Source organism: Strongylocentrotus purpuratus, unplaced genomic scaffold (genome assembly GCF_000002235.5).
Source record: "Strongylocentrotus purpuratus isolate Spur 01 unplaced genomic scaffold, Spur_5.0 spur5_scaffold_14, whole genome shotgun sequence".
Classification (NCBI taxonomy): domain Eukaryota; kingdom Metazoa; phylum Echinodermata; class Echinoidea; order Camarodonta; family Strongylocentrotidae; genus Strongylocentrotus; species Strongylocentrotus purpuratus.
Genome location: NW_022145599.1, coordinates 32,908,244 through 32,967,612, shown reverse-complemented (window position 1 = coordinate 32,967,612; position 59,369 = coordinate 32,908,244). Strand labels below are relative to the sequence as shown.

At 36.0% G+C, this 59,369-nt stretch overlaps 1 protein-coding gene across 1 annotated transcript; it reads left to right on the top strand.

The window, feature by feature from the left end:
- The first annotated feature begins 8,332 nt into the window (after positions 1-8,332).
- On the top strand, positions 8,333-38,059 carry LOC115923851 (fibropellin-1-like). The gene is made up of 17 exons (XM_030985233.1): positions 8,333-8,467; positions 9,297-9,668; positions 12,412-12,525; positions 20,700-20,816; positions 22,838-22,951; positions 24,018-24,131; positions 24,686-24,805; positions 26,334-26,451; positions 26,786-26,955; positions 30,073-30,192; positions 32,211-32,324; positions 33,276-33,389; positions 33,845-33,958; positions 34,843-34,956; positions 36,106-36,219; positions 36,680-36,793; positions 37,708-38,059. The coding sequence occupies exons 2-17, from the start codon at positions 9,314-9,316 to the stop codon at positions 37,830-37,832; spliced, it is 2,151 nt and encodes a 716-aa protein (XP_030841093.1). The 5' UTR covers positions 8,333-8,467; positions 9,297-9,313; the 3' UTR covers positions 37,833-38,059.
- Positions 38,060-59,369: the final 21,310 nt, after the last annotated feature.

Here is a 59,369-nt window from a genome sequence, read left to right as displayed (position 1 = left end):
GATGTGTCAGTCACTAGTGTAGCCAAGGGGGCCTTGGACAATGGGACATTATGAAAATATGAAGGTTCACTCAAAAGAAGATGGTGACCTCCTAGTGCCCCCTTGATAAAATCATGGCTACGCCACTGGTGTAGGACCCAATGTGAGACACCCATTGCCACACCACTACGTTTGTTGAGGTTCTGGGTGTGTCGACAGGGGGTAGAGGCGTGGACCAGCTCCGCCCTTCGCCCTTCTCTTGATAACCCATCATCAATCTTATTGTTAAAAGCGGTCATGAGCAGTCTTTAATCATGACATTAAGGCCCTCCCCCTTCCCCCATAATGGAATCGTTAGAATAGGGATATTTAAAGTGAGGACACCATAGCTTAAAGATTCATCGGCAAACATGTCGATTAGAAGTTCAGGGGAACCAACCCCTGCCCGATTCGTGTGTCTAGGCATTTTACCTACAGCAGCTACTCTGAACCCAGGTGTAGAATGGCCACCATGCAGTGTTCCTTCCTCTGATAGTGTTCCACACATACTTTGGAAACGCGAAGAGAAATTCGAATCCCGACACGGCAAGATATTAACCTACACTTGCTACTCTCCACCCAGGTGTTAAAATGGGTACCCGGTAGGATGCGACCTTCATTGTTGGTCAAACAGTTTTTGAGCGTCAAGTCACGACCTGGCTGGAATGCTCCTCATGGAGTGGAGATTGTGCACACAGTGTGTGCGCGCACGCACTAAATCCAATGACCGGAGTAATAGAATATCTGTAAAGCGCTTAGAGACATCCGAGATGTAGTAAGCGCTATATAAAAGCCGACTATTATTATCATGATCATGCTTTAAGCGCTGAACACTAACGAACTTTCACCGTTATTTGCTAATTTATTTTCAATGTTTGAATTATGCGTGGTGCATGCTTTTGTCAACGGGGTCTATAGGCTCGATTAGCGAAAATGCTTTCGTAAACATAACAACTCTGAAAGCCTCTGAAAACATAATAATGACAATGATAAATCAACACAGATATGTTACCGTCTGGTGGAAAAGGCTTCAGGCTATACGGCACCTTGTTCGAAAAGGGGTAAGGGAGAAAAATAGAATAGAAAATTGTGAAAGAGAATTTTGAAAGGGGCTTTGTGTACCGTACATCCTCAGGAGAAGGCAATAACCTGCCTGCCTGTAAATGGAAAGATAAATGAGGCTTGATACATTGTCATTTTCACAACAATTCTATGCACCTCTTTGATAGAAATCTCTTTCAAATCCATCATGTAAGGAAGCGCTCAATGTTGACATTGCAAACGTATTTGTCAAAGTTTGACCCCATGGCAATGCATTCATTCCCCCCTTTTCACCCCCCCCCCCTTTTTTTTTTCCTTCTCTATCTCTGTATATGTCTCTTTTTCTTCCCCTGTCTCTCCTTGTCTCTCTATCTCTCTTCCATTTTCTCTTCTTCTTTCTCTTCCTTTTTCTCTCTGCCCCTCCCCCAATTTTTCTCCTTCGCATTCAGTCGTTCGCCATGAAAGTAAAGATCTCTACTTTCCCATTTTTCCCTCTTTAAGAATGCTTTTTATCTATCTAACAATAATTGTCTTAATTTTTTCATATTTACTCATTTTTTCTCATCCTCTGTTGCTTTCAAAACATTGATTGCTCTCCTTTTCATCCTTCCAGACTAATATATATATATATATATATATATATATATATATATATATAGATATATATATATATTTATATACATGTATATTTCTCTCCTCATATATACCCCTCCCCCTAAACTATCTCCATTTTCATACCCTTTTTCATCCTTTCTTGCATCACCATTTCTCAGGTGATGACATCAGGGCGTATTCTCTATTTAGTCGCCATCAAAACGATTCACCTGTCATCCCTTTTAGTGCATACCGCATGAGATAATTATTTATTAGAAGCCAATAATAGCTGTATTTATTTTTAAAGTCAGATGTTGGTTACAAGATGTAACAGGTACTACATTTTGTGTCAATAGAAGTTCCGCATATCGATCACGACAAACATGAACCATATTTTCGTTACTCGGTAGAATATAGATACCGCAATAGAGGAAGCATATCGAGAAAAAAAATCAAATATGAATTTCGATGATACAAAAATTTTGCAGTGCCACTGATTGTCACAATTGTAATTCACGGGGGTCTTGTTTAAGTTGAATAGGTGCAAATATGCCCCTTTTGTGTTTCTGTTTAGCGTTGGAGGTAATATCGTGTCTTCATGCGTGATTGGAAATAGTGAATTAATAGCCAGCCACACTCGCTAAACAATACGCGTTGCTCATATGCTTAGTTTATTTTTGCCATTAATCATTGATTCAATATACATAGATCATTTTGAATAAAAACAGAATTGTCAAGCAAGTCAGATTAGCTGGGGGAGGGATACTCTCAGCCTCCCTTAAAGAATGTTGAGAGATTTTCTCGGTGCATAGTATGGACTAAAGTTAGGGCCACGTAATTCCAGATACATTTAGAGTAAAATGTATTTCCTCTCCTGCCTCTTTTCAAATATGGTATCCTTAAACAAATATTTACCCACTGTAGTCGCAAAAAATGTAAGCTCTGTTGATTTGTCAGATTAGATATGAATTAATATCTCACATTCACCCAGTGTAATCCCAAAGAATGTAAGCTCTGTTGATTTGTCAGATTAGATATGAATTAATATCTAACATTCACCCAATGTAATCCCATAGAATGTAAGCTCTGTTGATTTGTCAGATTAGATATGAATTAATATCTCACATTCACCCAATGTAATCCCAAAGAATGTAAGCTCTGTTGATCTGTCAGATTAGATATGAATTAATATCTCACATTCACCCAATGTAATCCCAAAGAATGTAAGCTCTGTTGATTTGTCAGATTAGATATGAATTAATATCTCACATTCACCCAATGTAATCCCAAAGAATGTAAGCTCTGTTGATTTGTCAGATTAGATATGAATTAATATCTCACATTCACCCAGTATAATCCCAAAGAATGTAAGCTCTGTTGATCTGTCAGATTAGATATGAATTAATATCTCACATTCACCCGGTGTAATCCCATAGAATGTAAGCTCTGTTGATTTGTCAGATTAGATATGTATTAATATCTCACATTCACCCAATGTAATCCCAAAGAATGTAAGCTCTGTTGATTTGTCAGATTAGATATGAATTAATATCTCACATTCACCCAATGTAATCCCAAAGAATGTAAGCTCTGTTGATTTGTCAGATTAGATATGAATTAATATCTCACATTCACCCAGTATAATCCCAAAGAATGTAAGCTCTGTTGATCTGTCAGATTAGATATGAATTAATATCTCACATTCACCCGGTGTAATCCCATAGAATGTAAGCTCTGTTGATTTGTCAGATTAGATATGTATTAATATCTCACATTCACCCAGTATAATCCCAAAGAATGTAAGCTCTGTTGATCTGTCAGATTAGATATGAATTAATATCTCACATTCACCCGGTGTAATCCCATAGAATGTAAGCTCTGTTGATTTGTCAGATTAGATATGAATTAATATCTCACATTCACCCAGTATAATCCCAAAGAATGTAAGCTCTGTTGATCTGTCAGATTAGATATGAATTAATATCTCACATTCACCCGGTGTAATCCCAAAGAATGTAAGCTCTGTTGATCTGTCAGATTAGATATGAATTAATATCTCACATTCACCCAATGTAATCCCAAAGAATGTAAGCTCTGTTGATTTGTCAGATTAGATATGAATTAATATCTCACATTCACCCAATGTAATCCCAAAGAATGTAAGCTCTGTTGATTTGTCAGATTAGATATGAATTAATATCTCACATTCACCCAGTATAATCCCAAAGAATGTAAGCTCTGTTGATCTGTCAGATTAGATATGAATTAATATCTCACATTCACCCGGTGTAATCCCATAGAATGTAAGCTCTGTTGATTTGTCAGATTAGATATGTATTAATATCTCACATTCACCCAGTATAATCCCAAAGAATGTAAGCTCTGTTGATCTGTCAGATTAGATATGAATTAATATCTCACATTCACCCGGTGTAATCCCATAGAATGTAAGCTCTGTTGATTTGTCAGATTAGATATGAATTAATATCTCACATTCACCCAGTATAATCCCAAAGAATGTAAGCTCTGTTGATCTGTCAGATTAGATATGAATTAATATCTCACATTCACCCGGTGTAATCCCAAAGAATGTAAGCTCTGTTGATCTGTCAGATTAGATATGAATTAATATCTCACATTCACCCGGTGTAATCCCAAAGAATGTAAGCTCTGTTGATTTGTCAGATTAGATATGAATTAATATCTCACATTCACCCAGTATAATCCCATAGAATGTAAGCTCTGTTGATTTGTCAGATTAGATATGAATTAATATCTCACATTCACCCAGTGTAATCCCATAGAATGTAAGCTCTGTTGATTTGTCAGATTAGATATGAATTAATATCTCACATTCACCCAGTATAATCCCATAGAATGTAAGCTCTGTTGATTTGTCAGATTAGATATGAATTAATATCTCACATTCACCCGGTGTAATCCCAAAGAATGTAAGCTCTGTTGATTTGTCAGATTAGATATGAATTAATATCTCACATTCACCCAGTATAATCCCATAGAATGTAAGCTCTGTTGATTTGTCAGATTAGATATGAATTAATATCTCACATTCACCCGGTATAATCCCAAAGAATGTAAGCCCTGTTGATTTATCAGATTAGATATGAATTAATATCTCACATTCACTCAGTGTAATCCCAAAGAATGTAAGCCCTGTTGATTTGTCAGATTAGATATGAATTAATATCTCACATTCACTCAGTGTAATCCCAAAGAATGTAAGCTCTGTTGATTTGTCAGATTAGATATGAATTAATATCTCACATTCACTCAGTGTAATCCCAAAGAATGTAAGCTCTGTTGATTTATCAGATTAGATATGAATTAATATCTCACATTCATTAAGTGTAATCCTAAAGAATGTAAGCCCTGTTGATTTGTCAGATTAGATATGAATTAATATCTCACATTCACTCAGTGTAATCCCAAAGAATGTAAGCTCTGTTGATTTGTCAGATTAAATATGAATTAATATCTCATATTCACCCGGTGTAATCCCAAAGAATGTAAGCCCTGTTGATTTGTTTTCACAAGCATTTCCTCCTACAGTGAAAAGGGAACTTATCTAATATGAAGTAAAACTTTGAAAGGCTAGGGGGTATATCCCAAAGAGTTATTTCTAAAAATCTTATTCACTACTTCTTTTGACAACGTAACAAACTAAATAAAAACAAATCAAAATAAGATTCTTTATTAGCTCACAGTTTAATTTGAGTCCTGAATTATTTCCAACAATAACGAGTTGATTCGATTCGATTTGTTCTAATAAATCTATGAATTACTAATAAATATACCATCAAATCTATTTACTAATAGGTCCCAGTAATTCCCAGCAAGGGTAGTTTTTACGATATGCTGCATTTCACCACGGCCTATAGTAAATACAGTCGAATACAATACTCATGTATTGGCAAAGCACAAATTCAGATTACAAGCTGATCAGTATCCATCTTGTCACGACTATATTGAGCTTTTTTTTTTCATTCTGGAATTTCAACAAAAAAGGAGTAATTGTAACTGAAAATCGCATAGTGATAACCCACTTACCATGAACATTGGTGTACAAAGGTAAACGAAATCAGGACATGCGCCCACGAGTCAGAGTATTTCGGGGCGACACCCCTCGATGTTTCGGGTCCATTGACTCCAAACTTGAAAAGTGGGTCTAAGCTGGGCGGATTCACACCATTCCCACGTTGGGCTGCCGAGCAAAGAGGAAGGCGTTACCGTATTCTCTTTTAGTACCGGAGAAGACTCGTTCTACAGATATATTTAGTCTTGTTTTGAAGAACCTGAAGAAAGTGACGTGTCTCTTTTCTCAGACGAAATTTGATCAAGAACACCTTTCATGATGATGTCGTCCTGGAAAATTGTCGTCATGCTCTTGGCGACAATTGCATCATCTGGCTTTTGTGAAGGCAAGTATTACCACACTGCTTCCTGTAATTTGAAAATCTAGAAGTAAAACCGTAATAGTTTCACACACAATTCGATGTTGTCCTCTATGGTTGACGTAATGATGAATGTGATGCTGGTGATGGTGGGGTAGTGGTGAAGGGGGTGGTGCTGATGGTAGGTGATGAAAGAGAGGAGGAAAAGAAGACTCATGTGGGGAAGAAAAAGGATGAGGAGAAAAAGAAGAAGAAGAAGCAGAAGAAGAAGAAGGAGAAGAAGAAGAAGAAAAATAAGAAATTAAAGAGAAGAAGAAGGAAAAAGTGATGGTAACGATGGTGATATGGGGAAGGGGGCAGGGGTAAGCATTTGTATGGAATTGCGGTTCTGGTGACACTTTATTACACCAAACATCCCGCCTCTAGAAAATTGTAAGAAAATACAGAACGGCTACTGACTACAGGTCTATTGAGAAACAGAATTCTGAGAAACGAGTAATCTTGACTCGAGTATAAGTAATACTAATAATAATAGGTTTATTATTTATATAACGCAGCTTCTAAATAAATACACTCTACTGCGCTTATTACAAATTATCATATTATTACTCAGACTGCAGCTGAGCTACCATAATAAGGCGCTAAAGAATTCAATGAATATATCTCGGAAGTCGTTAGTATTTAGAATTGTATTAGAGATCCACTCTGGACTAAGATTTTGTTTTCTCTCACCTGGGTGGAGAGTGGAAAATGTCGATTTATGTCTTGCAGAAGTACATTAGAGTCGCGGCGGGACTTGAACTGCGAACCCACAGTCCAGTGACGTATCCACTAGACCTTGATACCATGTATTCCAAAGCAGAAGGGCACATTGTATCAGAAAGGAAACACTTATATCATCCATTAAAGAGCATCGAATCTAAGTGGATCTCTAATACATGTCTAAGTACTTACAAATTATGAGACATATCTTTTTAGTATTTCTGAAATTATCCAGTTTGGTCAACCTCCAAATCATCTACCAGAATTAGTCAAGAAACCTTTCGAAGGTAAAACAAAACATTCAGTTTTGGTCACTATAGGCACATACGGCCCAGAATGATATGATATCTTGTCCGGTGCGGCCAAGAGCACAAACGCACCATATACAGTTATTTGTTTTTAGTGTTTGCGATATCCAGTCTTTTGTTTGCATAATTAAAATTATATTTTCCATCGTTGATCAGGGGTTTTCTTTAATTTGGGCTGGTCTCTTTTTTGCATTCTACTAAGTATTTCACACCGCATGTCTACTCCTGTTTGCATCATGCATAGTTTACAATGAGACAAACAATGAATTATGAGTTATTCAAACTTGGACCACGTTTCAACTTCGAACTCTATGCACAGTTTCAAATGGTTGGTAGAGGATGACAGTTGTCACACCCGTAGGCCCGAATTCACAAAGGAGGTTTGTCGACAAACCTTGGTTTTCGTACTTCATATGACGCGTTTTACGCGTTTTTTACAAACCTGGTTTGTAAAGAACAAAAGGAGGTTTGGCGAAACAAAAGGAGGTTTGAGCTCAAACCTTGCTTTGTGAATTCGGGCCGTAAAGTTTCAAACATAACATTACATTCTTACACCTAATCATATTTCCTTTCTTATTTCTTTACTATTGATTAACAGTTGCACCTATTTATTAAGGCGGATGTATGATTGTAGTCATTTTACAGAGAACCTGCTTTTATCAATTACTAAGTGCAGTGCGCCTAGCCCCCGAACATTCTGTAGTTTAAAGTTTAAAGTTGACTTCTGATCATGCGATTGCATTGTGAAAAAAACGTTGTGGAATCGATCAGAAAAGGTTGATCTTCTAACATATAAGTATTAGTGTGTACTGCAAGGTTCTGGAATCATCAAAACGATAAGAAATTTGACCCAGTCTTGACCGGTCGATTTGTTCGTGATGGTGTCGTCTGGGGTCCGTTGAGTTTTATTCCCACTATTTCCCACCAATGTTAGTTTCGGACCTGTTTAATAGTTGCCTATTCATATTCGTAGTTTATTTATTTCGTACTTTCTGTCACTTGATTGTTTTCATGATAACAGTTGTATTTTGGTTCATAAGCATTCGTCAATTCCATGTTATGACTGTAATTTAATTGATCCAATTAAACATTGATATTTTTTTTTAAAGATTTTAAATATACATGTATATATATATATATATATATATATATATATATAATATTTAATGACCTTTTACTTTGCATTCACAGACTGTTCCTTGGATCCTTGTCTAGAGAATGCTCCTTGTGTCAATGCTACTTTGGGATACTACTGTCAATGTCCAGTTGTTCCTGTTTCAACATCAGCTGAAACTGTTTACTCTGGACAGAACTGTGATGAATCATATATTGGTAAGAAAATACTCAGAAATACCTAGTAAGGGTCAGTAGTTTTCTTGCGATATCTGTAGCCTTAAACCTAAGAGTAGTAACTTTTTGCTAAATATCGATTTAATTATTTGAAACAGGGTGGCCTACTTGAAGATTGTCATCTCCCACCCCGAGCATGACAGGATTGCACACAATCTCCACAAGTAGAAGTGCGGAGAGAAAGGTTCTTGAATTAACTTAACGACCATATCCGAATTGAACTATGAAATGGATGAATTATGTATCAACGGAAAGCATATAAGCCATTGATGAAAATACTATCAATTATATGCCATGTTAGAGGAGTATGTAAAATGTCCCAGCTTTCTGAAAAATCTAAATCTAAATATTTGAAAGACCTAAAATCCTGCTGTCGATTTGATGACATCATCTTAATGTGGAGCATATTCACAATGACTTTGCATTAATTAAGCACGGCTCGTCGCCTCAGCTTTATATATAAGGTGAACCGATCGAGTCCACATGTTATGTCGTCTCTGTAACTTCGGCAAATTGACCCCTGTTGATCCGTTATTGGGAAGGAGTGCAAAAATGAGGTTTTTAATTTGCTTGTGTGCATTAATGAAAGGGATAATACTTTGTATTCCTTTATACATGTATTTGTATTCTACATTCATTCAGTTGTTCATTTAAATTAAGTTGTATTTTTATCGGATAGGGTCTTTAAGAACTTTCTGAAAAAGTCTGATGAGGACGAAAGCTTGACACAGAGATAGCGTACGTCATCAGTTGCCAGTTGCCTGTATATATTATATCCCTTTTTTTAATATTTCGTTTAAATTCTTCGCAGGGAGCGCTGGATGCAATATGAATTATTACGACAGTGAAGGGAATATCACGAGTCCCGGTTACCCAAATGTTTACCAAGTTCGTCAAGATTGCTACTCTCATCTGAAAATCGCAGATGCAACACAAATCACGCTCATCCTAGAGGAATTCGATTTAGAACCACCGCTCATGGATTCCCTCCTTTTTGGAAAAGGTCCCAAAATCTATGAAATAGATCCCAATCAACCGGACATTTATGAACTTGGTGGAAACCGCACAAGCTTACCTCTGAGCGAAAGGACATATGTATTCAACGACACAAACCAAATCTTCTTCTTCTTCTACTCGGACAAAAACGTAGCCCATCCGGGTTATCGCATTTCTTATACGGCTGGTAAGAAAACTTCTCGATAATTTTTTTTTCCGCATAAATTTTTGTAAACGATTAGTTTCTATAGTTTTTATCCTTATTGGTGAAATGAGGATGGTTCTTTGATCCATGCAGGGCCCGTGAATGTATTCCCAATATTAATATTAATAATGTAAATTTATTTTGATAATTTCACGTTATGTTAAACGATACGAATTCCTTCGTCTTTTAAAAAATCTTTAATGTACATTTATTAATTTTTTTATTTATTTATTTACTTCGTTTTATTTCAACAGGGTAGCACAATCAGTAGTTACAAATATGTTATTCTTGGGGGCCCTGCACAACATAAAATCCATATATAGACATACATATACATGAAAACATCATCACATGGTGAGTAGTAAACATACCAGAAAGAATTACAGATTAAATCTCAAATGTAAATTTAAACTAAGCAAGTAAAAAAAAAAAAAAAAAAAAAATCCACAACAAAAATCAAGTAAAAAAAAAATCAAATCATCAAGCAAATCATACATAAACAAATTTTGAAGAAGAAAAAAATATTATAATTATTTGTAATTTGTGGGATATTTATGAAAAATGCAGTGACCTGTAATTGGTAATTTACTAAATATTGCAGTTTGTGATAGAGGCTACTTATTTGCGAGTACTTGGGTTATATTTACATTTTTCTAAAATAACTGGTGCAAAATGACTTCTTAGTTTGTGCATTTCGTACCTCACTAGGAAGGTTGTTCCATGTCATTGCACCCTCAAAGGAAAAGGCCCTTCTACCATTTCCAGTTTTAACTTTGGGGATGACTAATCCACGAGTATCAGCGATTCTAGTGCTATAGCGATGTGTTGCTGCAGACTGAGTAAACATATCTTGAAGATATGAGGGGGAAATAACGTTTACAATATCGAACATAAGTTTACATTTCTTGAATTGCCAACGTTTTTCCATGTTCATCCACTTGAGTTTTGAGAACATTTCTGAACTTGGTGTAAGTACATTCATTTGGAGAACAATCCTAGCCATCTGTTTATGCAATTTAATCAGTGTATCCCGAAGACCTTGATTACAATTTGACCATGAGGTGCAGCAATAATCAAAATATGGTAATACCAGTGCATTTGCTTATAACTTGGCACTGTCTATCGTCAGATATTTTCTGACACGTCTCAACAATGCCAACCTTGAAGCAACTTTGATGGAAGTATGCTTCATGTGTTCATTCCAGTTAAGGTGCTGGTCCAACCACACCCCAAGATTTTTCACATTTTCTACCTGTCTAATTTGCAGACCATCTATCTTTATGTCGATTGGTGCCTCGATATGTCGTACTTTTTGGGGTGTCCCTACAAGTAAGAAGTTGGTCTTGTCCGTATTAAGGGATAGTTTATTATGGTAAATAGCCATGATTTAAACCTGTCTAGATCACTATTCAATGTACTCTCTATGTCCTTTGGGTTTAAGGCACTGAACATAATCGCTGTATCATCGGCATACAATATCACCTTACTATGTTCAACGCTGTTGGGCAGGTCATTCATAAAGATTTTTTTTTTCCACATGAATGCGTTCTGGGCCTTATGACATTTCTGGTTTATACGCGTTCTTGCTGAAGTATATGGTGATCTTTGACAAGTTTTATGGTGTTTTTTGTTGTTGTTGAAAAAATAACAAAATGCGAACTTTTCCGTATTAAACTCCACTCTGATGGTTTGCCCACTTGGGTACAGTAAAGGGAAATCCAATCGTGATAACAAGTTGCTCTGAAGAAATGCTGAAAACCCGTGAACCGTTCTTGTGAAATATTGAACGGAACCCTACATACAACGAGAGCCTGGACGTAGTAACAACGAACGATTAAACTAGTATATACTTTATTTATTTGTATGGTGATTTAAAGGGTTCCGGTAAATTTGTCTTAGATCCTTTAAAGGATGCTGCAATGATAATTATAAACCTTTAGGTTAGTCAGTAACCCCATGACTTTAACAAGCCGATCGCCCGTCTAATTATCAAGATATTTATGATTGAAAATCGAAATCAAATTTTGCATTTGCCAAACGGTTTTCATAACACTACATTCTATTTGGGAAAACGAGTATGGTAGAACCAGTCACTCAAAGGTTTTTACTTTTTTAAGGCACTTCTTGATCATTTTGAAGCGCTTTTTTTTTATTTTTAAGGATTTTAATATAACACCATATCACCGACACTAATAACATGAGGGGGCCGTGCATCTCAGATTTAACATTGTTAAACGATCCCTTAAAGCATCATTCATCCAATCGGATACCTGAAAAATAGGTATAGTTGTAGTTGGGACACACAAGTCCATTTCATGCAACATAAAATCAGGCCAATCTTGCCTCAACTGAAACATTATTAGATGCACAGTTTGTTTATAATTATGTTTCTTAGTTTTGTTTGTTGGCTAGAATATGTTCATGTTAGACATCAACGATTGTGCGACCGCCCCTTCTCAAATAAACATATTGATAGATAGGTACAAAAAAAATGCTACAACAACAAATAAACAAAACAAAAAAATGCAAAATTCTCGTTTTCCCGGAGTGAAGAATATTGTGCATATTCTTGTCAAAAGTGATCATTAGTTTGACACATATTATACAATTGTGTATATTCAAGAATAACCAATTAGATACCAACCCTCAAGCTGGAAAACGTTTAGGGTGAAATGTTCAGCATTACTGATTTTTACATTTTGTTTCACTTCTTTTCACTATCCAGATATTAACGAGTGTCTTTCCAACCCTTGTAAGAACGGAGGTACATGTACAGATGAAACTAACATGTACACATGTACATGTGAAGCAGGATACACGGGCGACGAATGTCAAACAAGTAAGTGTTTCCTCCTTTGATATTTGAGGATTTACTCCGACTTTCAGTTCAAATAAATAGTTGAGTTCAGGGAAAAGTGAAAAGTAATTTATGTTTTTTTTTTCATTCTTTTTCTGATAGTATGGGAAGATGTCATATAGCAAATTTCCTCTGACTGACAAGGGTGACTCTTCAAATGCTCATATATTCATATTCGAAAAGTGTTAGCTTTTGAGTATCTTCATGAAACTATGAAAACTGTATGTTTTTGCTCTTACATTCTTAATTCATCCTTTTTTTACAACGTACATAGGAATAAATTGTGGTCTGATATAACGAAATTCTCAAAAAGTCAGAAGAAAGTATTTATTACCATCTTTCGGAAATTCACAGTGAGAAGAAAAGATATTCGTGCAGTATTTAGAATTTTAAAGTCTTTTGCAGAATAAAGTTTTAAAAAATATTACCAATATAGCCGGATCTGCATAGATTTCTAAGAAGAAAAGAAGTTGTGTGAATGTGCAAGGCTTTCGAATGGAAAGAAGCATATTCTGCATATCCTATCATGACCCTTTTTTTATTTAACCAAGTGACCGATTTTATGTCCTTCTTCTCTTGATCTGTTCCAGACATCAATGAGTGTATGAGTACACCGTGTCAAAATGGTGGTCTTTGCGCGGATGGGGTCAACATATACGCGTGTTTCTGCACAGGCACCGGTTTCGACGGACCTGAATGCCAAAACATTACGAAACTTTGTTTTTCTTTAAAAACCAAATCAATAAAAGGATCGTGGTTGAGTGTATATGTCAGCGGACTGTGGATCACAAGTTCCGCGGTTCAAGTCCCACCGCGGCACTAATGTCCTTTGGCAAGACATTGATCTACATTTGCCACTCTCCAACCGGGTGTTAAATGGGTACCCGGTAGGATGCGAAAGCTAATGTGGTTTGATTAGCAATGGCGCTTTTACAATGGCGACTGGCTGGAATGCTCCCCAGGGAGTGGAGAATGTGCATACCTTGTGTCGGGTGAGCATTAATCCATATGACCGGGGTAATAATATATATCTGCAAAGCGCATTGAGAGTGCCTGCGGTCCTGAAATGCGCTAAATAAGGACGAACTATTATTATTTATTATTTTTTAATGAAATCAAAAAAACTTTTTCCTAGGGAAAGTGATAAATATTATACATTTACTATTATATTCATCAGCTATCTTTTGTCTATCTCAAATCATTAGGAATTTAATTGGCATCCTTTTCATAATGCTTTATGTATTACCATGACTATGAAATGCTTCAAAAGCTGAACTATAAAGAAAGAAATAACTTTTAAGTTACATCACCAAACAGATGAACCTCTTCAGCGATTGAATGAGAAATATATTATCATATCCGATTGATACACGTCTGTATACAAAAATCACTAAAATACGGTGGTGTAGAAAAGGGCTATATCTGAACGGACATCTGCTTTTCAGTTTGCATTCTCCCTTTTACATTTCGCTCGGGGTTTTATTTTTCGTTATCGCGAATAGATTTGAAGAGACAAAATCACATAGATATCAGTGTAAATTTACGTTTTACATGTACTACTCCCCCCCCCCCCCACTTCGGGAACGGAGGGACCGCATTCATGTTCCCAAAATCGCCGGCTCGTAACAAAGAAAAATATCTGCCCGTATTGACTTTACAAACCGGACTTATGCTGAAAGGGGGGGGGTATGCTAAAAAGGCTCGTTACAAAGAAAAAGATCTACCCGTACACTCTAAGAAAGAACGGTGCAAATAAAAATGAACCCTATTGAAGGAAAAGGGGTTCAAAAAAGGGTGCAATATAAGATTGTGCACCCTTCCCACAAAAATGAACCCTATCGATCAAAAAAGAGTACAAAATAAAAGTTTGCATATTGCATGCATATTACTTTACACGTGTTCACATAAAACTACATAAATCATGATTTGTTAAGCAAATTATTACAATGCACATCAATTTGTGATTTGCATTTTCCTTCGGCAATCATTAACCAATAGATTCTTTTGTCTGATCATGTTACAATTACATTCACGTTTTAGCAATATATATATTGATTATAATAACCAAGAAACAACATGCGTGTTTAATATGTATTTGTGTACGAGCAGATTCCAAGAGTATTCCTCGAGTATGGGTGCAGGATTGCACCTTTTAAATGGTGCAAATTGAACCCCTAAAGGTGCTGCTATTGCCTCTGTTTGCATCCCAAATCGAGCAGGATTGAAACATTAAGGGTACTAACATGTCTCCTAAAAGGGTGCAGGAAATAACCCCTAAAGGTGCTGCCAGTGTTGCATCGGTTTGCACCCCTAAAGGTGCATACTTGCACCATTTTTTCTTAGTGTGTATTGACTTTACACACCGGACTTATGCTGAAAGGGGGGGGGGGTGTCCTGAAAAGGCTCGTAACAAAGAAAAAGATCTACCCGTCTTGACTTTACACACCGGACTTATGCTGAAAGGAGGGGGTGGGTACTACTTGACATGGTAGCAACCAAAAGTTTCGTGAACCATACCATGATCTGGAGATGTATGAGTCGTGTTCAAGACTTAAGGAAAGGTGCGAATACATCACTTGTTTTGCACTCGCGGACCTACAATTCCTATCCAACTTTCCTGAACGAATGTCCTTCTTGGTTATGGCTATCACTGGGATGCCCCGATTGTATTTCCTACCTTCTTTGTTTTTCTCTCTCTTTGCCATGAAATTAAATGGTTGAATAAATAAATCTACATTTGGCTTTCTCTACAGATATTGACGGATGTGCTAGTGATCATTGTTTTAATGGTGGAACGTGTACTGACAGAATCAACGAATACAGTTGCCTGTGTGCTCCTGGATGGACTGACCTTATGTGTCTAATTAGTAGGTCAATTTAATTCTTACAAGAAGCAACAGGGAACAGTCAAGCTAGACTTGGGGTCACTGTATTTATTAATGCAGTTCTCTATTTATTTATTTTTTTATTTTTATTTTTTTATTGGGGATGCTTGTTTGTCATGAAATTTTGCAGACATGCCCAGCGACCCAAAACACGACTACTAGGGGACGAGTTTTCAGCCACTTATTTCCACCACTGCATGTCATTATCTCGCTATCCAACATTAAGCCGCCTTTCCGAACAGTAATACAATTATCTAAGAGCAGTCTCTCAAATGTAAAATGTTCCTTCTTCGTCGCAATGAAGAAAGCTATCAATGTAATCATGTAAATGACACCTTTGCTGCTTTAAGTCTGCTTTCCAAGGATTTCTGTCATGTCCAGCTCTCGCAACCGTACATACATAGCACTTCAGTATCCGGATTTTAGTGGTCACTTTTATATTTCGATTCCTTATCACATTTTCCATTTTGTTGCAAATGACACCTTTGCAAGTGCGATTCATTTCATTACTTCTGCATCACTCCTACCATCTGAGGTTATCAAAATTATAAGGTGGGATTTTTTTAAATACTTGTTTTACCTCTTTTCCACGCGAGTGAAAATTACAACTGGTCTCATCTTTCTTCTTGGAAACTACCAAACATTCTATCCTTTTCAGGATGAATGACAGCTAGCCCAGGATTTCACTTTCGATGGCTACCTTATTCAGTAGTGCGTGCAACTTATACCTGCTTCCTCTAGCTAGGACGGCATCATTGGCATAGCAGGTTGTTTACGTTCTGGCCGTCAACTATAATACCCTTCATGTCAGATATATCACGCATTGTCACCTCACTATACAGCGAAATGAAAATGCGTGAAATATCTTACATGAAATTGAATAACTGGGCCTAGCTGTCATTTAACCTGAGGAAGACAGTGAGTGAGCACATTTTTTTTTTTTTTGATCCTCAAATTTTTTTCAATTTGCACCCCCCAAAAAAGGTAAAAATCACGTGATTTTACATGATTTTTTTTCTCAAGGGGGGGGGGGGGGCCAGTCCCCCGGGCCCCCCCCCCCCCCCACCCTGGATCCGCCACTGATCATACTGCACTTCTGATATCTCTTGTCGAATCTTTGATCTTAGCAGGGCTCCCACTTAGCCGAGTTGTATTAGCGAGTTATGGCGAGTTGTGGTGAGTTGCCTCAAAGAGGCACTCGCAATAACTCGCGAACAATTCGGTATGGCTTAGCGTAACTCTTTACAACATTCTAAGACTCTCCTCGAAGCCACGAGCAGTTCCAAAATTTTGAACATGTTCACAAAATTTCCCCGATTCGTTGTAATTCGAGGTGAACTCGCCTACACTCGTAATATACACGCATTACTTGTAACAAGCTCGCGCTGCACTCTTCATAAGGTGGCTAGTTGCTACGAGTATATTACACTCGTAATATTCTCGCATTACTCGTAACTAGCTCGCGCTGCACTATTCATAACTCGATCGTAGCAACTAGCCACCTTATGAAGAGTGCAGCGCGAGCTTGTTACGAGTAATGCGAGTATATTACGAGTGTACGCGAGTTCAACTCGAGTAACAACGAATTCACCTAGAGTAACAACGAATCAGTGAAAATGTTGAACGTGTTCAAAATTTTCGCTGATTCGTTGTAGCTCGAGGTGAACTTGCTTAACACTCGTAATATACTCGTAGCAACTAGCCACCTTATGAAGAGTGCAGCGCGAGCTTGTTACAAGTAATGCGTGTATATTACGAGTGTAGGCGAGTTCACCTCGAATTACAACGAATCGGGGAATTTTTTTGAACATGTTCACAATTTTGGAACTGCTCACGACTTCGAGGAGAGTCGTGGAATGGTTGTAAAGAGTTACGCTAAGCCATACCGAATTGTTCGCAAGTTATTGTGAGTGCCTCTTTGAGGCAATTCACCACAACTCGCCATAACTCGCTAATACAACTCGGCTAAGTGGGAGCCCTGCTTACTCTCATTAGGAGAACTCTCAGTATGAGCTTTGTGGCATGGCTCATCAAAAAGATTGTCCTGCATGTGTAGCTTAAAAAGCTACCTTGGAGACAACGTCAGAAAACCTTGGCCATTGCATTTCCTCCCTCCACCTGTAACATGCTAAACCTTTTTTTTTTTAAACTTTTTTACTTATTTTACTTTTTAACATTTTCGGAGAACTAAATTCAAACAAGGATTAAGAGTCTACAACAGTACGACGAATCGTTTTCCTTTCTCTATATTTTGATGAAACGCTAAAAATTCGCTTGCTCACTACCGCCCCTCCATAAAATGATGCTGACCAAGTTGATTAAATCATTCGTATATTTATGTCGTCGAGGAAAATGACCATTTGCACATACGCAAGTATTATAGATAGTCCATAGGAAACACAATTTAGACTTCGGCCCCGGGTTAATAGGGTTGAATTTGCAGATATTTGGACATTTAATTTTGTCGGTAATTGGTGGCTAGTTTTGTCGGTAACCGTTAGCCTCTACACCCCCCCCCCCCCCACCCCCAACTAAAAAAGGTCTAGCGACGCCCCTGAGCGCCGTTTTAGCATGACTTTCTTTTTAACTCTCACTTTCACCTATCCCAGATAACCCTAAGGTTGTTGTTGCTGCTTTATATGTAGTTGATAATGCATGATTAAAATAAATAGAGAGAGAGAGAGAGAGAGAGAGAGAGAACCACCATCATTATGCAATGGTTCAGGGTTTGTGTAATGTACATTTGAAACCATTTCTTTACGTGTCTCCCAAATAAATAGCGAAACTATTTTTGAGGAAAAGCATTATACTAACCTGAATAAAGAATAATAACTTTATATTGGCTCATACTAATACTGATACGGGCTAAAGACAATGTGGTATCGGCACAGTAAGATCGGGTATTTGTATAGAGGTATTCCCAAATGACATTCTGATAATCAACATTTTGTTCTGCCATCATAGGTATATACCCCTTTGAAAATCAACTTAAGTTGAAAGGGCAATCCACCCCACATGTGGAAATAAATAAATAAATTTAAAAAAGAATAAATACAACTGATCTTTATGATTTCTTAACGTGACATAGCTTCTTCTCCCCCTGCAAATAAAAAAGAAAACAAGGTTATTTAATAAAAGGATCATGCGACAAAATGATCATTGTGATTCAAATTGATGCAAGAATTTTTTTGAATAAGCAATGCTTTTCACCAGAATCTTCTTTGTAAAAAGACTTTTACAAATCTCAGCCATGCAAATCTGCCACTGTGTTGTAAGATCACTTTCAGATTAGGAGAAGTGTATTCTTTGATGAGTATTTTAAATTGAATGGAACGTCTCAACTCAGTAAGCATGGCTGAGATTTGTAAAAGTTGTTTTTACAAAGAAGATTCTGTAGGATAGCAGTGCTTATTCAAACAACACAATCTCTATTTGTCGCTTAATCCCTTTAATGACCTTGTTTTCTTTCTCGTTTGCAAGGGGAGAAGAAGATATGTCACGTTAAAGACATCATAAAGACCAGTGTTGTATGCGTATATATATACACAGGCCCCGCGGAACGTTTATCAAAGTGGGGGGGGGGGCTAAAGTATTTACGATCAGGTAGAGCGAAGCGAGCGTAAATTGGTGTGGGGGTTCAGGGGGCGGAGCCCCAGGAAGCTCAGGGGTTTTAGGCATTTAATTACGGTCAGAGAAGAACAAATATTTTAATGCCGCATTTGTGTCACTGGCAGGTCAGGGGGGGGGCGTTTTTTGTTTTTTGTTTTTTAAGGTAGAATTTACGTTACTATCCTTTTTTTTTTTACCGGTTTCGGAGGCTAGGGGGGGGGCCGGCCGTTAGAATCGGCCCATGGATCCGCGCCTGGAAGTGACAGTGTAATAAACACTTTACTGTACTAGTTCAAAATTCATATTTAGGCGCCATCCCAATCATATTTTGGACAGTTTGATTTAACTTTAAACAATATTGGCCTACATTAGTTATTTCATATTCATGTTTTTTTTAGAAAGGAAATTTAAAAAAGACATGATTTTTGTTCAAGAGAATATATAATAACATTTTCAGGCCTTCACAGATTTCATTTACGATAAAGCCGTTTGTTTATAATTATGTTTCTCAGTTTTGTTTGTTAGCTAGGATATTGTCGGGTTAGATATCGACGATTGTGCGACCGCCCCTTCCCAAATATACATATTGATAGAAATAAATAAATGCTACAACAAGAAATAAACAAAACAAAAAACTATGAAAACTGTATTTTTTGCTCTTATATTCCTAATTCATCCTTTTTCATTTTGGTCGATATAACGGAATCCTCAAAGTCAGAACAAAGTATCTAGTACAATCTTCCTGAAAATCACAGTAAAAAGGAAAGATATTTGTGCAGTATTTACTTTTTTTGCAGAATAAAGTAAATATATCACCAATATATAGCCAGATCTAGCCGGAGTAGAGAAGTTGTGTATACGTGCAAGGCTTTCGAATGACAAAGAAGAAACATATTCTGCATATATCTTATCATGAACCAAGAGACCGATTTCATGTCCTTCTTCTCTTGATCTGTTCCAGACATCAACGAGTGTATGAGTGCACCGTGTCAATATGGTAATTGCGTGGATGGGATCAACGAATACACTTGTGTCTGTACAAACACCGGGTTCGACGGAACCCACTGCGACAACAGTATGTAACAAATTTGTTTTACTTAACAACCATATCAATAAAAGGATTGATTATAGCAACAATAATGAAATCAGAAATCCTTTTTTTTTTTCTAGGGAAAGAGATAAATGTAATGCATTTACATCAATCAGACGAAAAAAGAGGTCCTACTAGAACAATCAAACAAACAAACAAAAAGAAAACCCAAATAATTAAACAAAAACGAAACGACATGTAATTTTCAGACGGTTTTCTAAAACGAACACTTTACACAAGTCTATTTGCTCCTCTGTGATCAAAAATATTTATTATTTATATTTATCCATTCTTGTAAACTTTTTTTTGTGAAGGGGTTTTTATTCTTTCTTTAAGTCTAAGGCATTCATTAAAAATGAATATCATATCCTGTGTCCAATTATGATGCATTGTACGTATCTATTTGTAAACATGCATTTTATTTATAACCGATATAGCCGGATCTAGCCGGATTAGAGAATTTGTGTATACGTGCAAGGCTTTCGAATGACAAAGAAGAAGCATATTCTGCATATATCTTATCATGAACCAAGAGACCGATTTCATGCCCTTCTTCTCTTGATCTGTTCCAGACATCAACGAGTGTATGAGTACACCGTGTCAAAATGGTGGTAATTGCGTGGACGGGATCAACGAATACTTCTGTGTCTGCTATAACACCGGGTTCGACGGAACCCAATGCCAAAACAGTATGTAACAAATTTGTTTTACTTAACAACCATATCAATAAAAGGATTGATTATAGCAACAATAATGAAATCAGAAATCCTTTTTTTTTTCTAGGGAAAGAGATAAATGTAATGCATTTACATCAATCAGAGGAAAAAAAGAGGTCCTGCTAGAACAATCAAACAAACAAACAAAAAGAAAACCCAAATAATTAAATAAAAACAAAACAACATGTAATTTTCTGACGAATTTCTGGAAGAAACACTTTACACAGGTTTATTGTGATCAAAGATATTTTGCCAATAAAGTTAGAGGAAAAAGAAAAATCTCAATAGACCTTCTTGAAACAAACTTGGTTTGCTCTTGGTTTGATGATTCCGATATGTATAATTATTTTGATCTCATTTGCCTGAATATTTATCCATTCTTGTAAACTTATTTTTGTGAAGGAGATTTTATTCTTTCTTTAAGTCTATATGTATATCATATCCTGTGTTAAATGATTATGCATGCTCAGTGTGGGGAAACTGTTCACTTAAATACCGTGATTATATTCGTCGCATACAGAAAAGAGCTTCCCGTATAGTGTCGAAACATTATGGTTCACGCGATATCAGCGTCTCTAAACTATTTAAAGATTTGAAATGGCAAACTTTTGAAACTAGGAGAGATTATTTTATTAATATGCTTATGTTCCGATGTATACATGGTAATGCTCCAGTAAGACTATGTAATGATATTGAAATGTTCTGTGATAGACATGGTTTCAACACTCGAAATTCTGACTCACTCAATGTGGTCTTACCAAAACCAAATACGGAATTATTCAAGCAATCGTTTAGATATTCAGGCCCGAAAACATGGAATTCTCTCTCAAATGAAATGCAAAATCATCATACTCTTTCCTCTTTCAAAAATAATTATAAACGCACATTTTTCTGAAATAAAAAATTAAGTTTTACATGTTCTGGCCCGCCGTACTCTATTATCATGATAATAGTTGATCACAGTTTGTTTCGATTTCATTTTATGTAATATATTTATATTTATGTATTTATTATATATTGTATATTAGATGCTTTCTCATGTATAATATTTATATGGATTATTGTATTCGTATTTGAACTTGTTATCTAATTCTAACCATGGGGATTCATAAACGTCTTTATTGTTGCTATTTTATTTTTTCACTCAACAAATAAGATTGGTCATTCATTAACTTCTTTCAAACGAATTTCTAATATTGTGTTTTTCTTGCATTTTAAAACATTTTGTGTATTTTGTGACTGATGTAATGAAAAGAATCCCATTGGTTAGAAGCGGAAATGTTTAATCATGTTAACAGGACATCGATGAAAAACAGCTTTGCTGACTCGATTGTTTCTTTTTTATCCTGTATAAATATGTCAAATAAATAAATAAATAAATAAACCAAAAGATGGATTCGTGAACCATACCATGATCTGGAGATGTATGAGTCGATGTACGAATACATCACTGGTTTTGCACTCCTATCTAACCTTCCTGAACGAATTTCCTTCTTGGTTATGGCTCACTGGGATGCCCCGATCGTATAACCTACCTTCTTTGAATTTTGTTCTCTTTCTCTCTTTGCCATGAAATTAAATGGTTGAACCGTTCTCGTGAAATATTGAACGAAACCTTACAAAAACGATAACCTGGGCGTAGTAACAACGAACGATTGAATAAGTACATACTTTGTTTATTTGCATGCTGATTAAGCATCATTCATCCACACGGATACTTGAACAAATTACAATTAGGTATAGTTGGGTCACACAAGTCCCTTAGATTCAAAATGAAATCAGCCAATCTTGCCTCAACTGAAACATTATTCGATGCACAACAAAAGATTATCATAATCGTATTTCATACTGCTCTGTGGTGCATATACTTATCAAAGAAAACATAACTTCTCGTGTCATGCACGTAGCCGACATTCTATCTCTTACTTCTAAAACTGCATGATATACGGAATATCACTTTGTATTATTACTATTTTTTTTTATTTACTATCAAGATATTGACGAATGTGGTTCTCAGCCCTGCCAGAACGACGGAACGTGTTTAGATGAAACTAACATGTACACATGTATCTGTGCAGCAGGATACACGGGCGATCACTGTGAAAGAGGTGAGAGCTGAATACAACAATATGTCGTACATATCGTTTTTAAAGATTTGTTTGAATATGATAAGACTACATGCTACTAGAGAATTCAAAGAATCAAGAGGCAGATAACTGATAAGATTAACCAGGTCAAATAACAACAACAAAATTTGGATTATGTGGTAAGGTAGAAAGATATTCATCAAATCTTAAACTTTAAGTTATGAATATTTTGGAAAGCGTCTGCATATTTCTTGTATAAATAAAGCCTCTCTTGTGTCATATTTTTTTAATTTAAGTTCATACTGTATTAGAACAGAACTAAGTAGAAGTGAGGTGAAAAGTAATTCTTTCTTTTTTCTCCCCCGTGATTTCATTTACTTGCCCCATGCCAACTTATTTTTTAAACCGTTTTTTTTTTTGTTCTTTAAGTATTTAAAATTGAAGTAATGAATCCTCATAGAAGCAACTTTCTGGCTTTTGCCGAAGGACAAAACTCTTGGATCATAAGGGTAGAAGTGACAGCGTAACAAACACTTGACTGTATTAGTTCAAAATTCATATTTAGGCGTCATTCGAATCATATTTTGGATATTTTAATTTACTGTTGAACAATATTGGCCTAAATTAGGTTTTTAATATTCAGGTCTTTTTGGAAAGGAAATTTTAAAAAGACATAGACATGAATTTTGTTCAAGAGAATATATAATAACATTTTCAGGCCTTCACAGATTTCATTTACGACACACCAGTTTGTTTCTTGGCTAGGATATTGTCATGTTAGACATTGACGATTGTGCGACCGCCCCTTCTCAAATAATCATATTAATAGATATGTACATAAAAAATTAAAAAATGCTACAACAACAAATAAACAATACAAAAAACTTGCGAAATTCTCGTTTCCCCCGTGTGAGGAATATTGTGCATATTCTTGTCAAAAGTGATCATTAGTTTGACACATATTATACCATTGTGTATCTTCAAGAATAACCAATTAGATACCAACCCTCAAGCTGGAAAACGTTTAGGGTGAAATGTTCAGCATTACTAATGTTTACATTTTGTTTCACTTCTTTTCACTATCCAGATATTAACGAGTGTCTTTCCAACCCTTGTGAGAACGAAGGTACGTGTACCGATCAGAGTGCAATGTACACATGTACCTGTGCAGCAGGATATGAGGGCGACAATTGTGAAACGAGTGAGTGTTTCCTCCTTTGATATTTGAAAATTTACTACGACTTTCACTTCAAATAGATAGTTAAGTTCAGGGAAATGTGAAGATTAATTTGTGAGTTTATTTCTTCATTCTTTTTATGTTAGTATGGAAAGATGACATAGAGCAAATGTCCTCTGACTGACAAGGGTGACTCTTCAAATGCCCATATATTCAAAATATGAAAAGGGATAGCTTTGAGTATCTTAATGAAACTATGAAAACTGTGTTTTTTTTGTTCTTACATTCTTAATTCACACTTTTTCATTGAGGTCTAATATAACGGAATCCTCAAAGTCAGAATAAAGTATTTAGTACCATCTTCCTGAAAATCACAGTGAAAATGAGAAATATTTGTGCAGTATTTACTTTTTTGCAGAATAAAGTAAATATGTACCAATATAGCCGGATCTGCATAGATTTCCGAGTTGTGTGTATGTGCAAGGCTTTCGAATGACAAAGAAGAAGCAAATTCTGCATATATCTAATCATGAACCAAGAGACCGATTTCATGTCCTTCTTCTCTTGATCTGTTCCAGACATCAACGAGTGTATGAGTGCACCGTGTCAAAATGGTGGTGTTTGCGTGGACGGGGTCAACAATTATTATTTCTGCTTATGCACAGGCACCGGTTTCGACGGAACCCACTGCGAAAACAGTATGTACCAATTTTGTTTTACTTAAAAACCATATTAATACAAAGATTGCTTAAAGTAATATTAATAATGATATTGATAACAATATTAATGATGATCATCATAATATGATAATAATAAAAATGATAACAATAATAATAATACTTATAATAAAATAATAATATTAATAGCAATAATAATAATACTTATAATAATAATAGCAATAATAATAATAATGATCACAATATTAATCATAACAACAATAATAATGATAAAATTATCAAAATTTGTTTGTCCATGGCAGCCTTATCAGCATAAAAGCTGTTCTAGCTGGGGCCGTACAAGACTATTATTACCATCAATTGTCAGGTACCCACTTACACCTGAGTGGAGAGTGGCGAATGTGAATTAATGCCTCGCCGAACGATGTTAGTATCGGGCTTGGATTCGAACCCTCAACCCTTAGATTGAGATTCAAGTGAATGAACCAATATACTTAGACTTCTGCAGAATATTTCTTTTAATCCTGTGGTGTACGTCAACATCACTCCATCCAAACCCTTTTAATAGATCATTATGGGATTCAGCGTAAGATTATTGCGCAAAAATATCAGTATAGGGGACAGCTGGTTATACCAGCATTCCTTGTATTAGATGACCTGTATTGGCTCGCTACTGTTCATATAACATTTGATCTGATTTGATGTTTATTATACATCAACATATTAACAATGTTATACATTTAGACGTATGAAATCACATGGTGTATACAGAAATAAGTCGTCTTAAGAATAAGCTAAATTTTCTACTTATCTATTGTAAGTTATTGAAAACAAATAGCCTCCAACAAAGCTTTGAGTAATATGAAACCAAAAATACATTTTCCTAGGTAAGTGATGAATATAATACATTCACATCAATTACAGAAAAAATAGATCCTACCAAAACAAACAAACAAAGAAAACGAACAAACCCAAAGAATTAAGCAAAAAACAAAGCAACATGTAATTTTCTGACGGTTTTCTGGAACGAACACTTTACACGCCGCGTAAATTTGTTATTTTGTTATTTTGCCAACATAGTTTGAGGAAAGATCACGATAAACCTTCTTTTTAAAAATTGGTTTGCTGTACGAATGATTGTTCTGATATTTTTAATTTATTTGATCTCATTTGCCTTAATATTTATCCATTCTTGTGAAAAATTATATTTGTGGAGGAGTTTTTGTTCTTTTTAAGTCTAAGGCATTTATTTAAAAATGTATATCATATCGAATGTTAAATTATGATGTATTGTATACGTATCTATTTGTAAAAATGCATATTATTTCAACTTGAAATGAATAAAATACTTGAATTTAAATGATTCATGGACAATACAGGTTCCGATATTATATGTAGTGCTTAATTTATATGGATTTAAACAAAAATTGTGGAATAGTGAAGATTTATAATGTGTTTTCAGTCATTTGGGATGGATTTATGGAAGACCGTATCCGACCAAAAAATAAGTTACCTTACCTAATGTGACTTTCCTGCTCTCTTCGCCTAGATATTGATGACTGTGTTAATGGCCCGTGTTTGAATGGCGGAGCATGTATGGATGGGATCAATGATTACAGTTGTACTTGCGAGCCTGGATTCGTCGGAGAAAACTGTCAAATAAGTAAGTATGTTTGGTGTATGCATGTGTGTTTTCTTTGATATACTGCATGTAAAGATACTAGGAATATGATAATTTCTAGTTACTTACTGCTAGACAATATATATGTATATATATATATATATATGTGTGTTATATGTGTGCGTGTGTGTGTGTGTGTGTGTGGGTCTGTCAACATTCAGTTTAATCTATGGGGATCAGTCGAATGACTCACAGGATTGTCGAACATTTGAGCTGTTACATTATGTAATTGGCTAAATAGCTTTACATATAATACCTGAATCTTGGCTTATAGTTTTTGTCTCTCAAGCCAATAGGTGAACTCTGATGTAAATAATAAGCGCGTGCTTGTCTTGTAACAACCCCACTCTTCTCTTATATTTTCACTATCAAATAGACTTCAACGAGTGTGGAAGCTTACCGTGTCTTAACGGCGCAACATGCATGGATGGAATCAACAGCTACACGTGTGACTGTATGGATGGATGGACCGGTCCTTTATGTGAATACAGTGAGTATACCAAAACTCTAGGAATCATCTCACCGATATGTTCTTGTGATATGAAGCTCTCATATGAAGTTTAAATATAAAGCTGAGTACTGGCCATGTAATCACATTTTTAAAGAAACTGTTCTGGAAGCTATGGGAAATGTTGCTTATGTAGTACATAAAAATTGGTATGTAATGTGGAGTTTCGAAATGATAAAAAGGATAAGAAACTGACTCCGTCTTATTGTTGATGGCATGCACCGCACGAACAAAAAAGATATATGGGACTACGCACAGGTGTTTAGACCAACATTTTCAGCTATCTTTTGTCTATCTCGATTCATAAGGAATTTAATTGGCATCCTTTTCATAATGCTTTATGTATTACCATGACTATGAAATGCTTCAAAAGCTGAACTATAAAGGAAGAAATAACTTTTAAGTTACATCACCAAACAGATGAACCTCTTCAGCGATTGAATGAGAAATATATTATCATATCCGATTGATACACGTCTGTATAAAACATCACTCAAATACGGTGGTGTAGAAAAGGGCTATATCTGAACGGACATCTGCTTTTCAGTTTGCATTCCCCCTTTTCCATTTCGCTCGGGGTTTTATTTTTCGTTATCGCGAATAGATTTGAAGAGACAAAAGCACATAGATATTAGTGTAAATTTACGTTTTACATGTACTACTCCCCCCCCCCCCCCCCCCGCTTCTGGAACGGAGGGACCGCATTCATGTTCCCAAAATCTCCGGCTCGTAACAAAGAAAAAGATCTGCCCGTATTGACTTTACACACCGGACTTATGCTGAAAGGGGGGGGGGGTATGCTTAAAAGGCTCGTTACAAAGAAAAAGATCTACCCGTACACTCTAAGAAAGAACGGTGCAAACAAAAATGAACCCTATTGAAGGAAAAGGGGTTCAAAAAAAGGGTGCAATATAAGATTGTGCACCCTTCCCACAAAAATGAACCCTATCGATCAAAAAAGGGTACAAAATAAAAGTTTGCATATTGCATGCATATTACTTTACACTTGTTCACATAAAAATACATGTATCATGATTTGTTAAGCAAATTATTACAATGCACATCAATTCGTCCCTATTTTCACGAAGTGACGGTAGTGAGGAAAATCGTCACGCAAAGTGAATGCAATTTTTTTTCACTACCGTCACTTCGTGAAAACAGCGACGAATTTGTGATTTGCATTTTTCTTCGGCAATCATTAACCAATAGATTCTTTTGTCTGATTATGTTACAATTACATTCACGTTTTAGCAATAGATATATTGGATATAATGACTACTAACCAAGAAACAACATGCGTGTTTAATATGTATTTGTGTACGAGCAAATTCCAAGAGTATTCCTCGAGTATGGGTGCAGGATTGCACCTTTTAAATGGTGCAAATTGAACCCCTAAAGGTGCTGCTATTGCCTCTGTTTGCATCCCAAATGGAGCAGGATTGAAACATTAAGGGTACTATAACATGTCTCCTAAAAGGTGCAATCCGGCACCCTTTTAAAACTTCTTTTAGATTATGTGGTAAGGTAGAAAGATATTCATCAAATCTTAAACTTTAAGTTATGGATATTTCAGAAAGCGTCCCATATTTTCTGTAATAAAGCCAAAGTCAATTTTGCGTCATATTTATTTGATGTAAGTTGATACTGTATGAGTAAAAAAAATCGAAGGAGTGAGGTGAAACGTAATTCAGATCTTTATCCTTGATTTCAGTTACTTGCCCCATGCAAGTTTTTTTTTAAAGTAAATTTAAGTAATGAATGCTGATAGAAGAAACTTTCTGGCTTTTGCCAAAGGACAAAACTCTTAGACCATGTGTGTAGAAGTGTGGCGTAACAAACACTTTACTGTATTAGTTCGAAATTCATATTTAGGCGCCATCCCAATCATATTTTGGATATTTTGATTTACTGTTGAACAATATTGGCCTAAATTAGTTACTTAATATTCAGGTTGTTTTAGAAAGGAAATCTAAAAAAGACAAGGACATGATTTTTGTTCATTATCTAACAACATTTTCAGGCCTTTACAGATTTCATTTACGATAAAGCCGTTTGTTTATAATTATGTTTCTCAGTTTTGTTTGTTAGCTAGGATATTGTCGGGTTAGATATCGACGATTGTGTGACCGCCCCTTCACAAATAAACATATTGATAGATACATACATAAATGAATAAATAAATGCTACAACAACAAATAAACAAAACAAGCAACTTGCAATACCCTCGTTTTCCCCGTGTGAGGAATATTGTGCCAAATACTTGCCAAAAGTGATCATTAGTTTAATAAATATTATACAATTGTGCATATTCAAGCATAACCAATTAGATACCAATCCTCATGCTGGAAAACGTTTAGGGTGGAATGTTCAGCATTACTGATTTTTACATTTTGTTTAACCACTGCTTTTCACTATCCAGATATTAACGAGTGTCTTTCCAACCCTTGTGAGAACGGAGGTACATGTACAGATGAAACTAACATGTACACATGTACATGTGAAGCAGGATACACGGGCGACGAATGTCAAACAAGTAAGTGTTTCCTCCTTTGATATTTGAGGATTTACTCCGAATTTCAGTTCAAATAGATAGTTGAGTTCAGTGAAAAGTGAAAAGTGATTTGTGATTTTTGTTTTCATTCTTTGTATGTTAGTATGGAAAGATGTCATAGAGCAAATGTCCTCTGACTGACAAGGGTGGCTCTTCAAATGCCCATATATTCAAAATATGAAAAGGGATAGCTTTGAGTATCTTCATGAAACTATGAAAACTGTGTTTTTTTTTTGTTCTTACATTCTTAATTCACACTTTTTCATTGAGGTCTGATATAACGGAATCCTCAAAGTCAGAATAAAGTATTTAGTACCATCTTCCTGAAAATCACAGAGGAAATGAGAAATATTTGTGCAGTATTTACTTTTTTGCAGAATAAAGTAAATATGTACCAATATAGCCGGATCTGCATAGATTTCAAAGGAGAAAAGGAGTTGTGTGTATGTGCAAGGCTTTCGAATGACAAAGAAGAAGCAAATTCTGCATATATCTAATCATGAACCAAGAGACCGATTTCATGTCCTTCTTCTCTTGATCTGTTCCAGACATCAACGAGTGTATGAGTGCACCGTGTCAAAATGGTGGTGTTTGCGTGGACGGGGTCAACAGTAATTATTTCTGCTTATGCACAGGCACCGGTTTCGACGGAACCCACTGCGAAAACAGTATGTACCAATTTTGTTTTACTTAAAAACCATATTAATACAAAGATTGCTTAAAGTAATATTAATAATGATATTGATAATAATATTAATGATGATCATCATAATATGATAATAATAAAAATGATAACAATAATAATAATACTTATAATAAAATAATAATATTAATAGCAATAATAATAATACTTATAATAATAATAGCAATAATAATAATAATGATCACAATATTAATCATAACAACAATAATAATGATAAAATTATCAAAATTTGTTTGTCCATGGCAGCCTTATCAGCATAAAAGCTGTTCTAGCTGGGGCCGTACAAGACTATTATTACCATCATTTGTCAGGTACCCACTTACACCTGAGTGGAGAGTGGCGAATGTGAATTAATGCCTCGCCGAACGATGTTAGTATCGGGCTTGGATTCGAACCCTCAACCCTTAGATTGAGATTCAAGTGAATGAACCAATATACTTAGACTTCTGCAGAATATTTCTTTTAATCCTGTGGTGTACGTCAACATCACTCCATCCAAACCCTTTTAATAGATCATTATGGGATTCAGCGTAAGATTATTGCGCAAAAATATCAGTATAGGGGACAGCTGGTTATACCAGCATTCCTTGTATTAGATGACCTGTATTGGCTCGCTACTGTTCATATAACATTTAATCTGATTTGATGTTTATTATACATCAACATATTAACAATGTTATACATTTAGACGTATGAAATCACATGGTGTATACAGAAATAAGTCGTCTTAAGAATAAGCTAAATTTTCTACTTATCTATTGTAAGTTATTGAAAACAAATAGCCTCCAACAAAGCTTTGAGTAATATGAAACCAAAAAATACATTTTCCTAGGTAAGTGATGAATATAATACATTCACATCAATTACAGAAAAAATAGATCCTACCAAAACAAACAAACAAAGAAAACGAACAAACCCAAAGAATTAAGCAAAAAACAAAGCAACATGTAATTTTCTGACGGTTTTCTGGAACGAACACTTTACACGCCGCGTAAATTTGTTATTTTGTTATTTTGCCAACATAGTTTGAGGAAAGATCACGATAAACCTTCTTTTTAAAAATTGGTTTGCTGTACGAATGATTGTTCTGATATTTTTAATTTATTTGATCTCATTTGCCTTAATATTTATCCATTCTTGTGAAAAATTATATTTGTGGAGGAGGTTTGGTTCTTTTTAAGTCTAAGACATTTATTTAAAAATGTATATCATATCGAATGTTAAATTATGATGTATTGTATACGTATCTATTTGTAAAAATGCATATTATTTCAACTTGAAATGAATAAAATACTTGAATTTAAATGATTCATGGACAATACAGGTTCCGATATTATATGTAGAGCTTAATTTATATGGATTTAAACAAAAATTGTGGAATAGTGAAGATTTATAATGTGTTTTCAGTCATTTGGGAGGGATTTATGGAAGACCGTATCCGACCAAAAAATAAGTTACCTTACCTAATGTGACTTTCCTACTCTCTTCACCTAGATATTGATGACTGTGCTAATGGCCCGTGTTTGAATGGCGGATCATGTATGGATGGGATCAATGATTACAGTTGTACTTGCGAGCCTGGATTCATCGGAAAAAACTGTCAAATAAGTAAGTATGTTTGGTGTATGCATGTGTGTTTTCTTTGATATACTGCGTGTAAAGATACTAGGAATATGATAATTTCTAGTTACTTACTGCTGGACAATATATATGTATATATCTATGTGTTATATATGTGTGTGTGTGTGTGTGTGTGGGTCTGTCAACATTCAGTTTAATCTATGGGGATCAGTCGAATGACTCACAGGATTGTCGAAAGTTTAAGCTGTGACATTATATAATTGTCTAAATGGCTTTACATACCTGGATCTTGGCTTGTCGTTTCTGTCTCTCAAGCCCATAAGTGAACTCTGATGTAAATAATAAGCGCGTGCTTGTCTTATAACAACCCCACTCTCCTCTTATATTTTCACTATCAAATAGACTTCAACGAGTGTGGAAGCACACCCTGTCAGAACAACGGAATATGCATGGATGGAATCAACAGCTACAGGTGTGACTGTATGGATGGATGGACCGGTCCTTTATGTGAATACAGTGAGTATACCAAAACTCTAGGAATCATCTCACCGATATGTTCTTGTGATATGAAGCTCTCATATGAAGTTTAAATATAAAGCTGAGTACTGGCCATGTAATCACATTTTGATAGAAACTGTTCTGGAAGCTATGGGAAATGTTGCTTATGTAGTACATAAAAATTGGTATGTAATGTGGAGTTTCGAAATGATAAAAAGGATAAGAAACTGACTCCGTCTTATTGTTGATGGCATGCACCGCACGAACAAAAAAGATATATGGGACTACGCACAGGTGTTTAGACCAACATTTTCAGCTATCTTTTGTCTATCTCGATTCATAAGGAATTTAATTGGCATCCTTTTCATAATGCTTTTTTTATTACCATGACTATGAAATGCTTCAAAAGCTGAACTATAAAGGAAGAAATAACTTTTAAGTTACATCACCAAACAGATGAACCTCTTCAACGATTGAATGAGAAATATATTATCATATCCGATTGATACACGTCTGTATACAAAAATCACTCAAATACGGTGGTGTAGAAAAGGGCTATATCTGAACGGACATCTGCTTTTCAGTTTGCATTCCCCCTCTTCCATTACTCTCGGGTTTTATTTTTCGTTATCGCGAATAGATTTGAAGAGACAAAAGCATATAGATAATAATGAAAATGTACGTTTTATATGTCTACTATACTTGACATGTAAGCAACCAAAAGATGGATTCGTGAACCATACCATGATCAGGAGATGTATGAGTCGTGTTCACGACTTAAGGGAAGGTACGATTACATCACTGGTTTTGCACTCCTATCCAACCTTCCTGAACAAATGTCCTTCTTGGTTATGGCTATCACTGGGATGCCCCGATTGTATTTCTACCTTCTTTTGATTTTGTTCTCTCTCTCTTTGCCACGAAATTAAATGGTTGGATAAATAAATCTACATTTCGCTTTCTCTACAGACATTGACGAATGTGCTAGTACTCCTTGTTCTAATGGTGGAACGTGTTTTGACGGAATTAACGAATTCAGCTGCCAGTGTGCTCCTGGGTGGACCAATCTTACGTGTGAAACTAGTAGGTCATTTTATAGTTACAAGAAGCACCAGGGAACAGTCAAGCTAGACAGGGCGTAAAAACTAACTTGGGATCACTATATTTATTTATTTAGTTCTCTATTTATTATTCATTCATTTATTCATCTTTTTATTGGGGTTGTTTTCTTGTCATGGAACTTTGCAGACATGCCCAGCGACCCAAAACACGACTACTAGGGAACGAGTTTTCAGCAACTTATTTCCACCACTGCATATTATTCTGTCGCTCTCCAACATTAAGCCGCCTTTCCGAACAGTAATACAATTATCTAAGAGCAGTCTCTCAAATGTAAATCTTCCATCTTCATCGCAATGAAGAAAGATATAAGTGTAATCATTTGCGCAAACTGTCGTCTTTAGAAGAATTAAATCTTGGTTTTGGAAAGATGAAACAATTTACATTTAACAATTACATAATAATATTTGTCTTTTCAGATATCGATGAGTGCGCGAGTGGCCCATGTCAAAATGGCGGTACGTGCGACGATGAGGTAAACGGCTACACATGCATGTGTCCCGTAGGTACAAATGGTACAAACTGCGAGGCACGTAAGTACAATATTCCTCTGTGTTCAACAATACATGGTATCCACAGCAAGTGACATTTATGCAAACATTTAGATAATTGTGTCTTAGCATTCCACAATCCTTACAGCAAGCCACTACCCCAGTCTTTCCCAGGTGAATCACGAACGGCATATTCAAAAGTATTTTTTTCAGTCTCATCTGCGTTTTGGTATTAGGTAACTGTATACCTCTGATCTGCAAATCCCCAGATTGGATTGGATGTTTATCTTTTTGATTTTACAATGAACTGCGATCATTGGGTAATAAGCATAAAGGTATAAGCAACTAATTGTTTCTGTACATTGGTAATTAGTTCTTCGTCAGTTTATAATACAATTCGTTTGTAAGTATGATTACAAGTTTTATTCTTCCTTGTGAAGTTACATCCGCTTCAATAACTTATAATTATTAGGTACTTCAACAACATTTGAGCTTCCTATCAACCATTTATCAACTTGATAAAATATCGAACTTTACGGAATGAAATAAAAGGTATTGGGGGGGGGGGTCGGTTATTTTAATGTCCATATTTTATGATTTTGATGAATGGTTGATCGGAAAATCAAATGTTGTGAAAGTACCTTATTCAAGTTTAGACACCATATGATTTAATTTGTAAATTTCTTATTAAATTGTAAACAATATTATTATTTAACCAAAATAACATTTCTCAGATAACGTTTGGAACGGACAGCCTGTCGAGGTACAACGAGATGACAGTTTATGACCGTTTGTACATGCGTCAACACCACTGTCTGTGGCAACAATGGACTAGGGGTTATTCCTTGGTTCTTTGTTGTGATAATCAAAACAAAATATGTATATTATATTGATATTATTATTATTAAAATCAAATCCCATTTTAGTTGGGGACGCCTGTATGAGTGACCCTTGCGAAAACGGATCTACCTGCGTCAATTTCGGAGCTGACTTCATCTGTCTATGCGCACCGGGCTTTGAAGGGGATCTTTGTGACTTGGGTAAGATATAAAACAAGTTAAATAGGTAGAATCAGGGTGTCACCGAAGGGGGGGGTGGGGCTAGGGATGAGACGCAAGTCTCTGTAAAACATTGTCGGAAGTTGTAGCTTTGAAAAGTATAAAAAATATGTTCATATGACCGTACTAATCAGATGCCTAAACCCCTGAGCTTCCGGGGCTCTGCCCCCTGGACCCCACTGGATGCTAATCTGACGATGATGTTGCCTAAAACCCCTGAGCTTCTGGGGGCTCCGCCCGCTGGACCTCACGCCAATCAGTGTCCTGCCAGTGTCACAAATAAGGTATAAAAATATGTTCATCTGACCGTAATCAAATGCCTGAAACCCCTGAGATTCAGGGGTTTCCGCACCTTCGACCCCACCAGGGGCCCCGAGACGCTAAAGCATTCAATGAATGTATGTCTTGGAATTTATTAGTATTTAGACTTGTATTAGAGATCAACTCTGGACTAAGATTGGGTTTTTCTCTCACCTGGGTGGAGAGTGGAAATGTCGATTTATGTCTTGTAGAAGGACATTAGAGTCGCGGCGGGACTTGAACTGCGAACCATGTGTGCCAAAGTCCAGTGACGTATCCGCCAGACCTCGACACCATGTATTCAGAAGCAGAAGGGCACTTTGTATAAAAAAAGGAAACACTCGTATCCAGGCGCGGATCCAAGATTTCTTAGGGGGGGGCCAAATTTGAAATTATGCGAGCAAAATATGTGTTTGTTTGTTGTTGTTGTCACCCCATCACCCCATTCTAACATGCAGGCCTCGCTGAACGATTCTCTAATTAGTTGGGCGTGGGGTGAGGGTGGAGGTGGTATTTACGATCAGGTAGAGCGTAGCGTAAATTGGCGTGGGGTCTAGGGGATCAAGGGGTGGAGCCCCCAGAAGTTCAGGGGGTATAGGCATTTACTAAGGGTCAGGTGAGCATAATGTTGATACCTTATTTGTGACACTCGCAGACCTTCAATTCATATCTAACCCTCCTGAACAAATGTCCTTCTTGGTTATGGCTATCACTAGGATTCAACGATAGTATATTCTACCTTCTTTGTCTCTATACTTTGTTTTCCTCTCTTTGCCATGAAATTAAATTAAATGGTTGGATAAATAAATCTACATTTTGCTTTCTCTACAGATATTGACGAATGTGCTAGTGACCCTTGTTCTAATGGTGGGACGTGTACTCATGGATTCAACGAATTCAGCTGCCAGTGTGCTCCTGGATGGACTGACATTATGTGTCTATCTAGTAGGTCATATCAATTGTTACAAGAAGAAACAGGGAACAGTCAAGCTACACAGGGCTTATAGACCAACTTGGGATAACTATATTTATTTATTTATTTCTCTATTTATTTATTCATTCATTTATTTATCTGTTTATAGGGGTTGCTTGCTTGTCATGGAACTTTGCAGACATGCCCAGCGCCCTCGAAACACGATTACTAGGAAACGAGTTTTCAGCAACTTATTTCCACCACTGCATATTATGCTGTCGCTTTCCAACATTAAGCCGCCTTTCCTAACAGTAATACAATTATCTAAGAGCAGTCTCTCAAACATAAATCTTTCAGATTCATCGGAATGAAGAAAGCTATAAGTGTAATCATTTGCGCATACTGCCGTCTTTAGAAGAATTAAATCTTATTTTTTTGTAAAGATGAAACCTTTTTCATTTAATAATTACATAATAATATTTGTCTTTTCAGATATCGATGAGTGCGCGAGTGGCCCATGCCAAAATGGCGGTACGTGCGACGATGAGGTAAATGGCTACACATGCATGTGTTCCGTAGGTGCAAAGGGTACAAACTGCGAGACACGTAAGTACAATATTCATCTGTGTTCAACAATGCATGGTTTCCACAGCAAGTGACATTTATGCAAACATTTACATAATTGTGTCTTAGCATTCCACAATCCTTACAACAAGCCACTATTCCAGTCTTTCCCAGGTGAATTACGAACGGCATATTCAAAAGTATTTTTGTCAGTCTCATCTGCGTTTTGATATTAGGTAACTGTATACTACTGATCTGCTAATCCCCACATTGGATTGGATGTTTATCTTTTTAATTTTACAATGAACTGCGATCATTGGGTAATAAGCATAGAGGTATAAGCAACCAATTGTTTCTGTACATTGATAATAAGTTCTTCGTCAGCTTATAATACGATTCGTTTGTAAGTATGATTACAAGTGTTATTCTTACTTCTGAAGTTATACCGCTTCAATAATCATATAATATATTATAACTTATAATTATTAGGTACTTCAACAACATTTGAGCTTCCTATCAACCATTTATCAACTTGATAAAATATCGAACTTTACGGAATGTCATAAAAGGTTTTTTTTTTTTTTTTTTTTTTGGGGGGGAGGTTATTTTAATGTCCATATTTTATGATTTTGATGAATGGTTGATCGGAAAATCAACTGTTGTGATAGTACCTCATTTAAGTCTATACACCATATGATTTAATTTGTAAATTTCTTATTAAATTATAAACAATATTATTATTTAACCAAAATAAAATTTCTCAGATAACGTTTGGAACGGACAGCCTGTCGAGGTGCAACGAGATGACAGTTTATGACCGTTTGTATATGCGTCAACACCACTGTCTGTGGCAACAATGGACTAGGGGTTATTCCTTGGTTCTTTGTTGTGATAATCAAAACAAAATATGTATATTATTTTGATTTTAATATTATTAAAATCCAATCCCATTTTAGTTGTGGACGCCTGTATGAGTGACCCTTGCGCAAACGGATCTACCTGCGTCAATTCCAGAGCTGACTACATCTGTGAATGCGCACCGGGCTTTGAAGGGGATCTTTGTGACTTGGGTAAGATATAAAACATGTTAAATAGGTAAAATCAGGGTGTCACCGAAGGGGGGCGGGGGTAGGGATGAGACGCAAGTCTCTGCAAAACATTGTCGGAAGTTGTAGCTTTGAAATTTTGTTTCTGCTTTTGAATTTGGAGTTTGGAGTATTCTTCTTCTTCCTCATTTTCCTCCATATCTTCCTGCTCCGCCACCCCTTCCTCTTCTTCTGTTGCACCATTTTCTCCTCCTTCTTCTTATTTCCCTTCTTTCTCTGTCTATCTGTCTGTCTCTTCCTTCTCTATCTTCCCCTCTTTCTCTCTCTCTCTCTCTCTCTCTCTCTCTCACAGTGTCGATTGTTTGGATGAAGTAGGGCAAGCTTCCTCCCGTTCAGATGCATGTGGAAATTACAACAACTGGTTTCATCTTTCTTCTTGGAAACTACCAAACATTCTGTCCTCTTCAGGTTGAATGACAGCTAGCCCAGGTTTTCACTTTCGATGGCTACTTTATTCAGTAGTGCGTGCAACTTATACCTGCTGCCTGCAGCTAGGGCAGTATCATTGACATGATAATCTTAGGTTGGTTACGTTCTGGCCGTCAACTATAATACCCTTCATGTCAGATATTTAACGCATTGTCACCTCGCTATACAGCAAAATGAAAATGCGTGAAATATCTTACATAAAATTGAATAACTGGGTCTAACTGTCATTCAACCTGAAAAAGACAGTTACCATTACGCAGCCTTGCCGAACTCCTCTCTTGATCTCTGTACATTCGCTGGTCACCCCTGGTCACCCCTGATTGCAGCTTTCTGATCCCAGAACATGTTCCTTATCAGCCGCAGATCCTCCCACTCAATGTCTGACCTACAGAAAATAGCCATTAGGTCTTCATGTCTTACTCTATCAAAGGCCTTGGTCTATTCTATTTAAGCACTAATATACACCTTTCCGCACCTCCATAGCTCTTTCAATTAACACATGCAGGGCAGACATAGCATTCCTAGTTCCCATACTGTCTATAAATTCATACTGCACTTCTGATATCTCTTGTCGAATCTTTGATCTTACTTTCATTAGGAGAACTCTCAGAATGAGCTTAGTGGCATGGCTCATCAAACAGATTATACCTTGGAGACAGCTTCAGAAAACCTTGGTCATGGAGACTCATTTCATCCCTCCACCTGTAACATGCTGAACCTATATTGTACTGCCACTGTGTAATTTTCCTTCTGTTATTTGTCCTCTCTAACAAGGTTCAGTTCCAATCTCTGGCTTGCCTCCATCTTCTTCAACGTTCTAAGCCTGACCCACATGTGACATATGATGAGCACATAGTCGCTGTAGCAGTCAGCTCCTGGAAACCAATTAGCTCGATGTATAGAGTTCTGACATTACCTGTTCATGGTGATATAGTCACTCCGGTTGCTGGACCTGTCGCCTAGACTTTTCCAAGTCCACAGTCGTCTCGGATGGTGGAAAAAATGTATTTGTAATAACTTGATGTTGACTTGTACACCACTCTATCCATCTCTCTCCTCTTTCATTTCTAGTTCCAGGTCCATACTATGCCGTCAGCTCTACCGTGATCAACTTAAGCATGAACATCAACCATGAGGATAGTTTGCATTAGACTACTGTTGCGTACAGTGGCTGGATGACGGTCTGGTGTCACCTGTCCCACATGACAGTCACTATCGAGCACAGAATAATCCTTCTGATGAGAAGAACAATTCTTTTCCCATTATGTTTACTTTTTAGATGTCTAGCCATTGTTATTCTTTGGAAAGATACTGCAGTGATTTGACATTGCCTTCTACAGGTTCCCCTTATTTAGGTGATATACTGCGGACCAATAAGCCATCACGGATCAGCAAAGATCCCCTCTTACTATACCGCGCTTCAGCAATTTAAGGAGGTCGCAATCCGGCTGAATCATTATTCACAAGCACTCAAGCACATGTAAGTATGACATGCCTATGAGTTAGGTACAGGTAAGGCGCTGAATGTCATCCCAGTATTCAAAAACAAGTTTCGCCAATCCCCCCCCCCCCCCCCCCATACAAAGGCAGATCCAGGGGGCCGAAAACGCCCCTATTGAGAATAAATGACATTCTTTGTATCTTTTTCTCCTCCCCACTGAGAGAGCTAAGAGATGGGTAGCAGTATTCAAGATTTGAATGTGACCCCTCCTCGCTTCTCTGATAATCCTGAATCTCTCTGGTTATAAATGACCGCCGCACACTTTAGAGTTTCTGGCTCATCACAAACTATAAAGTATTTTGGTATTATTATTATTATTATTATTATTATTATTATTATTATTATTATTATTATCAAGCGTTCGTGAAGCTACAAAGATGTACCTGTCACAAGGCGTATATCTAGCACTAGCGTATTGAAGAAGGGCAAGGGGGTGGGAGAGATTTCCCCTCTTACAAATATTCCCGACCAAGAAAGAGAAACGCAGTTTTACTGGTTTTAAGCAGGTTATCTCACTGAGCGGCGAATGCCGCGTTGCGAACGTTGCGAATTTAGATTCGCCAACTTTTCTCACGAATGTTGGCGAATAGAGAAAGAGAAAGAGAGAGAGAGAGAGATAGAGAGAGAGAGCTGTTGGTGGTGTTGTGCCTGCTTCTTTAAATGCATGATCTAATGCTTTAACATATTTCTTTCTTTTTCAAGTCATTGTTGTGATTTACAGGGAGACTGGTACAATGAATTCAACGATAAATTGACCATCGTGCAGACATCTACTGGTATGCTTTTGGGAAACTACATAATGGATGTCGAGTTGTTTACTAGCATGGCAGGTTAGTTTAAATGTTACAAATCTTTATCTCAAGTCAAGGTATTCTTAGCACTGGGTTTGAGTTTATTTCCAAATTTCCATTGTAAAGCGTCTACAAGGAGATGATTAAAAAGGTTATTATGGAGTTAACTAAGACCAGGGTTCTGTCAAATTAACAGTTGCAATTAATCGTAATTTTTTTTTCTCGATTGATATCAATCACAACTCATAATACGACAGGGCCCAGAGATAGTTTGAAATCAAAAGTCACCCTCGGATACAGGCCGGTGTGAACACATATTATATCCTGGGTACACGTTTGTCTGACCATAGACCTACCTGGTGGTAGGTCTATGGTCTGACGGACCAAGTATGCGGGTTTTCAGCTCGCACATTTCGTCCGTGACTCCCACGTTCTGTCTAAGGGACGAAACGTGCGGTTTGCTATCCCCACGGTCCCAATACCAGACTCTTGTTGTCCACTTACATTCTACTTTACATATCCATAGAGTATTTATCTGTAATTTATTTTCTTACGGAAAATGTAGTTTTCACTAAATGTGCTTACAGCCCACACATTACCGCTCTATGAGAGGAATGTACAACAATGAAGCAAATGGTGCACACAGGTTGATACTAGTACTATACACCTACTATAGGATACCGTATGTATGTCAACCAAGTTCCATCTTGATTGCTTAAAAACGGTGAAGCAGTTTGACCCACAAGTGCATGCTAAATTGTCCTACACACAAAAAAAACATGTCTATAACATCTGAACGTAAATGTTATCATGTCTGTTATCCATTGTAACAATTGCTATATGGCCGCTATTTTGTTTAATGCCTGTTGACAACTTGGCTAATATATCGTCACACTTCGGTACTCTATACAGGTTATATTGGCATCATGGCATGACTATTCACCGACGTTAGTTCTTAAACCTGAAGATTATTTATGATTTTCGTTTTGTATGCCTCTCATATGTTTTAGAAGTCGAGCAAAGGGGCACTTAGAGTGAAAGAACCTTTAAAAAAAATCATCATGATTATTACAAATCAGTGTTTTGTGTGGAACTATTATTGTGATGGTCATATTACAAAGTGCTAGGTTGGATTAATTAATCATTTCGCTTGTACTCGTTGATTTTGGTTCGTTATAGGATTTTACGGAAAGCTCTAAAGATAGGTGTATAAATACAATCTTGTACACGGTATTGGATATTCATTAGTGTCGTGTTGTATATTCCTCGTAGATGACTGCATCCTGGAATGTTTCGTATAGCACCGAGCAACAAGGAGTTTTCAGTGTAACTGCTGTTAGAGTTTGGTTGGGTGAGTCAGGGTAGCCGAATATACATGTGAACCAGTATACATTTTGTGTTATTCTTGAAATAATTCATTATTTTGTTTCGTATATGCACTTCAAAGCACTTATTATTACTTTATTAAGGTTGCTTAAATCAGGATGCACATGTTAGAGGAAAACATCGATTACAATGTGTCTCTTGTCAAGAGTTAAGAGTTGTCTATGTTAGTTGATGTAACATCTATATTTTGTCTTAGTTATTTGGATTCTAAATGAGATTAGTGGAGTAACATATGAAATGGCATATTAAAGATAAGAGTTGATGATGGGGAAACATTTTTTTGATTGATATTTGTTGAGATTGATTAGTCTTGGACACACAGTTTATGATAATCATAAAAGTTTGACATTCTTCATTATTAGACGAATTGGATGATGGTAACGTTGAATTTATTCTATTGGTATTTAAAACCTGACACGTGTTAGATTATGCCTTCTTTATCATTGATGTGAACAAATTGAATGTGAACATGTAATTATGATTGTTCTTTCTTTTCTTTTTTTTCTAGATCTGCACTTGTAGAGGTTCTATTTTGTTTGTATATATCTACAGCCAATAAAAACTTCTCAGCTCTACATCTTGAGTCATCGTGTTTTTGTGGAAGTGCCTGTCCTGACACCTCCCCCCCCCCCCTTTTCAATATATTTTTTTAACCATACTACGACATATCCTCATGTGAAAATGATGTTCAATATTTAGTTATGGAGCTTCAGTTGTGTCGCAGAGATGAATTTTGTCAAAGATATATTAACACTTCAGAAAGCAATGTCTAAAAAATTGTCTAAAAACACCAAATTTGTATAATGTCGTTTATAATGTGCATTTCTTGTTTATTAGCCAGACTATGGGTCGCGGACATGCGCGTTGGTCACTAAGTTTATAATCACGGAGTCTTCGAATCGGTTTCCCGCCAATATGGTGTCTCACTTGTCGTCTGCACTGTGCAGCAACTTAAGTTTTGCGACTCTTCCGCTGATTCCTCAAATAAATAAACTCAAACGTTTCAAAGTATTACATGCCAAGGTATAAGATTGATGGCGTGTAAAATAGAGGTATCATTTTTTATGTCTGGCAGCACTGCGATTAGGAAGATAATACCTTCAGACGAGACAATGTTTACATGCAGAGTCGGAATTTAGAGTCCCGCTGGAAGAAAACAGGTAGCTGGCCGGAATGCCATTGTGCCTTAAATCTCGAACAATTCGCCAATTTTCAATCGTGCTCAGTTGGGAATCGTACTGAAAACGAGAATGAAAAAAGGAAGAGATTTAGGTACTTATGGTCTGAACAGGCGAGACAGTCAAGCTTATAGTGTAACATTGGAAATTGAATTCTCGCTCATTTGTCAATGATTGAGACAACTGAATTTGAAGGATGTTTGCACAGCCCTTTCCAGTGCACTAAATGTCATTTTAAAAAATCCCATTTCTCTTATTTAGTTAAATCTTTACGCTCAAAACTTTTTGATTAGCTCCGCATTCATACACATTTCCATGAATACGAGGAACGTTGTATCATAATGTTTTTTTAGTCAACAAATCCCAACAGCGTATTGGTGTCTAAGTACATTTTGAATTTCGGAAGACATACACACTGAATGTTGATAAATTACATAAATCGTTCATGCTAAGCTCAACCGTGGGTGAGAGAGAAAGAGAAAAGAGAGAGAGGGGGAGCGAGAGAGAAAGAGACTGGGAGATAGGGAGAGAGAGACAGATAGAGGGGGAGAGAGAGAGAAAAAGAGAGGAGAGGGAGAGAGACACACACACGCATACACACACACACACACACACACACACACACACACACGAGAGAAAGAGAGAGAACTGTCCTTTGGCAATACATTTTAATCTACATTTGACCGAGGTGATGTAAATGGGTACCTGGCAAGAATTAAATTCTTGAAGAGCTAGAGCTATGGCAGCCATGCTAAAGCAAAAGTTATAATTGTGGAGCGCCAGGAGTGTCAAGTCTGACAGACATGAGCGCTATAACCCCCCCCCACACACACACACACACACACACACACCTAATCATATAGGTTTAAAGTCAACATATGGGTTAGGTTTAAAAATTCATTGTCCAGTAAAAGTAAGGTGAGACATTAAATATATGAATAATTGAAGGTTAAACTAATGAAGAATATGATTAAAATCATATTCATATATAGAATATTTCATTACAATAACCAAAAATATTCGAAAATAAATGTATAGTATAATATTGGCAAGAAAATCATCAATTATATCAATAAAAAATTAAAAACGTAATTCAGCCAGCAAAATACCCTCCCACTACCCTGTTACTCGCTTGTAGACAAATCAAGTAATGAAACAGCGCCCTCGTTAGGTGAATGGTTCCTCCTGTTTCCCCAATGTGACTGGATTTTAACAAGCGAGTATCCCTACTCGTTTGATCATGTCGCAGTGTTTGAACATCGAAATAAGAACAGTTCGTAGAATGAAACAATTTGGTTAATTATTTTATAACTGACAATAATTGTCCGTCAAATTATCCTAATACTAACAGTGAACTATACAAATCGATGCCTAGCATTGTGTTTTATTTGCATATACAACTAAATTCTGACCTGACAGTTTATCAATGTATGGGCTTAAATGTGTTTGCCCTAAAATTACTCTTATCGGATAAGTGTATGAATTTAATTTTATTAACTACCCGTGTATGACTAGGATTTGTGTAGTACTTCCATTTCAATTGCCAGATGAAACCCGAAACAATAATGTCTTGCTAAATGAGATTATCCATGCCGAAGAGGGCGTCTTCACACTTTACCAGAAAGAGCGTTCAGACACTCGTCTTTGACAATGCAAGCCCCTGGCCAGAACTCATATCTAATCTCTAGTATAATCCTTTTATATTGAAATGTATGAGCATAAAGTACATTCCATTCTAGAGTCTCTGGTAAACACTCATAACTCTCATAATATTTATATTCTACGAACGCGAACGGTTCTACTGCAATCAATAGTATTGATATACCCCTACCCCTACATTGTGATTACATTATCAGGGATGATTTCAATAATCATTGTTTTCTCTTTACATCGTCCAAGCTACTGCTTAAAGGCACACACTATGACGAATATGGGGGGGGTACCGCAAGCTACGTTAAGCTGCGAATTGCAATATTGAATTTTCCGCCAATCATCGTGTATTGCCTTCAATTGTCGCTGACGAATCCGCTAGCGACCGCAGACGGCCGAAATTATCAGTTGAAAAAAGCACTTATAAAGGAAAAGTGGCGTTAGTTGAATGAAAAAGGGGCACCTAGTAAATGTTAATAGGGATCTGTATCAGGGACATGTTTCAAAATAAAAGGGCCATTTGTCAGAGGTGAAAAGGGGCACTTGTTAGAAGGGAATTTCTTACTATATATGGTAAAAGGGGCACCTCTAAGATTTTAATAGGAACAACTGTCATATCAGGTAAAGGGGACACTTATAAGAATGTGGAACGGGTACCTATTTGAAAGAAAAAGGGGCACTCACCTGAAATAAAAAGGGGCACTTTCCCAAGCGCCGCCTCTGCTAACCATGTCCGGAATTTAAAACAGTTTATTTTATTTCACAATCGCGATCCCTCTCTTTTATTGAATTGAATAGGAAGTAAGTCCCTTCATTTATTGACCATTTAAAACAACAAAATATACAAAACATCAATACAATAGAAGAATGATATCAAATAACAACAACGTACAAAAGTAATAATGGTCAGGGTCCCTGAGAAGCAAGACTGCTTGTAGTCGGGACCCTATATACAAGTACATTATAATATAAATATGAATTTAAATGCACACGCACGCATAACAAGCACACACACACACACACACACACAACAGAATGGAGCAAAGATATAAGAGGAAGGACAAAAACAAGATAAAGAGCTACGAAGAGAGATCGAGATTTTTCAAAGAACTGAATAAACGTAACTTGCACAATACTTTAAATCTAGATAGTGTTGTGCTATTTGTAATGTTACTACTTAACAAATTCCATTCATGCACCCCTGTGAACCTAATTGAATTGCGAACATAATTGAATCTAGAGAAGGGTTTATGTAAATCTTGATGTTGTCTAGTTAAATGAGTGTGGAATTTTGAGTTTGTTTGAAACATGTTAGACAAAAATTCTGGAAGGGCACCTTTATTATCTTTATACATGAAAAATCCAGGTATTCAATCTTATCAGTTCAAAAAGAGGCATAATTTTATATTTAATAAAAAGTGGCGCGCTTGGAGTCATATAATGAGAGTTAGTCAACAGACGAACTGCTTTCTTTTGTAAAATAAACAATTTTGATAAGTTTGATTTGAAAGTATTGCCCCAAATTATAGTACAATAGTTCAGATGAGAAAGTAATATAGCATAATAAATATTAAGTAATATTCTGAGGGGTAAAAAATCCTTAAGTCTATAAAAACACCAATACATTTTAACAATTTATTACAGACATGATCAATATGTTTTTTCCAATCTAAATTTTCTTTGATGGTTACTCCTAAGAAGTCAATGCAATCTTTTCTTTCAATAGCAATATCATCAATTTTTACAACTTCAATGTCACTTAATACCTTTTTCTTCCTAGGGTGGAAAATTACATATTTAGTTTTTTTCAAAATTAAATTGCAATTTATTACATTTTAACCAATTATTTAAAATACACAATTCTGAATTTACAGTGGAAATCAATTGAGATATATTAGCATGGGGGAACACAACAGCAGTGTCATCCGCAAAGAGAGAAAACTTCAATAATTTTGATGAATTAACAATGTCATTTACATATAAAATAAACAAAAGTGCCCCCGAAACTGAACCCTGAGGGACACCGATATCAATAGTCATGAGATTGGATTCGACACCATCGACCACCACATACTGCTTACGACTTAATAAATAACTTTGAAACCATTGAAGCGGTATACCACGAATACCATAGTAATTCATTTTTTTCAAGAGAATGTGGTGATCGATGGTATCAAAAGCCTTGGATAAATCCATAAATACACTACAACAAAAATTACCACTGTTTAATTCTTGTAAAATGTAATCAGTAAGATTCAATATACTAAGTGAAGTACTGAAATCTTTACGAAAACCAAATTGGTCATTAATAAGGATTTTGCATTTATTAAAAAAATCATACAGTCTTCTATGCATTATTTCTCTAGAATTTTACAAAATATGGATAACAAAACCACTGGTCTATAATTTTCAATGTTATTTATGTCATTCTTTTTATATATTGGTATTATCTTTGCAATTGTTAAACTATCTGGCATAATACCACTCATAAAAGATTTATTAAATACATCGCACAATGGATGTACAAAATAATAGATACACTGTTTAACAACTTTTGGCGAAATACGATCTGGTCCACAGGCTTTATTACTTTCTAAAGTTGATGCTATTTCTATAATTTCATTGACACAAGTTGGTTTGATATAGAATGAGTTGAACGATTTGTCTGGTAAAAATTCCTGAAATGAGTGGGATAAGGAAATTGAACTCGACAGTTTTTTACCTATACTGACAAAAAATGAATTAAAATATTGATCAACATCTATCCTTGAACTTATTTTTATATTTTCATGATACATTGTTTTGGGAAATGCTTTTTCTTTTTTGTTGCCCAAAATCAAATTTATTTGTCTCCAAGATTTTTTAAGATCCCCTTTGACATTATCAAATAAATTCTTGTAATAATTTGTTTTTGAAGATCTACTAATGTTTGTTGATTTATTTTTATACAACAAATATTTTCTCTTATGCTGATCACTTGGTTTTTTTTTTTTTAATGTTTCATATAATCTATGTTTTCGTTTGACTGATTTCAAGATTCCCTTTGTAATCCAGGGCTTTATATAATTAACTTGATTACTTACACAGTTCAATTGCAAAGGAAAACAATTATCATAAACTTTGTAAAAATTTTCAAAAAATATATTATAACTGCCATTAACATTGTCACATTTGACTACATCTGACCCATTAACAGATACCAAGTTTTCTTTAAACATATTCATATGTGAATCGTTTATCAACCGACTCTTTTTACGGTTATAACAACATGACGATTACAAGAAGATTGAAGGGAAGAGATGCAAAAAAATGGGAAAATGATCAGAGAAGTCACTATATAAAATACCAACATTCCTATCACCATGCACTGTATTAGTAAAGATGTTATCTATCAAAGAAATTGAGCTATGAGTGACCCTTGTGGGTTTAGAAATTAACGGGTACATATTATATGAAAACATAGTGTCCAAAAAATAATTTGTTGTGTTATGAACATCATAATTAATCAGGTTTATATTATAATCACCCATTACATATATGTCCTTCTTGTCACATTCTAAAATATCAAAAATTGCTTTTATCTTCTCACTAAAGGGTGTAATATTGGTGTCAGGAGGACGATAAATGCATCCTATTACAACATATTCATTATTTTGAATAGTTTCAATGAACAAAGTGTCATAGTTTGCAGTGGATGAAGATAGGTCTGCAAGAACTGTATATTCTATATTACATTTTACATATAATGCTACACCCCCACCTGTTTGTGATGGTCTACACACTTGAACTAATTTGTAACCATTTATATTGAACATACCAAAATGAGTAGAAGGCTTAAACCATGTTTCTGAGATTGCAATAAAACTGAAGTCATAGTCAATAGATGACAGGAGAACTTGAAATTCATTAAAATTCCTTGGTAGGCTTCTTGCATTTCTTATCTTTATATTGTGTATTAAAATTGTCACAAAAAGTATATTTACAGTTATTTACATACAATGTGTTACAATCGTCATCAGATAAGATATTCTCAACATTGAAGTTCTGATTTGGCGAGTTCATGTTAAATGGATTAACTTTTAATTTTAACAGTTTATCTACATTGATATCTTTATCCAAATGAAAGAATGTATACATAGACCAAAGGAATTCACAGTCATCTTCATAATAATTGAATGGAAAAATCTCAGATAAACATTGAATACATAGAGAGGGAGATGAAGCGCAAGAACAGTACACACTTACACCCATTCACACCACTCACTCACTTAGCAATACATTTAAAAGTTAACAAAAGACTAAATAAAAAAAGAACAAATAAAAATGGACATAAAAATGGAATATGTAAAATTAAATAAAATGCCTATATAGGTATGGGAGGAATGGATTGGTATATTTTAGTAGTCTGCTTTATAAAAAAAGCTGCATAAGTTGTAGGAGTGAGACATTCCAACAAGGTGTTAAACAGTATATCATGCATGTGTTTTAATGTTTTTCAGATCTCCTTCACTTGCAATAAGTTTGGTGACGCTCTTACCTCCGGTTGCGTTGATAAGAGCAATGATTCGACCGTCGGAAGACCATGCAGCTGTGACACCTGAAGTCTTACGTGTTACAGACAGAAGTTTCTGATTCTCAACTGTCAAGTCTTCAACAATTACTATCCCTGTTCCTTTCAATTTCTTTCTATTGTAGATGACCTCTCTCCTCTTCCTGTAGGTTGTCAACTTGATGGGACGTGATCGGGCCTTCCTAGCTGATGAATGAAGCATCAGTCGACGATGTACCTAGTGCTGATGGCTCACTGTTATCATGCAGCCTTCCTGTACTCTTCTTCTCCATCTCTCTCTCTCTCTCTCTCTCTCTTTCTCTTTCTCTTTATTTCATGTCCGCAATTAATTATGGATTTGCGGAGATGCATCTCGTACACCTCCGTCCTTTTGCTGCACCACTGATTGTGCGAGACAATCTCATACGTCACACACTGACCGTGGACTGAGTAAGATTGACCACGTATAGAGTGGAGAAGGAGTAGATGAAGAGGAGATTTCAGAGAGAATGGGAGAGGGGAAGAGAGGGAGAGAAAGCGAGAAAAAGAGAGAGAGCGAGAGAGAGAGAGACATACAGAGAGAGAGAGACAGAGACAGAGAGAGAGACAGACAAACATAGAGGATGAGAGGAATAAAGGGAGAGAAAGAGAGAGAGAGAGAGCAAGACAGACAGACAGACATAGAGGGAGAGAAAGAGACAGACATACATACACACAGACAGGCAGGGAGAGCGAGAGATACAGAGAGAGAGAGAGAGAGGGAGAGAGAGAAGGATATTATCATCTCAATGGCATGTCTGATATGAAATCCAAACGGATGAGGATTTGGAGTCAGTCGAGGGCAGGGAGACCCCGAAACAGGTGTACATTCTCAAGACCGACCGACTGGTCATTAATTTTCACCTGGTACCAAAGTCAGGTGCAATGAATGTTGCTAACATGATATACGAACCTCAGCCTTTACGTGGCCGTTTTTCAATATGCATTTGGCCTCCTTTTCTGATAACAAATAAGAGCTAACAATATTTTGTGTTCAATTTTACATTAACGTTAAAGTTAACGAATGATTAATTAATTTCTGCGGGAAAATGTTTCCATGAATAATAACATCTTTCAATATTAAGAAAACATGTAATATAAATGAATCGAAGAGCAGTGTATCCTTTGGCAAGTGCCCCTGACAAGAATGAAAGAGTGTCACCCCTCTAAATATGTAGATAAGCTTGATAAACTGTAACACGTTTTATCATTATTTCCAGCAACAGATTTATATACAAGTTCAGATTCTTGTCAATTAACTTAACTTTGAATGTGTTGCTATTAACTGTTTATACACGTATTCATCTTTATTACATCTTTCAAAGTAATTGTTAATACGTTTAAAGTTAAAGCACAATTAGATGATAAGCAAGCCTACAGCGATTTCCATTCTGTTCTTTTGTAAAGTTCCCTTTTCGTAAAATCACTGTACGCAAAGTTTGTTGAAGTATCTGTTAACTTATTAAAGGCATATAATAACAAATGTGCGTAATGGATGCTGGAACCAGGGAGAATTTATTACACTCTCCCTGCTGAAACCAAATACGCTTATGATTACATAGTATTGCAGTGAATAAGGAATTATACGAATGTTTGAAACCGCCGTTCCAACTAATATAAGTTAATTTCACCCTATAAGCTGGTTTCCCACCATTATTTATCCATCTAATTTTCTTGTGGTTCTAACGTGGACGGCGATATTTTCTTTTCTTGACCAAAATGGAACTTAAATCACGGTATTATATCACTGGGATTCCAGCGTTCATTCATGTATATCTCTTTAACGTACTCGAATTACGAAGATCCTCGGGCAACGCTTTGTGATAAAACCGAAGCAAAACATCATTAGTTGTACAAAAGACATGAAGAAAGGAAGAAAATAAATGAAAGGGTGAAGGGGTAATGGGAGTATTGAATTAAAATTATGGTTTAAGAAAATGTACATGAAAATATATATAGGGTTTTGGGGGGATAGGGGGGGGGGTAGGCGAAAAGAGAGAAAGAGAGAGAGATAGAGAGATGAGGAGATTGCGAGGAGTGGTGATGAAGAGATAGAAAAGAGAGGGTTTATCGGAAACAATCCACATATCGCCGCCCAATTTAAACGCACAGGGAATTGAATAAATAGTGGTGGGTAACCAGCATAGGGTGAAAGAAGCAAGTAATAGTTGGATCGGCTGTTTCAGACATCGGTAAAATTCCTATTTTTACTATAGATCTCGTGATCCATGAATCTGTACGCATCACGCAATCTTCGGCTTGAAGCAGGTAGGGGGAGATCGCGTTAGGGTGATGTAGATTATTACAATTAAGTCGGCCAGTCTCTGGACCACCCTACCCTAACCATTTCCCCTTTGACGTATTGAGACACGAAGCTTTACAAAAATGGATCGTTGTCGAATATGCCCGCCATGACTAGAGCTAGAGGTAATTTGTCACATATGAAACAGTCCGTGAGACCGACACTATCAGTCTCTGTAGGCTCTCGTATACAATAAGACCGACAGCCCCAACATTTATTTTAAATGCCGGTTTCACTATGAATATGACTGACAAAGAAAGCGGACAAAATATACAGTTTCTCAGGTGGACAAAGGAACATCCCTTCACTGCTATTATGTAAATGTGTGTAGAACAGGTGTCACATGTATATTCACCTGTTTACAGAATAGCAGTGAAGGGGTGTTCCTTTGTCTACCTGAGGAACTGTATATTTTGTCCGCTTTCTTTGTCGGTCATGTTCATAGTGTTTCATGGGTTTTCTGACAATTTTTTGAGAGTTCACATGACTGACACCCCATGAGACCGATAGCTCAATAGCTTGGCACTGTCGGTCTCCCTATCCAACCGTTTCCTTATGTAATTCTTTGTTTTGTAGATCTCGTGGACCTATTGGAACATTCAACTTTTTTACATTTGTATAGGCGTAGTCCTATATAGGTCTATTTCTTTGTTTTTTCGGTCTAGGGGACAATCATAATGGTGTCGGGCTGCTGAGCTATTAAACCCTCGTTGTTTTAACACGCCACCTTCTCCTTCGTTTTGGTGAAAGTTTGCTCCGGTCTGGTCATTATCGTAACTTTTTGCCCCCTTCTAGACAATCACAGTCCCGTACGCGATCACAACTTCGGAACTCTCAAAGTTTTGACATTCCATTTTGTAGAACGCAGAGATATAGTCTATCAACTATCCCTTCTCTGTCAGTCAATTTGAATTCTTCATGTAATGCAGCTATATCAACTATTTATTGATTTATCTATTTATCTCTCTCTCTCACTGTTTATAGCTGTCGTACTTTTTTTGAGATTTCACGTAAATATGCAATGATCTTCAATGATTATCTATAATGCAGTTCACTTTAATATGCAAATTTATTTATCGTGGATATACCCTGTTCTTTGATCTTATTTTTCACTATTTTATACTCCCTTTATTCTTGTCTTCCCTCTCCCCCTCTCTTGTTCTATTCGTATCTGTTTCCTCTCTATTTATAAGATGTATGATTTCTCTATTCCTTGAAATATCAGTAGTGACATCACAATTTTCAATTTCTTCTTTTTTTGTCCCCCTTATCATTATGCGTGTACATGCAAGTTTATTGCCTATTGGTGTATTGTCAACTCTTTACTTACTTGTATATACTCTTTAATACGTTGTTGACATACTGCACCTTTCCTCTAATATTTTGATTTTTATTGTTCTTCAGTGTATTATACTCATATTACTTTACCTCGTGCAATATCTTTTTGATAATATTATCCTTGTACTTTTAGGATTTTACAATCCGTGCTATTTCATGTTACTCTTGCTTTGTGTGAAACCCCTTTTCCTTCCTCTTCTCTTTGGTTCTCATCTTTTTCTTTTTTCTTTCTCTTTTCTTACCTCTTTCCTCAGCTTTTATCACCTGTTCCCCCTTCTTCTTTATTCACACAATACATAATTTATTTTATTTTTATTTTTTTTTAATTTTTTTTTTACATGTACTTTGATGCTTTGATAGTAGGATTTCCCGGCCAAATTCGCGGGTTTGTCATTCAAATTAATTTGTCTTGCGTTCAAATTCGACGGTTTTAGTGCAGTCAGGTATATCTCGGGTTTATATTCCCTTTTCTAGTTTTCAAATCTATGGAATTTTTGTTACAATCTACGTATGTTTCATTCAAATTAATGAACAATGTGCTTCTTTCGCTATTTGGTTCGATTCGATTTTCTGACAACGCGACGGTGTACTTCTAGCATTCTAATTCACTTGTAGCATTCAAATTAACACTTTTTGCACTTAAATTGATGGTCAATATACATTTCTCGTTTATTACACACTTTTTATAGCTCATTTTTTTTCTTTCAAGATTGTTTTTTCATGTGTATTTCATCATATTTCGTTTTCTTGCATTTGTACACTTATACTTATTACATTTATCTGATATTCATCAGCATTTAGGTTTGATTGTTAAAGAAAAAACGACTTGCATCTACGGACCTGATGGTCTCAGTATATTTGTAAATGTTCATGTAAGAAAGTTTATTGTCTCATTTTTCATCATAAATTTATCATAATTTCATCATAATTTCATTATGGAAGAAGGGTACAATATTGTGACTGGGGTAGGGACTAGAGTCAACAATTTGAACATGATTCATTATTTAGCCATGTCTTTAGCCATCGATCTGCTGGCTGGCAAGTAAACTATGAAACTCTTTAAGAAAAACAGAGGGGTGTGCTGGGTATAAGAGACGATGTCAATTACTTTTGAACAATTTCGAGTCTGTAGTAAAAAGGGGCGATTGAGGGTACCCCCACCTTTCCCGGGTATATGAATATGTCCGTGCAGAAATGCCAAATCCATTGATTTCGCCCCTTCTTTACTTTATGTCTGACTACACCTATCTGCATTGTCCTGAAAATAAGTAAATGGAATAACAGCTTATACCCCAATGGCAAATCATGCATTTTAACTGCATTATTTAAAAACTGTAAAAGTTTGTTGCAATTCTTCCCCCTAACATTCTTAACTTGAATAAAAATGTTACGAATACGAATGACAGGTGTTAATTAGAATGATAAAAATTACGCTTCGACAAGTGAATATTAATTTGAATGCTAGTTGAGCAGTTTCTAAATTGAATCACAGATCTATGAAACCCTTCGACCAAAATCCTAAATTAAATACAAAAACTGGAAAATTGAATGATAATTGGCATGGCAAAGCCGATCTGCGCTAACTTAAATGTAAAGTAAATGAATTCGAATGACAAACACGCGACTTTGGCCGGGAATTCCTTTAACAGTGAATGTGACTTCTCTTTTGTTTTCTTTTTTTTTTTAATTAATCTACATATAATCCTTTTGAGTTACAAAATTATTTACATTGAACTTGAATGTGTTGTGGGATTGGCATAACTTTACTCTTTTGACTTTAACGAATTTTTAAAAAGACGTTGATATATTATATTTTCAAACAGTTTTTTTTTAAAATCTTTTATTTTTACTTTTTACTTTTTAAATTATATTTCAACTAGATGTGCACTTGGCAGAGGCTCGCTTTTCTTTTTTTCCGGTTTTGATAAAAACATTCCTCAAGACTTTACGATTCTTCTCTCTTTCTATTTTCTTGTTCTACTCTATCCTTCTCTACCCCTCTCCTACAATCTTTCGTATATTCCCTAATCATCTTTTCTCTCTTTTTTCTTCTTCCTTCTATTCGTCTTTCTAGTTCTGTCTTTCTGTCTTTCTCTCTCTCTCTCTCTCTCTCTCTTTGATGACACAGAAGGTTTTTAATGTTTTTAATGTTTGTAATATATTTAGATTTTGATGTAATATTTGTAATATATTTAGATTTCGATGTAACAATTGATTTTCATTTTGTTTCATTATGCATGATTTATATAGTCGTACGTTTTAGTCATTCATATTTTGATCGTTTATTGTGTTGTATATTGACTTTGTAAATTTAATAATTTCAGCTTCCCAGCTGCATGTTCTTTTATTTCAATAAACCGAATCAAAAATGTCTTTTAGCCTTTTGGCACGCTCTTAACAATAGTGTGTTCAAAATACACCTTTCAAGCGCAAGCATTTAAACCCAAGAGTCCGTGAAGGTATTTCTTTTATTCATGAATATTGAAATGTTTTGAGTTGTTCTATCCTAAATGTCTAGACAGCATTTTGTTTATCTGGGCATGATGATGATAGCCATAGCGATTAGTCGTCCAGGTTAGGTGCCTGGATAGGGTAGTCTGACGTTGTGCAATAAATATAACAATTTAATGCAAATGTCCGGGTTGTGCCCCCTTGATAAAAGTCATGGCTACGCCACTGGTGCAGGACCCAATTTGAGACATACATTGCGACAACACTACGTTTTTGAGGTTCTGGGTGTGTCGACAGGGGGTAAAGGCGTGGACCGGCTCCGCCCTTCACTTGATAACCCATCATCAATCTTATTATTAAAAGCGTTCTTGAGTAGTCTTTAATCATCATCATTTAGGCCCTCCCCTTCCCCCATTATGCTATTGTTAGAGTAGGGATGTTTTCAATGTGAGAACACCATAGCTTAAGGATTCATCGGCAAACACGTCGATTTAAAGTTCAGGGGATCAACTCCCTGCCCGGTTCGTGTGTCCAGGCATTTTACCTACAGCAGATACTCTGAACCAAGGTGTAGAATGGCCACCATGCGGTGTTCCTTCCCCCAATAGTATTCCACACGAACTTGGGAAAACGCAAAGAAACATTCAATAATCGTGTTTTAGGCGCTGTACACTAACAAACTTTCACCATATTTGCTAATTTGTTTTCAATGTTTTAATAATGCGTGGTGCATGCTTTTGTGCAATTGCTGTCAACGGGGTCCATAGGCTCGATTAGCGAAAATGCATTCATAAACATAACAACTCTGATAACAAAATAATAACGCACCGCAACTAAAAACAAAGAAAATGATGAGTAATTGCATTAATGTTATAATTAATAATTAACCACAAAAGGCACTATTTAGTTCAAATGGTATGATTGGGTGTGGTAGAAATCGAATTACCAATCTGATATACAAATCTGGGGTAAACAACTCGTGAAAAACTCTAGATTAATTTTCCAACAGATCACATGTACTTGCAATCTGTCTCTTTCGGAAGAACTCCAGGAACCATGTACATGTATATCCTATTGAAACGAGTTTAATTTATTCGTTGCGTTTCTAGAGGATGTCCACGAACTTAGACATGTTACCGTCTCGTGGAACAGGCCCCAGGCTATACGTCAGCTTGTTCGAGATTGTAATCATATTTATTATTTACTTTTTCCCCATTTCCTTTTTTCTCGATTTACCAGTGACACTGTGGCAAAATGACACTCTGTATGGGTTACACACACTTATCAATACCAAAAGTAGATAAATAAAACTATAAAGACCACTACTAGGTCATGGCTATGAGCAATTTGTCGTAGATCTGTGTCGATAAGAGTAACTTTTGTGGAAGGGGAGAAAGGGAGAAAATAGATTAGAAAATTGTGAAAGAGAGTTCTGAAAGGTGCTTTGTGTACCGTACATCCTCAGGAGAAGGCAATAACCTGCCTGCCTGTAAACGGAAAGATAAATGAGGCTTGATACATTGTCATTTTCAAAACAATTCTATGCGCCTCTTTGATAGAAATCTCTTTCAAATCCATCATGTAAGTAAGCGCTCAATGTTGACATTGCAGACGTATTTGTCAATGTTTGACACCATGGCAATGCATTCATTCCCCCTTCTCACCCCCCCCCCCCCTTTTCTTTTTCTTGTTTCCTTCTCTATCTCTGTCTTTGTCTCCCTTTCTTCCCCTGTCTCTCCTTGTCTCTATATCTCTCTTCCGTTGTCTCTTTCTCCTTCCCTTCCCTTTTCTCTTTGCCCTACTCCCGATTTTCTCCTTCGCATTCAGTCGTTCGCCATTAAAGTAAAGATCTCTACTCTCCCATTTTCCCCCCTTTAAGAATGTTTTGTATCTATCTCATAATTCTCTTAATTTTTTCATATTTACTCATTTTGTCTCGTCCTCTGTTGCTTTCAAAACATTGATTGCTCTTCTTTTCATCCTTCCAGACTAATATAATTTGGAGTGGACCATTAGGCTATTATTATTATTATTATTATTATTTATTATTATTATATATATATATTTATATACATGTATATTTCTCTCCTCATATATACCCCTCCCCCTAAACTATTTCCATTTTCATACCCTTTTCATCCTTTCTTGCATCACCATTTCTCAGGTGATGACATCAGGGCGTATTCTCTATTTAGTCGCCATCAAAACGATTCACCTGTCATCCCTTTTAGTGCATACCGCATGAGATAATTATTTATTAGAAGCCAATAATAGCTGTATTTATTTCTAAAGTCAGATGTTGGTTACAAGATGTAACAGGTACTACATTTTGTGTCAATAGAAGTTCCGCATATCGATCACGACAAACCTGAACCATATTTTCGTTACTCGGTAGAATATAGATACCGCAATAGAGGAAGCATATCGAGAAAAAAAATCAAATATGAATTTCGATGATACAAACATTTTGCAGTGCCACTGATTGTCACAATTGTAATTCACGGGGGTCTTGTTTGCGTTGATTAGGTGCAAATATGCCCCTTTTGTGTTTCTGTTTAGCGTTGGAGGTAATATCGTGTCTTCATGCGTGATTGGAAATAGTGAATTAATAGCCAGCCACACTCGCTAAACAATACGCGTTGCTCATATGCTTAGTTTATTTTTGCCATTAATCATTGATTCAATATACATAGATCATTTTGAATAAAAACAGAATTGTCAAGCAAGTCAGATTAGCTGGGGGAGGGATACTCCCCCCCCCCCTTAAAGAATGTTGAGAGATTTTCTCGGTGCATAGTATGGACTAAAGTTAGGGCCACTTAATTCCAGATACATTTAGAGTAAAATGTATTTCCTCTCCTGCCTCTTTTCAAATATGGTATCCTTAAACAAATATTTATCCAGTGTAGTCGCAAAAATTGTAAGCTCTGTTGATTTGTCAGATTAGATATGAATTAATATCTCACATTCACCCAGTGTAATCCCAAAGAATGCAAGCCCTGTTGATTTGTCAGATTAGATATGAATTAATATCTCACATTCACCCAGTATAATCCCATAGAATGTAAGCTCTGTTGATCTGTCAGATTAGATATGAATTAATATCTCACATTCACCCAGTATAATCCCATAGAATGTAAGCTCTGTTGATTTGTCAGATTAGATATGAATTAATATCTCACATTCACCCAGTATAATCCCATAGAATGTAAGCTCTGTTGATCTGTCAGATTAGATATGAATTAATATCTCACATTCACCCAGTATAATCCCATAGAATGTAAGCTCTGTTGATTTGTCAGATTAGATATGAATTAATATCTCACATTCACCCAGTATAATCCCATAGAATGTAAGCTCTGTTGATTTGTCAGATTAGATATGAATTAATATCTCACATTCACCCGGTGTAATCCCAAAGAATGTAAGCTCTGTTGATTTGTCAGATTAGATATGAATTAATATCTCAAATTCACCCAGTGTAATCCCAAAAAATGTAAGCCCTGTTGATTTATCAGATTAAATATGAATTAATATCTCACATTCACCCGGTGTAATCCCAAAGAATGTAAGCTCTGTTGATTTGTTTTCACAAGCATTTCCTCCTACAGTGAAAAGGGAACTTATCTAATATGAAGTAAAACTTTGAAAGGCTAGGGGGTATATCCTAAAGATTTATTTTTAAAAATCTTATTCACTACTTCTTTTGACAACGTAACAAACTAAACAAAAACAAATCAAAATAGGATTCTTTATTAGCTCACAGTTTAATTTGAGTCCTGAATTATTTCCAACAATAACGAGTTGATTCGATTCGATTTGTTCTAATAAATCTATGAATTACTAATAAATATACCATCAAATCTATTTACTAATAGGTCCCAGTAATTCCCAGCAA

What these genes read in the sequence shown, in the direction of transcription:
- LOC115923851 (XM_030985233.1), top strand. Translation starts at nt 9,314, where the DNA reads ATGAATTATTACGACAGTGAAGGGAATATCACGAGTCCCGGTTACCCA. An exon ending in GAAAACTGTCAAATAAGTAA is followed by an intron (nt 26,452 to 26,785) that starts GTATGTTTGGTG and finishes GTAAATAATAAG; the next exon opens with CGCGTGCTTGTCTTGTAACA. An exon ending in AGGGGATCTTTGTGACTTGG is followed by an intron (nt 34,957 to 36,105) that starts GTAAGATATAAA and finishes CTTTCTCTACAG; the next exon opens with ATATTGACGAATGTGCTAGT.